This window comes from Dendropsophus ebraccatus, chromosome 6 (genome assembly GCF_027789765.1).
Source record: "Dendropsophus ebraccatus isolate aDenEbr1 chromosome 6, aDenEbr1.pat, whole genome shotgun sequence".
NCBI classification, from domain to species: Eukaryota; Metazoa; Chordata; class Amphibia; order Anura; family Hylidae; genus Dendropsophus; species Dendropsophus ebraccatus.
The window spans coordinates 9294769-9350056 of record NC_091459.1 but is presented as its reverse complement, the minus strand read 5'-3'; the positions used below and the strand labels follow the sequence as shown (position 1 = coordinate 9350056).

General features: G+C 42.7%; 1 protein-coding gene across 4 annotated transcripts; it reads left to right on the top strand.

Moving 5' to 3' along the window:
• The first annotated feature begins 412 nt into the window (after positions 1–412).
• Positions 413–53471, top strand: LOC138794636 (isoaspartyl peptidase/L-asparaginase-like). Of its 4 annotated transcripts, none has more exons than XM_069973411.1 (7): positions 413–488; positions 24090–24291; positions 28564–28706; positions 30707–30870; positions 37187–37305; positions 49054–49164; positions 53080–53471. In XM_069973411.1, the coding sequence occupies exons 2-7, from the start codon at positions 24099–24101 to the stop codon at positions 53286–53288; spliced, it is 939 nt and encodes a 312-aa protein (XP_069829512.1). In that variant the 5' UTR covers positions 413–488; positions 24090–24098; the 3' UTR covers positions 53289–53471. The 4 variants fall into 4 exon arrangements, with proteins under 4 accessions (XP_069829512.1, XP_069829511.1, XP_069829510.1 ...); XM_069973410.1 differs by lacking the exon at positions 413–488 and adding an exon at positions 17607–17696; XM_069973409.1 differs by lacking the exon at positions 413–488 and adding an exon at positions 20216–20323.
• Positions 53472–55288: the final 1817 nt, after the last annotated feature.

The following is a 55288-nucleotide window of genomic DNA, read 5'->3' as shown; positions in this document are numbered from 1 at the left end:
ACTCAACAGTGTGACAGTCCCCATTAGACCCACATAATTATTGTGTCCATGATGCCACTGTACAGGCAGGTCCGTGTTTCTATCTAATCTTTATTTACATCATTACTTTTCTAGTGTTGCCTTCTCTGCTCTGACTTGATTTCTGCATAACCGGCACTCTTGGCCGTCGCTCTCCACTGTCATCAGCCTTTTCTCTATTCACATGTGTCCGGCGGTGTTCGCTCTTCCCTTGGATCGCCTGTGCTCGCCGACGGCACAAGTGCTGTTGGTGAGCGCAGGAGTCCTGGTTCCCATGGCGACGCCGCCGGGTCCTCCTCACGGGGCGGTGATGCATCTTACTGATGTGTCACTTCCGGCGGTCTCGCCGCATGCGGGTTTTCCCGCGTGACGTCACAATCTGCCTTTACCTCTCCTACCCGGGATCCCCACATGACATCCGGCCACGGACAGTAACCGGACATGGATCATGGGCATAGATCCAGCCACAGGTACATTGCCTTATATTTTTACCCATGCAACTCAACATCCACTGGTATGAAGCGATCATACATGTGAGCACTGTACTGCACAAGAGTTCCTATATACTCACCAAGGTTGATGAGTTCTTAATACCATGGTCATAGGATGTTGATGATTTTACCTGTCTATTGTTTACATTTTGTATATTGTGCGGGTTCTATGTCCGTGTTTTGCAATATCCCTGCAGCTAACCACTCCCACGATGGGTCATTGTCTCCACACCCCCAACCTTGGGTGATTGGTGGATGGAGGGATGGGTAGCCTTTTTAATCAGCACTGGTTCACTGTTAATGTATACTTGACAAAGACTCATTGCGAGTCAAAACGTCGTATTGCTTGTGAGCACAATAAAGTTTTGAAGACTTACTAGAAGTTTGGATGCTGTTGGATACACATCTTTGGTCTATGCATTGTACCCACTTGCTGAGATAGTGGGCCCCAGCGTGCATCCGCACACTGTGTGATCTAACAAGGACAGTCTAGTGCTGCCGGATCTACACAGTTTTCTGAATCCTATGTAGGTGTCAGAGAGCGCAGAGTAAGCGCTCTTCCTGGAGTACTCGTCTCTTTCTGTCGCTCCATAGGAATAAATAGAGCCAGGGGTCGCGTGCTGTACCTGGGCCTCTATTCACAACAGAGCCGGCAGGGCCTGATATGGGGATTGGCACGGGGTACAGAGTTTGGACCCCCCCACAGAGGTTGGACCCCCCACATCCTGTTGACCTCCATGGAGGCCCCACCACCCAACTACAGGACCTTCAGAGATCCGGTATAGTCTTCAATGGGTCAGAGCTGTTTTGTAAGAACAGGGGGGGCTTTAGGCTAGGGGTCTTAATAAACAATGTATGAACAAAGTGAATGATTGAGACCTTTATGTAAAATGCACATCTGTATCTAGTGGTCATGTTTATATCTCTTATAGGGGAATATATCACCAAGATGTGTTTTTACTGATTAGACCTGGATAGTAAAACATGTTCTTTTTTTATAAAATGCTTCTATTTTTCGATTGTAATTTATTTTCTTTAGTACAGTTTTATTTTTAGGCAGCCATTTAATGACCTGCTCTACAGAAAGCCTCATGGACATAGACATAATCAACATCTCCAGACGCTATTATTTGTATGGTTCACTTTTGTAAGCATGCTCTATAACCTCTTTGACTTGCGCAGAGGTCATTACTGCAGGAAGGGAAGGCTGAGTTGCTTTATCTTTAGGGACTGGCAGCTACAGCACACTGTCACCACCTCAGGTAGGTCCCGGGAACTGACAGATTCCCTTTGAACACTGGGTCACTTTCTGATGACACATCCTTCCTTCCTTCAATCATGTTCTTTTTCTATTGAATTAAGAGTAGAGATGAGCGAATCACTGATCTCTGTTTGATCTGCACTCTTCTCATCAAGCCGCCGGACTTTCAGCGCTGCTCCGCTCCCTGACGCTCCTCCCAGGATGGAGGGAAAAGCCAGATCCAATGCAGAGAAACTTCTAATTATCCAGGATTGGATTCAGCTTTTCCCGGCGCCCGGAGTGGTGCAGCAGGGAGCGGAGCAGCGCTGAAAAGTTTGATGAGTGGAGAGCAAACAAAGCACTTCACTTATTTAAAGCGATTATCCAGCGCTACAAAAACATGGCCACTTTCTTCCAGAGACAGCACCGCTCTTGGCTCCAGTTTGGGTGTAGGTTTTGCTGCTCAGTTCCATTGAAGTGGATGGAGCTTAAATGCAAACTGCACCTGAACTGGAGACAAGAGTCGTGCTGTCTCTGAAAGAAAGTGGCCATGTTTTTGTAGCACTGGATAACCGCTTTAAATCACTGATTCGACCATTTAAGAGTTAAAATTTGGAATCTTTGCTAAGTAGTAAAACATTACAGCCATCTTAGCTTGTCTGAGGGAGAAAGAGAGAGAGAGAAAAAGAGAATTAAATATCTTTTTCCCCACAGTGTGACCCCATATGTAATGCCCCCATGCTATCCCTGTGACTCCCCTCCGTCACCTAGCTCAGGTGCCATTATCCAAACCTATATTAATGGCCAGATGTGAAAAGCGGCAATCTCATTCAGACTTCTCTGTAAATTATGTTAGTTTCATTAATGCGAGTAGATTGGTTGTGCTGTCTGGTCACGTCCTGAGAGTGACAGAAATGGATGAGCCAGGAGCTGTCCGAGGTGCTGAGAGGAACGCTAAGTGGCTGAGGCGCAGATAGCTGTCTGACAAGAAGAACGGACCCAGACATCAGCGACTACTGAAGGTTAGGATAATGGCAATTACTGAACACCACAAGTCAAGCGCTCCCAGGCCGTCCGCATATGCAAACTATATAGGGGGAGATTTATCAAACATGGTGTAAAGTGAGACTGGCTCAGTTGCCCCTAGCAACCAATCAGATTCCACCTCTCATTCCTCACAGACTCTGGAAAATGAAAGGTGGAATCTGATTGGTTGCTAGGGGCAACTGAGCCAGTTTCACTTTACACCATGTTTGATAAATCTCCCCCATTGTGCCTCTTTGGGAGGAAAAATTAAAGGGGTACTCCAGCGGGGGGGGGGGCACTTTTTTGATGGAACCGGGGAGGAGGTGGCCGAGGGAAACGATGTCCACTCACCTCCCCGGTTCCAGCGGCAGGTCCCGCATTGCGTCGCTCCGGTCCCCGGTCGCTTCCGGGTGTCTGACGCGGCCCGAGACGTGACATCTTAGGTCCGCTCAGCCACTCAGTGAAGAAGGCGGGATCCGTTTCAAGTCCGCTCAGATCCCGCCTCCTTCACTGAGTGTCTGAGTGGACGTCACGTCTCGGGCCCGCGTCAGACACCCGGAAGCGGCCAGGAACCGGGCACCGGAGCGCCGCGATGCGGGACCCACTGCTGGAACCGGGGAGGTGAGTGGACGTCCTAGCAAAAAAGTGCCCCCCCCCCCGCTGGAGTTCCCCTTTAATATAAGGCACTGTCTTATTTTCGGGGAAACACAGCAGCAGCAAAAAAAACTGTATGGAACACAGACTGACATGCAATGACTCTTGTACAAGCAATCAATTAATAGGTGATACAGGAAACCAATGGCAGTGCAGTATCCTAGGTTACTCGGTTCATTAGTCTTATCCTATATTGTTTATTTACTCCGCTTTATATAAATAATTAGAAGGTTTCCTTGATCCTTGTGTTTCCTATTACTAATTATGTACAATACAGAATAATCAGCTTACCGGCCTTTGAATATACAGTAAATACATTTAACAGCGTGGATCTGCCGATGCAGAGAGCGTATGTCCCATGAGCAAACATTTATGTTCTTTTAATGGGTTTGATCTGGAAAACACAGTGATGACACAGCAGGATCGGGTCTAATGGAGAACGCTTATTATTAGGAAATTCCTTTATTTGATTATAATGTGGAAAACTTGGTAGTAAAATTAACAATAAAACCGACCGACTATAATCTCCATTAAGACAGGAATGGCTGCTAAATATCCTGGATATTTATCACAGAAGAGAATATATAATAGAACATACCACGAAATAAAGTGATAATGGGGTACAATAAAATAAAAAAAAATAAATATATATATATATATATATATATATATATAAATTATATATATATATATATATATATATATATACATACAGTATATATACATATATATGTATATATTTTTATTTTATAATATTTTTTGTACATATATATATATAATTATTATTATTATTATTATTATATATTTTATGGAAAGATGTAAGACTCCAGAGATGTTAAACAGCAACATAACAGTCAGTAAAAATAAAAGTAAATAAAAATATAATTTCACTTAATATAAATCAAATAAAAATAGAGTGGAGTGAAGTAAACATAGAAAAACGACAAAACATTGTGATGGTGGACAAGAAAACGGTTTGAACATTTTAGAGAGATATAAATATTTAATTAGGATTTCAGTCGACATTTTATTGCATAAGATATATTGGTTACATTTAAATCCAGTTGGGTGTAATTATCTATTATGTAAATGTATGTAATTAAAGGGATACTCCAGCCAAAATCTTTTTTGCTTTCAAATCAACTGGTTTCAGAAAGTTACATAGATTTGTAATTTACTTCTATTTAAAAATCTCAACTTATCCCATACTTATCAGCTGCTGTATGTCCTGCAGCAAGTGGTGTTTTCAGTCTGACACAGTGCTCTCTGCTGCCACCTCTGTCCATGTCAGGAACTGTCCAGAGCAGGAGAGGTTTTCTGTGGGGATTTGCTGCTGCTCTGGACAGTTCCTGACATGGACAGAGGTGGCAGCAGAGATCACTGTGTCAGACTGGAGAGAATACACCACTTTCTGCAGGACATACAGCAGCTGATAAGTATGAAAATAGGTTTCCACAATGCAGTCAGGTATATTCTGGAGTATTCCACAGCTTATACCTTCAATGAAAGGTCTGATATCTAGCACTGTAACCCCTGTAAGCAGGGCCCCAGACAGTAATAATACTCGGCAGCAGGAGAGTCAGCGCAGTACCAGGGATATAACGGGTCTCATAGTCAGACAGAGTAAGGGTCAGGGCAGGCAGTTTTAGAGATAGGTCAGGTAATCCGCAATGGAAGAGGCAGGCAGTATAGATAAGGCTAAGGCAACAAGCATAATTCGAAGAACAGGCACAGGTCAGGATACACAGAAATACAGCAGGAACAGCAGACAGATACCGTCACCTGGAATGCTAAACTCCAACAATGCTCAGGCAGGAGAGGGGCTGCTGGAGCTGGTTTAAATAAGTGGATTGACAGACAGCAGCAGCAGGTGGAGACAAGCTGGTTCTATAAATCCATAGCCGTTGCCCACCTACACACCCTAGTGGCCAAAGGTGTCATTGCAGTAGAAGGAGAAAGACGTAGAAAGACACAAGCAGCCCCAGGACAAGCATAGAGCACAAAAGGAGCAGACAGGACAGTGCCGCTGCCAGTAAGTCTCGTCCATCAGCGATCCCGTAATATTACTGTTTGAAGGCACAAGGGGCATACAATAATATTGTATTGTATCACATGTGAGAATGCAGCCCATCAACTTCAGATTGTTTCCATGGGCGGCCCATTTACCATTCTGAGCTCGAGTCTTCTGCTCTAGAGGGAGCTTATAGGGATTTCCAAAACTCTCATTGACTTCAATAGTAATTAATGTAGATTAATGCAGTATTAGGTCACGTTCACACTACGTATTTTTACAATAAACAACGGCTGTTATGGCAAGTTGCAATAACGGCCGTTGTTTATTGACAGCAGCTGATTACATTGCAGCCTATGGAACCCGGCAATAGTGTATACACTATGGCCAGGGTTTTCTGCGGCCGCACAAAATAATTGACGGGTCTATTCTACAAGATAGCCTGTGCTCAAAATGTAAAGTACAGCTCCCAGCCATACTTTACATTGTGTGCTATGGCTATTTGGAGTGCGGGCACATTGAAATGTACACCCGAATGAGCCCGCATTCTAACTCCAATGAAGTGATGTTCACCCTGCAGTATCGGCCGGGTGAACATCTGAGACATTGTATATTGTTTGGCACGTCAAACACCGGCCGTGTCAAACAATGGCTGATGTTCATACGGCGTCTGAACATGGTCTCAATTTAGATTGTTTTCTCTTCTATTAATCAAGAATATATAAGCATGTATTACGTTAAGAAGTCGGCAGAAAATATGTATTTATTTCTTAATCGCTCGTTCAGCTCTTTTTCTTTGCCAGTTTTAGGACTTCTCACATTCTAAATTAACTGATAAAAAAAAACACTTTTACAGATTTTATCTAATAGAGACGATCAATAGCCTAGCTTTCACTTGCTAAGATTGATTAAAACTTGGGGACATACGGTCTTGGCAAAGCAAAACTAATGAATCATTCTTTTTTTTAATTGAAAATAGGTTAAAGGGAGCCTAATTTTTTAAAAAAAGATAAATATATATATTTATTAAAGTGTCACTGTCGTTTACATTTTTTTTGCAGAAATCAATAGTACAGGTGATTTAAAGAAACTTTGTAATTGGGTTTATTATCTGAAAAAATGCATTTTTATCATGAAAAAGCAGTTAGAAGCTTTTCCCCCTGTCTTCATGGTTCTCTTATGGAGAGAGGAGGGGTGGAGGGAGATGAGGCACCAAAACAGGACAACAAAGAGTTAATTTACAGCTACATCACCTGGCTATCTCCTCTAACAGTCAGCACTGACCTCTCTGACCTCTGAATACCAGCTTTCACACAGCTCCCTCTGTATAATCCTTTGTTCTCTGCTCTCTGCTGGTGACTAATCTCCTTCCTCCCCTCTCCATAGGTTACACAGGGCTCAAATAATGTAAAAGAGTTGGGATTTCCTGATAATGTGCAGTGACTGAGAGAGAGGGGGGAGTGGGGACCTGGGGAACGTCTTTTTGAATGCAGATAATGGCAGATTTGCCTAATAAACCTAATTACAACGTTTCTTAAAATCACCTGTACTATTGATTTCTTGCTTTGTGCAATAAGATACATAAATAAATAATGGATGTATCAACTTTTAAGCTACCTATAAACATTCAATAGCCACCAACCAAACGCTTGTATGATTAACAGCTATTATTTCCCTATCATGTCTGATAGATGTGTGTCCAATAATTCTAATGTTCCACATAAGTTCCTACCACTGCATATAAACCGACCTATTTATAAATGACAAAACAAGCATTAACAAGAGAACCATCGGCCATGGATTACCATGCAAAACGAATGCAAGTGCAGAACGTGTGTCAGAGTTATTGACTGTCTACGTTTCATGCTTCCTTTCCTATCATTTAAATTGCATGGGTTTTGCCGTTTCCTTGACCTTTCTTCGTTCCCCTTTTTTCCTGGCCTCCTTCTCATTAATTTTGCATTCTTCTCATTTGATTGCCACTATTGCCGGAACGCATCCGTGAAGAAACGCGCCAGTAAATGGCTCCCAGTAATTTGTGTCAAGCCGTGACATTTCATTTTTACCTGCTCGTGGTGACTGGTAACGGCGTCTTCATCTTGTCACAGTGAATTAAAACCCTCCTTTCTACTAAAATTTACATAGGGGTTGCTAAACACATCAGACGCTACTAGAACCACGGAAAAGAACCAATTGATCAGTAAATTAGACGACCTGAGCAGGACGAAAGATTCAAATTTTAAATTGATGATCAGCAAGTAACTACGACAAAGTTCTAAGGAAGAATTATGATGGTTCATCATAATTTCCCGATTGTATCAATCAATTTTCTTAAATTTCTATAATTTAAAAAAAAAATTAAAAAAAAATTTGAGAAACAATGTTCAGACCCCGACCGATCCCTAGATATTGCTGGGAGAGGTACATGGTAGCGAACTGCACTTCCTAGGATATCTGGTCAGTTGCATTGGATCAGCTCAGACCCCGAGCGAACAAAACTTTTGGATTTTTCTGCCTGATAGGTAGAAAGATTTTCTAAATTAAAGGAGCACTTGAAGTTTAATTTAAATAAATACACTGTCAAAAGTTTTGATCGGTCCGAGTCTGAGTGTTCAGATCCATACCGATCAGGAGAATGAGACAGGAACTGAAATTGGCAGGACAGAAAGCCATTGTTAGTCAGACCGCTGCAGCATTTAAAGGGGTACTCCAGCGAAATTCTTTTTCTTTCAAATTAACCAGTTTCAGAAAGTTATATAGATTTGTAATGGATTTGAGAGATTTATCTGACAGATTTTTGAAGCCAAAGCCAGGAATGGATTTGGAAAGAGGAGAAATCTCAGTCTTTCCTTTATGACATATTCCCTGGTTATAGTCTGTTCCTGGCTTTGGCTTTAAAGATCTGTCAGATAAATCTCTCTGTGTAAATGCACCATAAATTACTTCAATTTAAAAATCTCCAGTCTCCCCATACTTATCAGCTGCTGTATGTCCTGCAGGAAGTGGTGTATTCTCTCCAGTCTGACACAGTGCTCTCTGCTGCCACCTCTGTCTGTGTCAGGAACTGTCAAGAGCAGGAGAGGTTTTCTATGGGGATTTGATACTGCTCTGGACAGTTCCTGACATGGACAGAGGTGGCAGCAGAAAACACTGTCAGACTAGAAAGAATACAGGACATACAGCAGCTGATTTAAAAGTAGTTATACTTTAATCACTTTTTATTTAAAAAAAACCTTAGCGATAATGTTCCATCACTAAAGGGCTTCAAGAAAAATTAGCAAAAAAAAAAAAAAGTTAACGTCTTACCTATCCCTTACTGCCTGTGCGACTTTTTATGAAATGTTTTCCTGAAAACAAAATAAATATCAATTTGATGTAAGACTCTAACATTTCCTTCAATATTCTTTAGTAGTTGCTATGGTGATTTGTGATAGTTGCGAGCAGATGCTGTGTGCAGTAGTTATATTCCTATATCACACCTGTCAAGTGGGTGCCAAGCCAGCATGCCTTTTGTTGCACCGTACAATCCGGCAGCATGGCTCCCATTCATTGCAGAATAATTACAATATTTACATTCTAGTTCCAGGCTCCGGTAACGACCTCCAGAATCCATCTTAAATCGCCCTATTTATTAAACCGTAAATCACATTCATATTTGTTTGGCATCTGTAACCTTTCCATCGGAAAGAATGGATTTGGCTTAAGGCAAGTAATGGAGTTAAAAGGAAAAAATGATGTTGGTTGTCGGGAAAATAAACTGCAAAAAGGTAAAAGGGTTTATGTCATATATATATATATATATATATATATATATGCAGCTGAAGACAGTGCAGTGAGGAGATTATTTATCTATAGTTTGTAGCATTTGTGTCACTAGAAGGTGGAATACAATAGAAGGTGACAACGTATCAAAATTCTTTCAGGGGAAAGAGCACCTTGCTGACAACTGAAGTCAGAGAACTCATTTTATTTTATAAACAGAAGATGAAAGCCGAACACTGACACATTGCTGTTACCCAATGGGGGGGAACCTGCGGTCCTCCAGCTGTTGCAAAACTACAATTCCCAGCATGCCTATTCTGGGCATGCTGGGAATTGTAGTTTTGCAACAGCTGGAGGGCCGCAGGTTCCACACCACTGCTATAACAAATTGGCACACCTAAGGCATGTGTACTGGTAGTGGCCCATGGGACTCACATGGCTGGGACTTTAGGAGGGTGGAGAAGAGGAGAAGATATACGACATGACAGAGTGTCTGAACTGATTGCTATTTTCCTTGGTTAGAGAACACGACTAGAGATGAGCGAAGCGAACCCGTCAAATCGAAATTCGCTGCAAATCGCACTGTCAATTCGCTTCGTTAGGAAAATTAGCAAAAAAAAACCTTAAATGGCGACATATTGTCTGGGGCATCACTGGGCGGGAGAAAGGGATTAACCATAATCCCCAGCGCCCGTTCAATCAGCTGCAGGCCCCTCTGTGATGTCAGCTCCTCCCCCTCTATATAGGGAGGTTAGGCAATGGAGGCGGCCAGTTGGCTGTGTGTGAAGGAGAGAGCAGGATGGCAGCAGGCAGTTACAGCAGAGCAGGGAGAGACTAACAGAGAGATATAGGGACAGAGAGGAGAGGAGAGCAGGGAGAGACTATCAGAGAGATATAGGGACAGAGAGGAGAGGAATGGCGGAAACTGGATGAGTGACTGGCTGATTGACATTTTTTTTTAATTGTGATTTTCTGAGTTTTGACACTTTAACAACAACATGCTTTACCAAATTCGTCCTTTTGTAATAGTCTCAGTATTGCAGCTACTATAGTTTTGGCTGCTTTAATGAAATTGGTTAAAGGGGTATTCCTGGTTATTTTGACATTTACTCTCCGGATTTGTCTTGTAATATAATTAATTTGTCTCAATGGTTTCTATTACCAATTTTGTCTCTTTCTCTCAATTTTTACATGAATCACATGGTCCTGTGATGTTATCGGCCCGGAAGTGTGGTGACTTCCCCGAGTCAGCCGGCCTCTAGCTAGTTATGCACTTAGCAAGCTTTCAGAGCCTTACAAACGGCCCTCCCTGAGCACGGAACGTCACATGACGCCCTGTTCCAGAGCGGGCCTGTCAGTGGGGAGGAGGTCGCACCCATCTCCTGTGTAATCACCCCAATCCTCTTGGCCCCCGCTTCCTGTGCTATCATTCCGATCCCCCTCCCTGTGTAATCATTGCGGTACCACCGCCCCCCCCCCCCCTGTGTAATCATTGCGCCCCCCCCCCCCCCCCCCCGGCCCAGCTCTCAGTGATCAGGCACATGGCTGTGTTAGTGCTTTGTGTTATTATTAGGGAAACAATCAGGGGGGTCAGGCACTGCTTGGTGGCACCTATACATGGTGAACAGTGCTGGAAGCCCTGTGCCGTCTACTGTGGTGGTGCAGGTTACTTTAGTTCCGCTCCCCTTGACAGTTACAAACTGTTATAGATTACAGCCTTAATTTAAACCAGATTATCTCAATTCTAAGAAATAAGAAACTCAGCACTCACCAACATACTGATCTGCAGGCATTATTAAAGCATCAAAGGTACAGGTGCAGGGAGGGAGGGACAGACAACAGTGCTTCCCAGTGACGGCAGTTTACCGCATATAACCATGTTTCCTCGGACTAATAAGACTCATTATGTCTTTCTCTCCCTCCCTGCACCTGTACCTGGAGATCATTAAGTTGGTGAGTGCTGAGTTTCTTATTTCTCTTTTTGGAGTCTTGTGCTCTGTATGGTTTTGAAACTGTTGTGCAACACCTGCTTCTAGGCCTATGGGGGACTAGTGTTCCCTAAAAGTCCTTCCCAATTTTTTTTTTTAAATAATAAGAAATGTGTAAAAATTTGCAACATTTGAATGCCAGAATGCTAGCGTAGAGGGCTTACAGTGAATGTACCATCAGGTACATCGCTTTAAGATTTTTATATCAATAGACTGGCGCCGGTGCGGGGATGCCTAAGCCATGGTCCTTTTCTTGAACTGCGGCCCAGTCCCAGTGCACAGCGCCAGTCTATTCCTATGCACCGTCCTGGCCTGAAGTACTTGAGGCAGGCCTGCCGGACACCAGTGTAACGTTCTGCCTTCCCCTCTGTGACGCGGCTGCATTTGAATCAATAGAGCCGCATCACAGAGGGGTTTCGTCACACTGGGGGTGGGTGAGCCCGTTTCCAGTGCTTCAGGCCGAGCCGGTGCGAAGGAATAGATCGGTGCCGTGCGCAGGAATAGATCGGTGCCGTCAAGAATAGGAACGCGGATTCGGCATCCCTGCAACTGCGCCAGTAAATATCCCTTAAAAAATCTTTTAGATACACCAATTTTTTGTAAAAGAAAGGTATTAGCTTAATAAGAAAATTGAGTTTCTAAACCAAGTTTATACGGTATCAGTTGAAATGTATGTGCAACGCGGAGACACTAATGAATAAATGTCGCCTTCCCAGATTACCTGAGTTGCTCTTCGGAGGAAATTAATACAGACAATAAAAAGGCCACAGAAAGAGCAACTCTGGCTTTAATGGCAGAATGAATCACCCACAGCCAAAAGCGAGTTGCTTTATTTTTATAGACTCGCACTCTTGCCTGTATGATTAAAAAAGTGATTGATTAATCTGCCCTGTGGTGTGCAAGTCTTCACGGGATGTTTTGCCGTTTGTTCCATCCACCAAACAATCACTCACGGCATTTTCTTATTTCTCATTTTGTTTTTAAACAGCAGAGAGAATATGAAATATTGATTCAGACGGCTGAACGCAAAGGTCTATGCACATCTACGATGGGAGAGGATATTCCTTAATGAAAGATAATCTGCTGGGCCGGAAATGGCCATGTCTGTACAATAACTCGCTCTATCCCCCCGACAGAGATAAACAACATTCTGCAAAGTTACCAGAATGTTATATAGGATTATTTTAAGTTTTTAAGTTTTTGAAGTATGAAAGCACAAGTGTAATAAGAAAAGAATACCGATTTTAGTTTGCCCCCAAAAAATTCAAAAAGTTCAGTTGGGATCTGTAGAGATGGGCGAGTGTGCTCGTCCGAGATTGGTACTCGTTCGAGTATTAGGACTCGATGGTACTGGTTATTGACTTCAATGGCGTTCGTTACTCGAAACGAGCACCCGAGCATCGGGAAATATTCGTGAGTATCGAGCACCCGAGCATTTTAGCACTCGCTCATCTCTGGATCTGAGTGTACATACCACGGCCAAGCAGGAGAATGAGCCAAAAGAAGTCCACATTCAGCAGGTTCTCTCCTGGCTCTCCAGCAAGGGGATGAAAATTGATATTGAGCAGGTGGCGGGGGGGACATAACAAAGAACACATGCTTACCGGACCTCATGCCCACGCTACACTGCATCCCCGGGCTCCCGTACCCCACCGGATGCCATTTACCCCCGTCTGTGAGGTACGCCATGACCCGACTGCCATGTCACTGAAGGGTGGGATTTAGCCCACTCAGCCAATCAGTGTCTGCAGTGGTACCCCGCCCTAGTCACTGGCTGAGCAGGGCATCCCTCAGCCAGGTCATGACGTACTGTAGGAGCAGAGTGAGACATACAGGCTGACAGCGGGGGCCAGGAGTGGGACGGGTGCTGTGCAGGCACCGAGACAGATAAATATACCTTCTTTATTTCCGCCCCTCCCCCCCCCCCAAAAAAAAAAAAAAAAAAATTATATTTTTGGTTGTGCCCATGTAAAAGAAACAAGAAATAAACATATTCTCACCTGTCCATGGTCTTCCGGTGTCTCCTGATGACTCTCTGTTCCTGTCCCAGCATCTTCTGTGGTGAATGCACAGGCCGTGGTAATGTCCCGTCCCAGTCAGCATGAGATTGGCTGAGCGGGCCTTCACCATACAAGATGCTTGGATGGAACCGGAGAAGAAGGACACCGAGGGAGCGCAGACATGTAAGTATAAGGAACGGCCTTTAGAAACCACATTAAAAAAGCTAAAAACCTGTAACCTGCCGAAGCGAACTTTGTGGATGTGGATGGATACCTTGCTGAGGTGGTTTCCTTGACTGGAGAACGCTTTGGCTTGGTTGTTCCTTCCCGGAGGGAAGGTCTGGCTAGTTCACTGACGTCGAGACATGTGATGGTGTCTCTGCAGTGTTCTTTTGCATATTCGATTTCCCAGGGGGCAATGTTCTAGAATACACTGACGTTGAGACACGTGATGGTGTCTCTGCGGTGTTTTGGTTGATCTCCCTGAGGTCAACCAGCGTCCTTTTGCATGCACTTACTAGTCATTGCTCCCACTAGCCAGAAACCTACTCCACACTGATGAGGGGCAAAAACCCCGAAACAGCTGTCTGTGGATGGATACCTTGCTGAGGTGGTTTCCTTGACTGGAGAACGCTTTGGCTTGGTTGTTCCTTCCCGGAGGGAAGGTCTGGCTAGTTCACTGACGTCGAGACATGTGATGGTGTCTCTGCAGTGTTCTTTTGCATATTCTGCCCCAGTCAATGACTGGCTGAGCAGGCTGTCCATTAACAGGGTAGTGATGTTCCCACCGAAGGAGTAACCGGAGCCTGGCCGGAGTCCTGGAGTGAGGAGAGAGCACTTCAAAGGCACAGGGAGAGGTAAGTGCTGATTGTTTCTTACGTTCCCCCCTGCCGGCTGCCACATTTTTTTCTGCTGGACTCCTCCTTTAATGCCCAAGTTATTTTCTTTTTCAATGGTGGTGTAACATATTATATTACATTTTGATATGGTAGAATTTCCATGGAGACCACAAGCAAAATCCACGGGGTGGCCTGATAAGGCCTATCAGTGGTCATTAAAGGGGTACTCTGGAGACAAAAAATGGTTTTTAAATCAACTGGTGGCACAAAGTTATAAAAATGTGTACTAGCAAGGAAGAACTGAACAGACTGATAGATATCTTTATGGGGGACAAAAATTAGTATAACTTTTAATTTATTGATTGAAATCTCTGATGTTTCCTTGTTAAAGAGTCCAGTCCATTCAGTGACACCGCCCACTGGACTCCTTAAGAATGATCAGGGATCTTAATCAACAAATTACAATATATATACATGTACATATTAATCTGTTCAGTTTTTCCTGCTCTATACCATGATGTCGATAGACTATATAGCATTGTGTTGGTGTCAGGTTCTCTTTAGAAAAATGGAAACTCAATAAGTACAAAGTTTACAACAGACACATTGAAAGTTTGCTTCTCAATTATTCATGTGAATAAATTGGCTTATCCCAAAGTCAATGATGGAAATCAGTATATTTTAGGAACATATTGATTGGGTATTGCTATACGTTAGTATATACAGATGTAAGTGACAGCTAACCTTTGTGCTTTCTAGTGAGATACTTAATCAATGTGGTGATCGTTGTATTGAATATCTCTGGATCATGTGCTTTGTTTTTTGTTTTTTCTATGTAGGTAACCTTCTCTCTATAAAGAATGGAGTCTATTAATGCTGGGTCACAGCTTTGAGCAACTTCTGATATACCTCGAAATGTATGTCTTTATTAAACAGCTGTTTCATTAAAAAATTTAGAATTGGATCCTTAAAGGGGTATTCCCCTCAAAACTTTTATTAATTAATAAAATGTAGAAGCATACTTACCTGCATTCTGTAATATGGTTCTATTTTTGTTTTTGCGCGGTTCCTCAGCTTGCCAGGCAGATTTCCCGCTCAGATGAAGTAAACAACTTAAATCCTGGTCCACTCCGACACGCTCCTCTTTTTCTCCCCCTCTGAGAAGGGGTCACGTGATCTGTGGGTGGGTTAGCTAACCAATGACAGGTAACCCATAAGTTACAGTGATCACATGACCCCTGCTTGATCAAATAGAATGCTTGAGAGATGCCACCAGCCGCTGCCCCCGAGATCTCCCCCCACAAATCTCATCAGCAGCCACCAGTATTCCGACAATTTTACGAAAATTATGCATATACTTAGCGCAGTTGTTCACCACCTTCTGACCAGGTGTAAAATAGATACATTTTTTCCCCCTATATTATTAGCAGGGACCACCTACCTAATAGAGTGTATTATCTACTGAAGACACTTACTTTATTTAATAGAGGAGACTTTTTATAAACTGGAGCAACCTATTTATCTAATGGGAAGACCTAACTTATCCTCCCAAACTCACCTATCTTCCTTCCACTCCAACTTTACCAAGGGGAAAATTGTGTCAGGTGCTATGAAAACAGCCCCCATAGTGTAATCCATACATATTACCCTCCATGTAGTAATAATGTCCTCTTTGCCTCCATACAACAGTAATGATGTCTCTCTATGCCCTCATACACTAATAATATTCTCCCTCCCTCCCTAATATTGTCCCTCCGGACCTGAGTTTGTATTTTTTAGGTCAAAGTTTGGGGTCTGAATTTATTTGTGTGGCTACAGATACTGCAGATGGTCACATACGTGAGGGGCTCATGTTGTCTCAGCAGCAAACCTGTCAGTGGTCAGGCGAAGTCTTCATGGTGCTTCAGGTAGGGTGAGAGGGTGCGTCCACACTACGGAATCCAAGCAGATAACCCACCGCGGACATGTCAATTTTTGGGGTGTACGGAGGAATTTGCCCAACCATAGAATGGAAAAAACACTGCTGTATTGTGAGGAGTTTTGAACCCATAGCTGCATCAGGACGTTACTGAACGTCCTGGTGCCGCTATGGGAGTTCAGAGGGGGGTCGCACGGCGACCCCCCTCTGAACTGCCGCGATCCCGGGTGCCGCATATAGCCCGGGATAGCGGCTATTAGCGGGCACGGTCCAATCGCCGTGCCCGCTATTTAAGTACTTAGAAGCAGCTGTCAAAGTTGACAGCTGCTTCTAAATACTTGCTCATCTCCATACCTGGTGGTCTAGTGGGGGGATCGCCCCCCCACGGCGCAATTGCGGGGGGGCGATCCCCGCATTCATCCCGGGCCGGGGTCTGCGTCGTAATGGCGCTGATCCCAGCTCGGCATTCTATTGCTTTCGGCTGCAGCAGCCAAAAGCAATAGAACACCGATCTCATGGATTCATGCAGTATAACTATACTGCATGGATCTCTATGAGAGATCAGAGTGCATATACTAGAAGTCCCCCAGGGGGAATAACCCTAACCCCTGGGGGAATAACCCTAACCCCAGGGGGGCTTCTAGTATATGTATAAAGTAAAAGAAAAATGTATTTTTAATAACACAAAATCCCCTCCCCTAATAAAAGTCTGAATCACCCCCATTTCCCCATTTTATAAATAAAAATAAATAAATAAACAAACATGTTTGCTATCGCCCTGTGCATCACATTCCTGATCTCGTACGGTAAATGGCGTCAGCGTAAAAAAATTCCAAAGTGCAAAATTGCGCATTTTTGGTTGCATCAAATCCAGAATAATTGTAATAAAAAGCGATCAAAAAGTCGTATATGCGCAATCAAGGTACCGGTAGAAAGAACACATCATGGCGCAAAAAATGACACCTGACACAGCCCCATAGACCAAAGGATAAAAGCGCTATAAGCCTGGGAATGGAGCGATTTTTAAGGAACATTTATTTTAGGTTTTAATTTTTTACAAGCCATCAAATCAAATAAAAGTTATACATGTTACATATCGTTGTAATCGTAACAACTTAAGGAACATATATAACAAGTCAGTTTTACCCTAGGGCGAACAGAGTAAAAACAACACCATTTAAGGCAAAAATTACATCTGCCATAGCAAAGTACAATTAGTTGCGCAAAAAATAAGGGCTCATTTGGGTCTCTAGGTGGAAAAATGCAGGCGCTATGGCCTTATATACACGAGGAGGAAAAAACGAAAACGCCAAAATGAAAACTGGCTGTGTCCCCTAAGGGTTAATTTTTAATATTGAGGCACAACGTTTATTGTGATATATGTCTCTGTATTGTACTCTTTCCTTGCTTAGAGCTCTGTTCTCTGTTGAGTTTTTCCATGCTACTGTTTTTGAGATTGCTCTGTAATGAAGGGTAATGCTCCCGCTATGAGCGGATCAGATGCTCTTTATACTTAGTGTCAGTACGTATCTGCCTCTGTGAATAGCACTAAGTACTCAGCTGCATCAGTCACGTGACCTTAGGAGCCGAGCTATTCTCATCCTGTCACTCAGATCATGTGAGCTTTTTTGATCATGTGACTGGGATCATGTGACTATGCCTTCAGCTGCAGTGTTTTCTGCAACTGCAACAAAGAGGAGATACATATAAAACTGAGTTTTGCTCTCCGCACATTGAGGCAGGCCTAAGGTACGGTTTTATTTCTAGCTGGATTATGAACTATTAGGTTTAAATGTATGTATTGTGTTCTGTAGGGGTGTTGTTTTGACCCGGAAGTACTCCAGTTCACACAAAGGTCATAGCTATATAAGTTTATTGATTTGTAAGTACTGTTTACCTGAGGAAGGGGATCATGTAATATAGTGTCGAAACGCGTTGCGTTAATAAAAGTTTTTTGTTTTTAGTTCCCACTTAAGTTCGGTCTCGTTGCTGTGGTTAGAACAAGGTGTTGTCATATACCTCCCATATGGATAAGGCCGGCCCTGCATGGAGCTTTTATGCTGGTAATTTATATTAATGATGGATCTACAGCCGCAGTACAAACCATACATTAACCCCTTAAGGACAGAGCCTAAAATGACTTTAAAGGGGTAGTGCACCAAAAAAAATTTCTTTCAAATCAACTGCTGCCATGAAGTGTCAGAGATTTGTAATTTACTTCTATTAAAAAATTTCAAGCCTTCCAGTACTTATCAGCTGCTGTATGCCCAGCAGGAAGTGGTATTATTTCCAGTCTGGAGAGCAGGAGAGGTTTTCTATGGGGATTTGCTCCTTCTCTGGACAGTTCCTGACATGGACAGAGGAGGCAACAGAGAGCACTGTGTCAGACAGGAAAGAAAACACCACTTCCTGCTGGACACACAGCAGCTGATACGTACTGGAAGGCTTGAGATTTTTTAATAGAAGTAAATTACAAATCTCTGGCACTTCATGGCAGCAGTTGATTTGAAAGAAAAATTTTTTGGGTGCACTACCCCTTTAAGGACAGCGACAATTTTCCAATTTTCAGTTTTTTCCTCCTCGCCTTCTAAGAGCTAAAACTCTTTTATTTTTCCGTCTACAGGGTCATGTGAGAGCTCGTTTTTTTCAGGAACAGGTGTACTTTCAATCTATGATAAAATTTATGACAAAACCCCCAAAATATCATTTATGGGGTGAAGAAATGGGGGGGGGATACATTTCCCCCACATTTGGGTGGGGTGGGGTCCGTGCTTACATAATGCACTTCATGGTAAAACTGACATGATATCTTTATTCTATAGGTCAGTCTGAATACAGCAAAATGCAGGTTATATAGCTTTGCTAATGTTTTACTATTGTTTAACAGTATAATTTATTTTTTTGCAAGCAGGTGTGATTACAATGGCCCCTATTGTGACTCCCGTAATTTTTTTTTTTTACCTACGGGGCTGTATGGGGCATCATTTTTTGCACCATGATCTCTAGTTTTTATAAGTAACATATTTGTGGGGATCAGACGTATCAATCACTTTTTATAATTTTTTTAAAACTAAAATGTAATAAAAAATCATCAATTCTGGCGTTTTTTACTGCTTTTTGTTTACGTTGTTGACCTGTGTAAACACTATTGTATTATTTTAATAGATCGGAAAATTACCCTTGCTACGGTATATAATATGTTTATAAGTCTCCATGTACCTATGGGGCCTATGTGACAACTGGATATTACCATGCTCTTTATTTATAGTATATATCTCGACACAAACTGATACTGAACCTCAACACTGCCAGACTGTATAGGGATACAGCCCTTAGACACATATAATATATTGCCAGAAGAAAAACAGAGGGATGGCAAAATGCAGTGAAAACATGATCCAGAATTATTAAAGAGTCACTATCAATAAAATGTACCTGTCACCCAAAAAAGATTTGGACATGCCAGAGAGACTTACAATATAAGTAGAGATGAGCGAATGAGTCAAAAATTTAGCCAAATTCACAAATATTCGGTTGGTTGTAATGTTTTGTGCAACAGCTATTGTGACAGTGTCAAAAATTGGAAAAATTGTGTCAAATTTTAAAATGTCAGTCATTAAATTTTCACATTGGACAGCACTGGGCACTGGTGGATCAGCTGCATAAAATGAGGCTTTCTCCCAGGACAGCAGTAGACGTTCTAAAGTGGCTGCACCATCAGGGAAGTGGCAGACCCAGAGAGGCCTAGAACATAGACCTGGAGGTGGCAAAGGCAGCGCTCGGAATTGGAGACAAGTTAATTTTCCCTGGACAACCTGTTTAGGCCGGTGTGGATAATATACGCCCGTGTTGGAAATGTTTTTAATGGTATGCAGCATGGGCAATAAATTTAAAGATGGGGTTGTATAAATATATCCAAATTGACTGTGGGTATTTTATCAGGATTATCCTATTAATTTTTTGCGTAAGGGGTAAGATTACTTGATTTTTTAATTATTACTTAGGGCGGGTAAATATTTTATTGGGGACTTGGATAGGGACTGGCACGTGCTGACTGCCGGCTGATGTTCTATGTTTCTTTATTAGATGTTAGTTATATTTGCTCTTATTCTCAGTTTTGCTTTCATCAGTCGTTTATTTTAACATGTTCCTCTAAATTGTCGAGTAAGACGGTGGAAGAGTGGCAGAATAACACACAGTCTTCTGCTAATAATTAACAGGTTTCACTGCTTTAGATATTGCCTTCTCTCTCGTCAGCCGCCTACCTAGTCTAACCGTCAGACAGAATAAAGCTTCCTTGGCTTGCACAATTCATTTTCTTAATCACTTTAGATAAATATTGAAACGAGTACCGTAGGTGTACAAAGAAGCAGCAGGTAAGTGACAACCATTCTGAGGATTAGTCTAGTGATAACAATCTCACAGTCTTCTATGAAATACAATTCATGTTGTAAGGAGAGCAATGGGTATGGGGTGCATCATTATAGTACATCTTTTTTATAATGTTACTTTTGTTTTAAAAAATTTAATTTTAAATTGTATAATTTTATACAAATTGCCCTCTAAGAAAAAGTATAAGAAAGACGACAAAGTTCAAAGTTTAGGCTACATAAGATAATACCTGATCCTTTAGTTATTCATTATAGGAAACCTACTGTTCTATCTTGTGGATATCAGTGTTAGTAAGGACAGAAGTGTTAATGGGGAGACAACCGCTTTATGTGGGACTGGAGTACCTAGGGCCCACCAGGTGGAATCATTCATGGAGCCCACCCTTCAGACCCACCACCGCCACTCCCACACAAAAACATTGCTATGATATATAGATAGATATGTATTGCACTCCCTACCCCCTCAACCAAGAAAATAAGAATATTATTCCAGTGCATAGAGAGGGCCGAATTGCAGATCAAAAACTGGCGGCAGTTTTACAAAAATGGACCGCACCTCCAGGATGTACGAGCCGGCACTAACCAGGTAGTATAAAAAAAAATTCATTAAAATTAGACAATTTACATAAAGTTGACTAAACACATTAGATTGGAAATTATGCCAAAACATCTTTGACAAAATCGTGTTTTTAGATTTGTTAGTAAATATCCCCCTAAGTGAAGTGGTACATTCACTTTAAAGGGGTACTCTTTCTATAGACAAATAGGTAAACATGTTATATCTACCTAACTACACTTCCCCAGGGTCCTCCTGCATCATCTTCTGGTCCCCTGCTGAACACTTTTGCTGCCAATTCCAAGACTGACTCATCTCAGCAGTGACAGACCCTTTAGCCAATCACTGGCTGTGGCTGTGTCCCGTCTCAGTCAGTGATTGGCTTAGTGGGACGTCACTGCCAAGATGAGTCAGTCTCAGATGGGGCAGGGGCAGTGGGGGGTCTGAAGATGATGCAGGAGGACCCTGGGGAGGTGCAGTTATGTAGGAATAGCACAACATAAAAATAGCCCCAGCACAACATAAAAATATGTTAATGGACGGAGTTCCCCTTTAATATTAGTTATACAGTTACCGAATAATATCACTATGTAAGGAACAAATATCAATGTACAGTTAATAACTATATGCTAATATACCAAATCCTATTGACTTTATACCTTATATACTGCAAAGTAAATGAATTTTGCGACAGATCACCGCAACATTAGCTGCAGATAGGATCTGTGTATAGGGCAGGGCCAGCTGCTGAACCTGCTCCATATTTCTATAGTGTACATTAGCTGTGCATGTACAGCAGATATCAACCGGGGCTAGAAACACATGCATACATACATACATACGTACATATAAACACAAACTCACATACATATTCATACATACATGCACACTCACATACATGCACATACTCACATATACAGTACATACATATAAACAAACTTACATACATATACATTCACACACATGCATACACACTCTCACATCCGCTGGGAGGCACTTGCCAGATGGTGAAGTGTGACTCCACTACAGTAGTGGTCGGTCGGGGAATAGCTCAGCCAGGTGTTATGCTGTCGTGACGCCAGTGCCGGTTGGGACCACAGGTATGATGGCACACCTGCTTTTAGTTTAGTGAGGCTGGCTATACCCTTTCCCCTGTGGTCGGTAACCTGCCAGGCTATTTGCGGGTCCCTTGGGCGCTTATCACAGTGGTCAGGAGTGGAGTCGTGACCCTCCTGGACTATCGGTACCGCCACCCACAGAAAGGGGAGATGACCCAAGGAAGATGCAGTGACTGTGTAGGTGCTTGGACAAGAATCACTGAGTCCCGTTACAATAAATAAACTCTTCTTTACTGCAGGAATACTTGATACAGTGACACACAATAGGCTTTTGGCTTGATAAGATACAATACCTTGGATTTTAGTAACCAGATCTGTGCTGAGAACTTGAGAAAGTTGAGTTGCGTGCTGAGAGGGAGAAGTTCAGAGAAGTAGAGAGGAGGATGTCGAGAGAGTCCCAACCCAAAGTAGTACTGTGCTCTGCCGGAACTTAAGAGGTAGAATAGATAGAAATACTTGAAAGAAGAAAGAATACTTGTGCCTGTGTTTTGACTCTTTTGGTCTTTGCACCACCTATTGCCCACCAGTGTCGAGCGACCTGTCCTAGAGAGTGACACTAGCCCCAGACCTCATTACTTGAGATGAGCAAGTTTCCTGTGTGACACCTGCACTGCGAGATAGAGTACATAGGCTTCTAGCATCTTTGTTCTATCCGGATCAGTTCCTTTTTCTTCAGGATACTGTCCTGCACTTTTAGACTGGTTCTCGGCATAGCTGAGGTGTAGGTGCTCTCCTCCCCAATCCTTCAGACCCAACAGCCAGAGCAAGCTATGGGACGCTTGGGCAGAAGACAGTGGAGGATGCAGTGTAAGTGACCTTGTGCATCTTTCACTGTTTGTATTTCCTTGGTAAAGAACAGTGCACAGCAGGGGCCCACCGGAGGATTCTCCAGTTCTCCGGTGGGCCAGTCTGAGACTACATTTTATATATACTGAGTTTTAAGAACTAGGTAATGGCCCCCTTAGCAGTTGGTTCTGTCATTTAGCCTTATTCATTCTAAATCTACACCTTAATTTTTGAGTCAGGAAGATATCTCTCCCTTCTTACAAGGTAAAATGAATATATTTGTAATAGACCTTGTAACAAATAATCAATATGCAGTTCTGAAGCTGTAACCTTTTAAACCATCAAAGAAAAGCTCTTTAAACTCTCATAGCCCGAGCTGAGACATACTTTTTGAACCCCCGGATAGCTTATATAGATTTTAACACCTTTAATAGACTGAGCTGGTTTACTGTAAACAACACTACACTAAGGCCAAGATTATGAATTTGTTTTAATTATAGGGAGCGAGCAACGGAATCCGCGGCAGGTTATCCGTCTAGATTCCACAATGTGAACGCACCCTTAAAGAAGACACAACCTATGAGGAAGAGCAGAATTGTTTCTAGAAGGAAACAACTATCTTTTTAGGCATCATTAGAGATTGTCGGGAGTCAAGCATGCTCTAGTCAGATTGCTTGGCATTTGAATACTGGTGGCTGACGAAGTTGGATGCAGACCAAGAGATTCCTGGAACAGCCTATGGCCGTATGCATGGGCGCATGTTTTCCAGGACTCTCTAGGGCTGCATCTAACTTCATCAACCACCAGTATTCAAATGCCAAGCAATCTGACTTAAGCATCTCCAAGCATCATACAACCTATGGCTGGGTTCACACTATGTATATTTGAGGCTGTATTTGTGAGGCTGTATAGCAACCAAAACCAGGAGTGGATTGAAAACACAGAAAGGATCTGTTCACATAATGTTGTAATTGAGTGGATGGCCGCCATTTAATGGCAAATTTTTGCTGTTATTTTAAAACAACAAGCTGTTATATTGAAATGATGGCAGTTATTTACCGTTATATGACGGCCATCCACTCAATTTCAACATTGTGTGAACAGAGCCTTTCTGTGTTTTCAATCCACTCCTGGTTTTGGTTGCTATGAGGACCTGACTTGAGGACCAAATACTGCCTGAAGTATACAGTGTGTGAACCCAGCCTTAATATGCAGCTCGTGTTAGACTGCCTTGATAATTTGTTGTTTTCATTGAAATTGCTTATAACACTCTATGGTTTTCCCCATGCAGCACAGCAAAATGGATACGAGACCTGTCATTGTAGTCCATGGTGGTGCATGGGCAATACCGGATGATCTTGCAGAAAGAAGCAAAATTGGAGTTAAAAATGCAGCAACCTGTGGATTTTCCATACTTGCCAATGGTGGAAGTTCTCTGCAAGCTGTAGAAGCTGCCGTACGAATCCTAGAAGATGACACAGCATTTGATGCAGGTATTAAGAAAATACGTCCTTTATAAGTGTATTTGCTATATGCATTGGTTGCATTCACATTTAGGGTATGTTCACACATAGTAGGACGTTTACTATTGAGTCTAAAACGTGCAATTTTTCTACAAAGTATTTGTCTATTTTTTACCCAGATGAATAGGAATAATTTGACAAAATTGCAAACAAATTCACCTGGTACTGACCGGGCCTGCACCAGTCTGTGCAACTTTTTAAAAAGTTGCAACTTAAAAATTGGACGCCAATCCCTGATTATGCAAATTTCTGAGTGAATGCTCAAAACAGGCAGATTCAGAAAAAGTTGCATCTAAAAAGTATTTGCCCATCGAATACTGGTTCATAAATAGAACTGAGACCAGAGATGGGTAAAAAAATCTAATTATTCACCTAAAAATAGGCAGAAAGTCCTTGATAAATTTCCCCTTTAGGGTTTTTTTTTGTTCCAAATTTCGGTCATTGGTCAGTATTTTTAACGAAAATGAGTAGTGATTTGAAAATGCAGAAGAAGTGCAAATCTTCCCTTTAAGGCTATGCTCCTACTTTGGGAACATAGTGGGGAAAGGCGGCTATCTATATTACAAGGTGGCTGCCTTTGCCCGATATGTCCCCAAAGTGGGAACAAAACCTTTAAATATACTCACCATTCAGCTCATTTGCGGTGACCACTGAGGCAAGTGATTATTGCATGTCACAAACTTAAAGGGGTATTCCACTCAAACTTTTGATATGTTACTGCCCATAGTGAGAATAACAATTCCTTCCATATTTATTATCTATTCAGTCTCCTTCCCCCAGTTCCGAGTTGCTGCTTTTTGCTGAAGACACAGAAATCTGTGTGAGCCTTTCTCTATGTCTCCCCCTCCTCCCCCCTCCCTTCTGAGACAGCTGATGTAAACTAGAAAAAAAGGAAAAATTGGCCACACATCTATCACTCTGTTTGATCAAATAGTTTGCTAAGATCCTTCCTCACTTTTTAATATCAACAGAGCATGTGTTTACCGTGTGTACGCTGGGATGAGTATATACGGTAAGCCCTTGCACCTGTGGGTTGCTGTTGCACCTTCTGTTTTTTGTCTGTACTTAAGCCACAAGCAGCGTGCAACCTGCAGTGTGAATAGAGTCATGAATGTGCTGCCAAAATTTCCCTTTTCTTATGTTGAATGTGGGGGGTGTGGCTACCTCCTGTTATATGTGGGGGGTGTGGCTACCTCCTGTTGGCCTGCACTCCACCCATGTCACAAGGCTGCTATAAAAGAGATCATTTGGCCCCTATCTGCCCAGTTGTAGCTTATTCAGCCCAGGAGAGGCCATTGCTAGTGTGAAAATGCTAGAGTAGGGACCATGTCTCGAGGACGCCGTAACGTGGCGACATGGTACACTCTGTTTGATCAAATAGTTTGCTAAGATCCTCACTTTTTAATATCTACAGAGCAGGTGTTTACCGCGTGTACACTGGGAGCAGTATATACGGTAAGCCCCTGCACCTGTCGGTTGCTGCTGCACCTTCTGTTTTTTTTAGCTGATGTAAACTAGTCCCCATCTGCAACTTTGTAGCAGCTTTGTAAAGCCGAAGGGATAGTCATAGTGCATGGATCAGCAACTTGACCTCATATTAACCAACATTACAAAGAAGCTACAAAGTTGCAGATAAAGCCTGCCAGGGACATGAACCATCTCAAAAGGGAAGGGGTAGAAGGGAGAGACAGAGACATTTCTCCTAACATTTTATTGTAAAATAAATTATGCCAGTAAAACAAATACAACTTGCCCATACAACAACAAGCTTTTGCTTATGTATGGCAAAAAAATGTAATCAGATTAAAAAAATAAAATGAATAAATAAACAAAGAAATAAAATGTTTATTATCTCTAGTTGAAATTTTTGTGGTTTGCAACCAATTACACAGTTATGATCTCAAAGAGACATCAGTTATCCTGGAATATACAACACTATAACTCAAGCTCTGTACAGTATTCTCTAATATACTTTTGTGCATCGCAGTTACTCACATACATAAAAAAAATGCACACCACAGTGAACTAAAGTGCATATTCCTATTTATAGTATTTAAAGGGGTACTCCAACATCTGTTAGGCACTCACTTAAGAGGGAAGCCTGTCTTCATTAAGCACAGACATGTTTTACTCCCTGCTGGCTCTAATAATAAGTGGGGGTCACAGCACCCACTACAAGTTTTCTGAAATGACAGTTACATTTTGAGAGGTTAAAGAGACTCTGTCAGTAGGTTTATGCCGTCCTATCTAAGGCTAGCCTAAACTAGTGACAGAGAAGCTGAACAGAATGATTTATCACTTACATTGTCCTGTGCAGCTGATCCAGAGATCTCCTCCTGAATAACATGGGCAATAAGGAGTCCTCTCCATTATGTGCATGTGCTCAGTAGTCCTGGATATTCATGAGAAGCAGAAAACTCCGCCCACCAGCTGCTGATTGTCAGTTATCTAGCCATGCTGTGTATAAGCAGTCAACTGTCGATCAGCAGCTGGAGGGTGGAGGAGAGGTGTGGCAAGAATCCTATTCTCCTGCATATTAGGAGAACGGCTGAGCAGAATGATGTAAGTAATACACTGATCCTTTCAGCATTTCTGTCACTAGTTCATGCTGCCTAATTTAAGGCAGAACAAACCTAGAAACAGATTCCCTTTAACCCCTTTGCGTCCCATGTTGTACCTGGGACCCTGCTCTGAACTCTGCTATGTGCAGCCGGGGAGTGCATCTATTAGCCGGCGCGGGCCCCGTTGCCGCGCCGGCTAATTAAGCATTTCAATGCAGCTGTGAAACCTGACAGTTGCATTTAAATGCTTTATACCTGATCTCCCTGGTGTCTAGTTGGTCAGATCCGTTCCTCTGCCCAGGCCGGGCCTCAGCATCGCACTGACGCTGATCCCGGCTCGGCAATACATTGCTTTGGCCTGCAGCAAGCCAGAGCAATGTATCACTGATCTAATGGATCATTGCTGTCTGTTTACACAGGGGGACTTCTAGTTAATGTAAAACAAAAAGTAAAAAATCCCCTCCCCTAATAAAAGTCCAAATCACCCCCCCTTTTCCTATTAAATATAAATAAATAAACAAATAAACAATCGCCGCGTGTGTAAGCGGCCAAACTATTAAATTATCGCAATTCTAAACTCGCACAGTAAATGGCGTAAAAAAATTCCAAAGTGCAAAATTGCGCATTTTTGATCGCGTCAAATCCAGAAAACATGTAATAAATAGTGATCAAAAAGTTGCATATGTGCAAACAAGGTACCGATAGAAAGTACAGATCATGGCGCAAAGAAATGACACATCACACAGCCCCACAGACCAAAAAATAAAAGCGTTATAAGGATGGGAATAGAGCAATTTTAAACACATTTAGTTTTTTTAAAAGGTTTTCATTTTTTATGCAAGTTATGCAAGTTACATATCGTTGTAATTGTACTGATGTGAGGAACATAGATAACATATCAGTTTTACCATAAGGTGAACAGCGTCAATGCGAAACTCCCTGAAATAAAAAAAAAATTCCTTTTTTTTTTTTTTTTTTTTTAATTTGACAGCACAAATTATTTTTTTCCAGTTTCGCAGCATATTTTATGGATAAATAAAGCCTGTCATTGCAAAGTACAATTAGTTTAGCAAAAAATAAGGGCTCATGCGGGTGAAAAAATGCAAGTGCTATGGCCATTAAACATAAAGTGGAAAAAGCAAAAGTGCAAAAATGAAAATTGGCTTTGACCTTAAGGGGTTAAACATTGACTTACTTCCAACAGGGGGCCATTATGGAGCAAACTCTTTTCCTTCTGCTATTTTGCATAATATTAGGTGGCGGTAATAGAAAAACTATGTAATAGTAATAGAAAAAAAAATATTCTGGTTATATTTCCATCCTTGTAGCCTGCTTATGTGAACCTATTGTTTCTAACATTGTGTGTAATTTCAGCTAGTGAGACAAATGACAGCCACCTAAAGTATTTAGCCGCAGACGCTTTGATTTAAAGGGGAAAAAAAAAAGGCAGACATTTTTATGACTAAAAGCGTGCGGTGATATTATGATATTATTCTATCGCCACCAGCACCATATTTACTTAAAAGCTTGTGACAATAAAAGGAAATATTTCTCACTGTAATCAAGTCTAATCGCTGCCAGGATAGTTGTAGTAAATAGCTCCGAAATGCTTTTCTAATATTTTTCCAAAGCTTTAGGGCAAAAATGTTTCCTATGTCTCAAACGGAATTGCTTCCTACAGGTCATGGGGCTGTGTTGAATGCGGACGGTGATGTGGAACTTGATGCAATTATAATGGATGGCAAAAATCTTGCTGTAGGTGCAGTTTCTTGCATCAAAAATATTGCTAACCCAGTCATGTTTGCACGCACAGTTATGGAACAGGTAAAATACTATTCTTGTTCTTTTCTTTTGATTATGTGTACAAAAAGATCCCAATTCAAAAAGAATCACTCTTAGAAATTTTAGGCTATGTTCACACTATAAACAACGGCTGCTGTTGGGCATGTTCACCCGGCCGATACTGCAGTTCCGTTATAAGAGTCGCAGTAGGGCCATTTTACTAAGAATTATTTGCAAAAATAAAAAGTATAGCTATATAAACATGCATATCGTTGTTTTCGGACTGACGTATAGAATAAAGGTATCATATCAGTTTTACTGTAAAAAGCATTACATAGACACAGGAACCACCACCTCCAAAAGTTAAAAAATTGCATTATTTCCCCAATTTCACCCCGTAAATAATATTTTGGGGTCCCGTCATGCATTTTATGTTGGATTGAAAGGCACTAGAGATGAGTGAACCTGGAGCATGCTCGAGTCGATCCGAACCTGAGCGTTCGCCATTTGATTAGCGGTGGCTGCTGAACTTGGATAAAGCCCTAAGGCTATGTGGAAATCATGGATATAGTCATTGGCTGCATCCATGTTTTCCAGACAACCTTACAGCTTTATCCAAGTTCAGCAGCCCCAGCTAATCAAATACCGAACGTTCGGGTTCGGATCGACTCGAACCCGAACCCGGTTCGCTCATCTCTAAAAGGCACCTTTACAAAGTACGACCATGTTTACATGGCGTAAGAGACCGACCGTTCCGTGACCCGTCTCTGAAAAAATCATCCCGGCCGCTACTGCAGTATGATTTTTGGCTCTGCAGAGTTCTGTAAGCGCCCGCATCAGAACTCCCCACAGCACACAATAAAGCTTACGGCCGGAGTCGCTCGCTTCATTGTGTGAACTGACAGAGCAAAAAACTGACATGTCAGTTCTTTGCGGCGCCGCAAGAGGTCCCGGCCGGAGCGTATACGATGTGTATACGCTCCGGCCAGGATCCCATAGAAGACTAATCAGCATAGCTTTTCGTAAAAAGTACGCCCGTTGTCGCCAATTGCAGCAACGGCTGTACATTTACAAAAAGTTACGTTGTGTGAACATAGCCTACACTTGTTTCTGAAAAAACAAGCCCCCTGCATGGCCCTGTAGATGGAGAAGTAACAGCGCTATAGCTCTTAGAAAGTGAGGAGGAAAAAAAAGAAAATGCAAAAATTAAAATTGTTGTGGTCATTTAGGTCATTTTGGGCCGGGTCATAAAGGGGTTAAACTGAAACACAGGTGCAACTCATTGTTACTAGTCGGAAGACGGTGCAATTGTGTATGTCCGATGTATAGCCGGAAGACAGTGAAATTGCATATGTCCGCTGTATAGCCCACAAAAAAAAGGGTTCACATATTGTTACTAGTTGGTGGCCAGTGGAATTGTTTGGTGCACTGTATATACAATATATACACATATATGGCTGATAGGGATGGTCCGAACCTGCCGAGGTTCGGGTTCGTACGAACTCGAACTCTCGGCAAAGATTCCCGCTGTCTGCCCGATCCGTAGAGAGGGTGGATACAGCCGGAGGACCGCCTGGAAAACTGGGATAAAGCCATAGCCATAGGCTGTATCCCAGTTTTCCAGGCGGTCCTTCCGCTGTACCCGCCCGCTGCACGGAGCGTCCAGACAGCGGAAATCTGATGCCGAGCGTTCGGGTTCATACGAACCCGAACCTCGGCAGGTTCGGACCATCCTTAATGGCTAAACATATATACAGCATACCATATGGCTGACGTAAAGGGGTTAACCATGCCAGCATGTTCAGGTTATAAATAAACATTATTTTGTGTTACTTTGGTGAGTTGTATTTTTTTTTTTAGAAGGTAGAAATCCTAAATTCACGTTCTCTAATTTTGGCAAATTTTTATATTCCCATGAAATCTCATGCGTAAGGCTTTTTTGTCGGTTCTCACTGACTAATGATCAGGGTCTAATTTTTGTTTAGTCTTTTGTGTGAATGGTGTATTGATATGACCCATAAGTATTACTTTATGTTTTGCAGACTCCGCATGTTATGCTGACTGGAACGGGAGCAAATAAATTTGCTGAAAAAATTAAATTTGAAAAAACACCAACAAGGGAATTAGTGACTGAAAATGCTGTTAAGGAGTGGGAACAATACCAAAAGTATAAACAGAGCGTTACAAGTCTTTTTAATACTGAAAGGTTAGTGGGAGATAAAATTTTAAAATTGAAGATTGGAAAAAAACAAAAATCATAATTTTCTCATTTCTAGGTATTTTCAATATTTTGATTCCAGTTGTACTGGAGTGCAGGGTTGCCTTATCCTATTCTAATAATGAGGAAGGGTTGAAGTATTTTGTACCAATAAGATTTTTATGAGATATCTAATTGACTAATTATAGTCAAGTGATTTTGTAACTATAATTTGGATTCAGTCCATATCCGTATAATATGCCAGTAAATATGTATGAGGCCCTTTACCACTACAGATGGAAAGGGTTATTACAAATCCTTCTCCTTCTATTGCATGTTCAAAAGGTCCAATAACAACCAAGGTATTTGTGACAGACTGGCACCAAATCACAATAAAGCTTAAAGCGACTCTGTACCCGCAAGCGACCGACCCCCTCCCCCCCCACACACACACACAAACTGCTTATAGCTGCTTCTAATCCAATATCTGTCCTGGGGTCCGTTCGGCAGGTGATGCAGTTATTGTCCTAAAAAACAACTTTTAAACTAGCAGCCCCAGAATAATGAGAAGAATAGAAAATTCTCTCCACTAGAAATTCCACCCGTTCCATAGCCCTAATGATATTTGTCGGTGAATTCCGCTGTCTACCCAAAGAACTCAATTCTTTGAGAGGACGACAGATTCCCTGACAAATATTATTGGGTCTATGGAATAGGTAGAACTTCCAGCGGAGGCCGCCCGGTGAAGTCCACTTTAAGCCTCTGCGTAAATTCTATAGTGTGCACGTACCCTTACTAAGAAAAAAATGGAAGCAGAATTCCGTGGCTTTTCCAGTTTGTTTTTCTTTGTTGCTGTTTTTCCCGCACGCTTCAGTCCCGGAAAACCATTCAGAGACTAAGACAGTAGCATCTGTTCTGACTTCTCCTCATTGATACAATGCAAACTTGTTTGTTCAATATGTATGTAAATTTGAAAAATACATCAAATGTTTGAATATGAATATGTAAAAAGTTTCTGCCAACATACTTTACCCAGGTACGGGGAGAGGGAAAACAGCACAGCATGCTGGGTACATTTTTCTTCTAGTAAAACATAGCATTGCCATTCATACTGGCGACATATGGAATGGGATTAAAGGAAACCAGCTGGTGCACTGGGAAGCCTGCCAAATAGTATGCTTTCATTGTCACCTTGAATTTACCATGATGGGAGCTAGCCAGAAAACATGGGAACAGCTTCCTTACCGATAGCAGAAAAAAAGGTGATTTCCTACTGGGTAACAATAAAAATAACCCGGTACTTCTCTTAGGTGGCAATGTGCTAATTTGGTGCCATTCATCTTATGTGGAAACTTCATTAGCGATGACACTTGTGTGAGTAATGCGCCCGCTAGACGAAACATCTTCCTCTGATCACAGAACATTTAGAACTCAATTACTGTTGGCGCATTGGAGATTATTTCACTGCAAAATGAGATGGGTCTTTTCCGACAAATGTGAAACTTTCTTCTAGGATATTTCAATTAGTTACAGACTTTGTTAGATTATTATAATGCGCTGATCCCAGTGACGGCTTTATACAATGTGTTCCATAGATTAGAGTCTATTTAAATGGTACTGCCAGTCCTGGCAAGAGTCTTTTGTAAAGGACACGAAAGTCACATTGAAGATAAAAATTTTTTTTTTACAAATATTAATGTGAATTAATTAGAGATGAGCGAACCTTGAGCATGCTCGAGTCGATCCGAACCCGAACGTTCGGCATTTGATTAGCTGGGGCTGCTGAACTTGGATAAAGCTCTAAGGTTGTCTGGAAAACATGGATACAGCCAATGACTATATCCATGTTTTCCACATAGCCTTAGGGCTTTATCCAAGTTCAGCAGCCACCGTTAATCAAATGCCGAAAGTTCGGGTTCGGATGGACTCAAGCATGCTCCAGGTTCGCTCATCTCTAGAATTAATATAATAAATGAACGAGTATCCGGATATTGGAAAGTTAGATTTCCCATATTTTAGGGTAATCATAGGCAGCTTTTGAGATTGTGTACAGGTGTGGTTTCACCGCACAATTCGTAGACATGGAATAAAAGGAAGTATTATTCCAACTATAAAAAAAAAAAAAGAAACAATCTCCGGAAGCAAAAAGCATTCTTTACCATGAGAACAATGAATCTGTGGGACAGTCTACCCCAGGATGTGGTCACAGCAAAAACTGTGTAGGGCTTCAAAACAGGCTTAAAGTAACTCTGTACCCACAATCTGACCCCCCCCCCCAAACCACTTGTACCTTCGGATAGCTGCTTTTAATCCAAGATCTGTCCTGGGGTCCATTCGGCAGGTGATGCAGTTATTGTCCTAAAAAACAACTTTTAAACTTGCAGCCCTGTGTCAAATTGGCGTGGCCTAGAGTGTCTGTGCCCTAGGCCTGCGCCGCCTCTCCGTCCCTCTTTCTTGCCCTCTTCATCATTAGGAATGTTCCAGGCAGGTTTTCTCCTATTCACATGAGTTGGATCGTTAAGGCACCTGTGCAGTGTTCGGACAAGTGAAGAATAGGAAAAAATCTGCCAGGGCCAATCCTAATGGTTAAGAGGGTGGGGAGGAGGGACGGAGAGGCGGCTTAAGGTTAGGGCACAGACACTCTAGGCAAAGCCAATTTGACACAGGGCTGCAAGTATAAAAGTTGTTTTTTAGGACAATAACTGCATTACCTGCCGAATGGACCCCAGGACAGATCTTGGATTAAAAGCTATCTGAAGGTACAAGTGGTTTGGGGGGGCAGATTGTGGGTACAGAGTCGCTTTAAAAAAGTTCTTACACCAAAATTACATAAATGTGTATGTATCTAGAATTTATCCATCCATCCCCTTCTTGGTTGAACTTCATGGACACGTGTCTACTTACTATTTAAGTGTGCGGGAGCAGAAGGCTTCGGCCGTCTTCTGCTTCCTTCACAACTCCTTTAAATGTGTGGTGCTGTATTTTAATCAATTCATGTGGGACAAACAACACCTGCATTCGGTGGCCAATGGCAGAAATGGCGCAGCAGTTAGCGAGGAAGGGTAATACCTTCATTGCTCTCGCATGACCCTTTTGGGTGTTGGGAAAAGCAGGAGAGGATTATCACTTAGCTGTCACTATATTTTTAATTTTAATGTTAAATGTTTATAAATATATAAACTTAAAGCAACTCTGTATCCATCAGCCCACCCCACAAAACTGCCAGTAGCGTCCGTTTGATGAGAGCAAAACCTTACCGGCCGTGTCTTTTATAATGTGCCCGGTGCCTCGGTTAGAGCAAAAATGATCTTTTAATTTGCAGCGCTGTGTCATACTGTTGTACAGACCTAGAGTGTCTGTGCCCCAGGTCTGCGGCGCCTCTACTTTCATCCTCACCATCCTTCTTATCATTAGGAACGCCCCCAGGCAGGATTTCTCCTATTCATCTCTAGTGTAAACTGCACCTGTGCTGTAGTGATTAATAGAAATCCTGCCTGAGGGCATTCCTAATGATGAGGAGGGTGGGGAGGAAGAAAGGAGAGACATGGCAGACCTGGGGCACAGACACTATAGGCCACGTCATTTTGACTCCTCTGCCACAGACAGGCACTGGGTGCATTATAAAAGACACGACCAGTAAGCATTTACTCTCATCACACGGATGGTACTAGCAGTTTGGTGGGGTGGGTTGGTGGATACAGAGTCACTTTAACCCCTTAATGACATAGGGCGTATATTTACACCCTATTGCCAGTAAGGGAGTTCAGAGCGGGGCCGCGCGGCGACCCCGCTCTGAACCGCGGCGGTCCCGGGTGCCGCTTGTAGCCCAGAACCGCAGGTATTAGCGGGCACGGTCCGATCGCCGTGCCCGCTAATACAGTAATCAGATGCAGCTGTCAAACATGACAGCTGCATCCGATTACCGGATTCAGCTTATCCCTGGTGTCTAGTGGCGGAGATCGCTCCCCCGGGACGTTATCCCGGAGGAGCGATCTCCGTTTCTGAAGCCGGCCGGGCACCGCTCCAAGATGGTGCCGTCCCCGGCTCGGCACTCGTTTACTTCCGGCTGCAGCAGTCGGAAGTAAACGAGTGCCTATCTCATGGATCTCTGCAGCATATCTATGCTGCAGAGATCTCTATGAGAGATCAAAGCACTTAAACTAGAAGTCCCCCAGGGGGAATAACCCTAACCCCAGGGGGGGAATAACCCTAACCCCAGGGGGGAATAACCCTAACCCCAGGGGGGAATAACCCTAACCCCAGGGGGGCTTCTAGTATAAGTGTAAAAGTAAAAAAAAAAGTGTTGTTATTAATAAAAAGCCCCCTCCCCTAATAAAAGTCTGAATCACCCCCCTTTTCCCAGGTTATAAATAAAAGTAAATAAATAAATAAATAAACAAACATGTTTGCTATCGCCGCGTGCGTAATCGCCCGAACTATTAATTAATCACGTTCCTGATCTCGCACGGTAAATGGCGTCAGCGCAAAAATATCCCAAAGTGCAAAATTGCGCATTTTTTGTTGAATCAAATCCAGAATTGTAATAAAAAGCGATCAAAAAGTCGTATATGCGCAATCAAGGTACCGATAGAAAGAACACATCATGGCGCAAAAAATGACACCTCACACAGCCCCATAGACCAAAGGATAAAAGCGCTATAAGCCAGGGAATGGAGCGATTTTAAGTGACATACACTCACCGGCCACTTTATTAGGTACACCTGTCCAACTGCACGTTACCACTTAATTTCTAATCAGCCAATCACATGGCGGCAACTCAGTGCATTTAGGCTTGTAGACATGGTCAAGACAATCTCCTGCAGTTCAAACCGAGCATCAGTATGGGGAAGAAAGGTGATTTGAGGGCCTTTGAACGTGGCATGGTTGTTGGTGCCAGAAGGGCTGGTCTGAGTATTTCAGAAACTGCTGATCTACTGGGATTTTCACGCACAACCATCTCTAGGGTTTACAGAGAATGGTCCGAAAAAGAAAAAACATCCAGTGAGCGGCAGTTCTGTGGGCGGAAATGCCTTGTTGATGCCAGAGGTCAGAGGAGAATGGGCAGACTGGTTCGAGCTGATAGAAAGGCAACAGTGACTCAAATAGCCAACCGTTACAACCAAGGTAGGCAGAAGAGCATCTCTGAACGCACAGTACCTCCAACTTTGAGGCAGATGGGCTACAGCAGCAGAAGACCCCACCGGGTGCCACTCCGCTCAGCTAAGAACAGGAAACTGAGGCTACAATTTGCACAAGCTCATCGAAATCGGACAGTAGAAGATTGGAAAAACGTTGCCTGGTCTGATGAGTCTCGATTTCTGCTGCGACATTCGGATGGTCGGGTCAGAATTTGGCGTCAACAACATGAAAGCATGGATCCATCCTGCCTTGTATCAACGGTTCAGGCTGGTGGTGGTGGTGTCATGGTGTGGGGAATATTTTCTTGGCACTCTTTGGGCTCCTTGGTACCAATTGAGCATCGTTGCAACTTCACAGCCTACCTGAGTATTGTTGCTGACCATGTCCATCCCTTTATGACCACAATGTACCCAACATCTGATGGCTACTTTCAGCAGGATAATGCGCCATGTCATAAAGCTAGAATCATCTCAGACTGGTTTCTTGAACATGACAATGAGTTCACTGTACTCCAATGGCCTCCACAGTCACCAGATCTCAATCCAATAGAGCATCTTTGGGATGTGGTGGAACGGGAGATTCGCATCATGGATGTGCAGCCGACAAATCTGCGGCAACTGTGTGATGCCATCATGTCAATATGGACCAAAATCTCTGAGGAACGCTTCCAGCACCTTTTTGTATCTATGCCACCAAGAATTGAGGCAGTTCTGAAGGCAAAAGGGGGTCCAACCCGTTACTAGCATGGTGTACCTAATAAAGTGGCCGGTGAGTGTATATTTGTTGACAATGGTTTGAATTTTTTACAGGCCATCAGATACAATATAAGTTATACATGTTACATATCGTTGTAATCGTAACGACTGGTTTCGCAGTGTACTTTATGCAAGAATTCAGCATGTCATTGCAAAGTACAATTAGTGACGCAAAAAATAAGGGCTCATGTGGGTTTCTGGGTTGAAAAATGCAAGTTCTATGGCCTTTTAAGCACAAGGAGGAAAAAACGAAAACGCAAAAATCGAAATTGGCTCTGTCTTTAAGGGGTTAAATAAAATAATTTACGTCATTAGTTTCTGACACAAATAAATGTAAAATCGACATAAAGCCGACATAGAATTTATTCCTTTACTCAGTTTTTATTATTGATGTACTGATCTAGTTGTAATATTTTAAAATGTCTTCCTAGGATGCATGATACTGTTGGTGCTGTAGCAATTGATTCCAAGGGAAACACAGCCTGTGCTACATCCACTGGTGGAATAACAAATAAAATGGTTGGACGGGTCGGAGACAGCCCCATTATAGGTATGGTATAAAACCATTTATGAAATGCATGTTTTTTGTTTGTTTTTTTTCCCCCAACACAGTGGGAAGAATTCTCTATACTCTATCTGTACAAAAAGCTAGACTGGGTAAAGAAGTGGAAAAAGCTAAATCTTTTTGATATTATATATCTTTTGACATGCAGTGCTGAGAGTCAGTTCTCATCTATATATCAGCCAGTTCTGTGGTTTTAAGGGAATGTTCACACTGAGCAAAACAGGCGGAAATACCAAGTGGAATTCGTGCCGTGGACTCCCGCTCGAAATCCCGCCTGCCTCACTTCTCAATGTGATGTCTCGCGCATCTCTGTTCAAAGAATTGACATGTCAATTCTTTGAGTGGAGAGTAGCAGAGACTGGAGGCGCGGGAGGCATCCCATTGAGACAGTGAGGCAGGCGGGATTCCAAGCAAAGTCTAATCTAACCTGCTAATAGCCCCCTAATGCGCATGGAGTGCCTAGGAGGCAGGTATGTCTCTTACCTTCTTCTCTGGCACCATTCCCGTGCAGTTAGTAGTTTAATCCACGGCCCGGAGCACTGTTAGGAGCACTGCCCGTCCCCACCGGAATGGCACCAAAGAAGAAGGTAGGAGACATAGCTTCCTCCTCTGCACCCCGTGTGTATTAGGCTGCTATATTCTTCTAACTTGCTGATAGTTCCCCTTTAACCATGCATAGGGCATTATTCAATATGATTACAGATGAATATAAATAAATACAGTACTGATGTATTATAACACAATGATTAAAATAAAGTGACAATTCTATACAATAACGACCATGGCAGTCTTCAGTAAAAAATTACTTGGCAATAGGGAACATACTCATTCATGTTATAGACTTAATTGTTCAATGAATAAATTATGTGTTGAGCAAGTAGAATCTCTGTATAGGGAAAATGCCTGATGACTCTGCCGCTATACTTTCCTGGAAATTGGAATCTTGTAAGCTGCCAGATAGACAAGAGACAATGAGTGTTCTATGAGTTCAGTGAAACTGTGAAAGGAACAAAGACACTGGCACTTTGAAGGTACCGTCCATTAAAATTAATTATTTAGTCAAAGTTATTAAAACCTACAGATAGTAAAGTCTGGAGTACAAATAGTCATTGACACAGTGCACAATAATGCTGAAGTTCATGGTAAATGGTTTGCTCTTCACACTTTCCCATACAACAGACATCACACTAAGTATTTATGGCTTCACAGATATTTATCAATCTGCCCGAGACAAAAATTGGAACGTTTTTGCAACCAATTTGTGCAAACCAACTCCCATAGAAGTCACTTCTGTGAAGAACGTGGACAGCATACAGATTCCATGCGTACGCTGTCTATATGGGTGTTTATATGTACACAATAAGGAATGGGTGAGGAATTTGAAGCGGAATCTGCTCTTAATTTCCGCTTAAAATTCCTCCCATAAAATATCAACAGAGTAATGTTCCATTGTGTTTAATGGGGTTTTCGCTCCATTGTTCACATGGCAGAATTTTCTGCAGAGAATCCGGTTACCACCCAAATAATGGACATGTCAATTCTTAGGGTGCGTTCACACTAACCCGCCGCGAATTCCGCCTCTCATCCCTGCTCACATCTCTGCCTGTCCCATAGACTCTATTCGATGGTCGGGTGGATTCTGCTGTCCACCCAAAGAATTGACATGGCCATTCTTTGGGCAGACGGTAGAATCTGCCTGTGCATAGAATGAAGTCTATGCGAGCGGGGGCGAGCAGTGGAATCCACGGCGGATTATCCGCCCGGATTCCAAAGTGTGAATGCATCTTTAGATATGTGCCCACAATATGAATGAACTCCCTGCGGATTCTGCTGCTTGACCTCGCATCTCTGGCCGCACCATAGACTCTATTCTATGCACAGGTGGATTCCGCTGTCCACCCAAAGAATGAACCTGTTCAATCTTTGGGCGGACGCCAGGATCTGCTTGACCATAGAATTGAGTCTATGGCACAGGTGGAGAGTGAAGCGCGAGCGCACAGGGATGAGCAGCAGAGTCCACGGGGAGTTCTCCACGAGAATTCCGTAGTGTGGGCATACCCTAATTGTAGATCATTTCCCGGGCAATCCCTGGGAGGACATGCTTGTGACATCTTTCCAAGCAGTCTTTTTTTTTTTTCTACGCACACTTGCTTTTTTGTGGATCCAGAAAAATAGATGCAATTCATATTCTATGTGGATGTTTTTTTGCCATCTACAAAGCACTTATGGTTATGTATAGGAGACCTGGGGAAGCCCACTCGCCTCTAAAACAGAGCGATAAGTGTTTGAGCATACTAGTTAGATGCCTGTATACCCTCCAGACTGATGATAAATGGAAAACAGGAAGGGACCATCTCTCCAGAGTACTCATTAGGATATAGGAAGAATTTCTCATGTTTTTTATGAAGGTTTTGGTGGCGCATATTCTTGAGCAATCGCTTACATGCACAAAAATGTGCAACAAACAAGAAATAGTTGCGTTCTGGAATCAAGCAAATATGCTAAAAATATAATCCATTTAAAGTATCTAATCTGTAGTTGGCCAGTTATTAGGTAAGATTATTTACATGTAAGTAATAATTGATAAGCTACAAATTGTAATAGTTGATAAGCTAAAAGTACAGGGATAGAAAACAAATAAAAACAATTATATAAATAAATATTTTTCAACCTTAGGGGAAAAAAAAAATCTAGCAATAAAAAACTAAAATAAAAGAGGTATATGTATATTCGTATACATATAAGGTAAAGTATAAAACAATTGACTATGGATTCCATTGTTACGATGTTGAAACACTTAAAGGGGTTGTTCACTAAAACACAAATTTCAGGTGCTTCAGCGCGGCATAGCATTCCGATACATACGCCGTAAAAAGGCGTATGTATTAGAGTAAAGCCCATTAGTGACCGCCGTGAAAAGGTATATTGGCGGTCACTAACGGGTTAAAGGGTAACGTGGGCTTTTTATCTGAGAAATTAAATTTTTGGTCTACTTAAATTATTATGCTTTAAATTTAAAAGAAAAAAAACACACACAACAGCCTGCATTGTTACATGTTTTGAATCTAATAAGATGATACAAGAGAGTCAATGAAAAAATGTCTGTGCACACATTGTTTAAAATATATACAGTGGTGCCTTGGATTAGGAGCATAATTCGTTCGGGGACGGCGCTTGTAATTCAAATCCACTCTTACACCAAAGCACATTTTCCCATAAGAAATCAATGAAATGTAGACAATTGGTTCCACACCCCAAAAATAATTATTTTTTATTCTGAATAACATGTAGAAGAGATGAAATAAACAATGAGAAACAGCTGAATATGTGATATTATAAGTTACAGTACAGTATAGCAATCAGCATGTGGAGTATAATGTATAGTAACTGTATAACCCTGATAACACAGCAGCAGCGGGATATGTGATATATAAGTTACTGTACAGTATAGCAGCATGTGGTATATAATGTATAGTAACTGTATAACCCTGATAACACAGCAGCTGGATATGTGATATATAAGTTACTGTACAGTATAGCAGCATGTGGTATATAATGTATAGTAACTGTATAACCCTGATAACACAGCAGCTGGATATGTGATATATAAGTTACTGTACAGTATAGCAGCATGTGGTATATAATGTATAGTAACTGCATAACCCTGATAACACAGCAGCTGGATATGTGATATATAAGTTACTGTACAGTACAGCAATCAGCATGTGGTGTATAATGTATAGTAACTGTATAACCCTGATAACACAGCAGCTGGATAGGTGATACATAAGTTACTTTACAGTATAGCAATCAGCATGTGGTGTGTAATGTATAGTAACTGTATAACCCTGATAACACAGCAGCAGCGGGATATGTGATATATAAGTTACTGTACAGTATAGCAATCAGCATGTGGTATATAATGTATAGTAACTGTATAACCCTGATAACACAGCAGCTGGATATGTGATATATAAGTTTCTGTACAGTATAGCAGTCAGCATGTGGAGTATAATGTATAGTAACTGCATAACCCTGATAACACAGCAGCAGATGGAGCTGCAGATCCCCATAATTCAGTAGTGTAGTACAACAGGCTAGAATAGAGAAGCAGGGCTGCTGTCAGAGGTCTGTGTGGTCACATGACAGCAATGGGGAAGGGGGTGTGTTCAGCATGGACCAATCAGGAAGTGAGAATCACAGAGCTGTGCTGGAGGACAGTGACAGAAACTTTTCTATACAGCAGTATAGAAAGAATGAGCAGGGCATATATAGGCACATACATGCAGCACTCTCTGTGTCCAGGTAGAGAGGGGTTACATCTATGAAGAGATTACCTCCACAGTCCTGTCCCCTGATGTAAGCCCTAGCCTGAAGTGAATCTGCTATGATTTGCTATGCTATGCAGACCATGCCCCTCCCCCACTCCCGCTCCCACCCAGTAAAGGGAGCTCTCAAACCAAAGCAATGCTCTTAAACCAAGTTACAATTTTGAAAAACTGCGAGCTCCTAAACAAAAATGCTCTTAATCCAAGTTACTCTTAAACCAAGGTACCACTATATATATTTTTATCACAAGGTGTACACAGATGGTTGTTTTTCCATAGACCTTAAAGCAACTCTGTATCCACCAACCCACCAAACCGCTGGTACCATCAATTTGATGAGAGTAAATCCTTACAGGTTGTGTCTTTTAAAATGTGCCCAGTGCTTTGGTTAGAAGAAAAAAAAATGAAAACTGTCATACTGGCGTGGCCTAGAGTGTCTGTGCCCCAGGCCTGCGACACCTCTCCTTTGTTCCTTCCCACCCTCCACACCCTTAGGAACACCCCTAGGAACACCCCCAGACAGGATCAGCTTTCTAGACAGTGCACATAAGTCACAGCCCCACTGGTGCACTGTTTAGACCAACAATGAATAGGAATCCTGTCTGGAGGGCGTTCTTAATGATGAGGAGGGTGAAGAGGGAGAAAGTAAAGAAAGGAAAATGTAAATTAGAACTATATGTCAATTAGAATATTGTTGTTGTTACCCGGATAACCCCTTTAAGTAGCCCTTTGATTGTGGTTAAAGAGAGCCTACTTAACCCCTTAAGGACAGAGCCTGAAATGGCCTTAATGACAGAGACAAATTTTATGAATATGACCAGTGTCACTTTATTCATTAATAACTTCGGGATGCTTTTACCTATCGGGCTGATTCTGAGATTGTTTTCTCGTGACATATTGTACTTTACATTTCTGGTAAATTGGAGTCGATAATCATAACAAATCTTTATGAAAAAAACCCAAATAATGTGAAAAAATGTGAAAAACTGCATTTTTCCAACTTTGAAACTTCTTTGCGTATACAGAAAGTGGTTATACCACATAAATTATATATTAAATAGCATTAGCAACATGTCTACTTTATGTTGGCGGCATTTATTAAACAATCTTTAATTTTTTTTAGACAATAGGAAGCTTAAAACATTAGCAGCAAATTTCCAAATTTTCAGTAAAATTTCAAAATCAGATATTTTTAGGGACCTGTTCAGGTTTAAAGTAAATTTGAGGGGCCTGTATGTTAGAAAGCCCCACAAAGCACCCCATTTCAGAAACTGCACCCCCCACACTCTGCAAAAGCATATCCAGAAAGTGTTTTAACCCTTTAGGGGAGTCACAGAAATAAAAGCTAAGTGTGTAAGAAATTAGAAAATTTTAATTTTCTGTGCAGAGATTTTATTGTAATCCAATATTTTTTATAATTATAAACCTATTACCAGAGAAATGCACCCCAATAATTATTGCCCCGTTTCTGCAGTTTATAGAAATACCCCATATGTGGCCCTACTGCGCTATTTGACGCAACCACAAGCCTCAGATACAAAGGAGCGCCTAGTGAATTTCAACGCCTCCGTTATATTTGGTCATTTCTGACTGTACCACTTCAGGTTGGCAGAGGCTCTGGGGTGCCAAAACCTAAAAAACACCCCTAAAGGGACACCATTTAGAAAACTACACCCCTCAAGGAATGTAACAAGGGGTGCGGTGAGCATTTGGACCCCACAGGTGCTTCACAGATTTTCCGAACAATATGGCGTGAAAAAAGAAAAATTTATTTTTTACACTAAAACGTTGTATTAGCCTTCAATTTTTCATTTTCTTAAAGGGATAAGAGGAAAAAAAAGACACAAAATGTGTAGCGCAGTTTCTCCCGAGTACAGAAATACCCCACATGTGGCGATAAAGTGCCAAGCGGGCGCAGGACGAGCCTCCAAAGGGAAGGAGCGCCAATTGGCTTTTGGAAGCTGAATTTCACTGGAAAGGATTTCAAGGGCCATGTCGCATTTACAGAGCCCTCGTGCTGCCAAGACACTGGAAACCCCCCACAAGTGACCCCATTCTGGAAACTACACCCCTCAAGGAATCTAACAAGGGGCACAGTGAGCATATGGACCCCACTGGTGACGGGCACAAATGTGGAACAATGTGACGTAAAAGTAAAAAATTTCATTTTTTCACTTTCATGGCACAAATGTGCCCGTCATCAAGGGGTCCATATCCTCACTGCACCCCTTGTTAGATTCCTTGAGGGGTGCAGTTTCCATAATGGGGTTACTTGTGGGGGGTTTCCAGTGTTTTGGCAGCACGAGGGCTCTGTAAATGCGACATGGCGTTCATCATCCATTCTAGCCAAATCCAACCTCCAAAATCCAAATGGCGCTCCTTCCCTTCGGAGGCTTGCCCTGCGCCCACATGGCGCTTTATGTCCACATGTGGGGTATTTACGGACTCGGGGGAAATTGCTCTACACATATTGTGTGTTTTTTTCTCTTTTAACCCCTTGTGAAAATGATAAATTCAAGGCTAAACCAACATTATAGTGTAAAAAATGTAATATTTTATTTTCACGCCACATTGTTCCACATTTGTGCCCGTCACCAGTGGGGTCCATATGCTCACTACACCCCTTGTTACATTCCTTGAGGGGTGTAGTTTCCATAATGGGGTCACTTGTGGGGGGGTTCAACTGTCTTGGCAACACAGAGGCCTTTTGAATGCAACATGGCCCCTTAAAATCCATTCCATCCAAATCCAGCCTTCAAAAACGAAATGGCGCTCCTTCCCTTCGGAGGCTTACCCTGCACCCGCATGGCGCTTTATGTCCACATGTGGGGTATTTCCGTACTCAGGGGAAATTGCTCTACACATTTAGTGTTTTTTTTTATCTTTTAGCCCCTTGTGAAAATGAAAAAATCATGACAAGTTTAATGATTTAGAGTAAAAATTTTACAAAAATTACACTAAATGTTGGTCTAGCCTTGATTTTTTCCATTTCCACAAGGGGTTAAAAAAGAAAATTAACACAAAACGTGTAGGGTAGTTTCCCCTGATTACGAAAATACCCCATATGTGGGCATAATGTGCCATATGGGCACAGGGCAAGCCACCAAAGGGACAGAGCGCCATTTAGAGGCTGGAATGGAGGATGGAGGCCATGTCGCAATTACAAAGCTCCTGTGCTGCCAGGTCAGTAGAAACCCCCGACAAGTGACCCCATTCTGGAAACTACACCCCATAAGGAATCTAACAAGGGGTGCAGTGAGGATATGGACCCCACTGGTGACAGGCACTTACGTAGAACATGTGCCGAGAAAATAAAAAATACAATTTTTTTCATTTTCATGTCCCAAATGTGGCCGTCACCAGGGGGCCATATCCCCGCTGCCCCCCTTGTTAGATTCCTTATGGGGTGTAGTTTCCAGAATGGGGTCACTTGTGGGGGGTTTCTACTGTCCTGGCCGCACAGAGGCTTTGTAATTGCATCATGGCATCCTCTAATGGGAATGGCAGCCATACCTATTTAGCTGGGAAAAAGGGACAATTCTAATTTATTTGGGGGTATTAGGCCAATTATTGGTTTATAAGGTTGAAAATGACAGGTGTCCATCAAATTCAACCTGTGTTGATCCAGAGGAAGGCAAAAAACCCTTGTAAGGCAGACGACAGTAGCCTCATCACAGGGGAAAAATTCCTTCCCGACTCCATAATGGCGATCAGAATAATCCCCGGATCAACGTGACCCCTGAAATAGGAATAAGGGACAGAATTTAGATAATGTAGAACTCCGATGACGTGTGGTGCGCCTTGGAGCGATCCAGTATGCAGAGGCCGGGGCGATCAGGACAGGTGTCACACTGGAAAATGGCGTCCTTCCTGATCCTTCCCCTGTTACCCCCACACCTGGAAAATGTTGTCCTGGTGCGATACGGGGTCCTTCATATCCAGAAGCGCTGGGTCCGCTCCATGGCTGCTAAATATTAGGGCGCTATTACTGCTTCTGATATTTTCGTATCGTGCCGCAAGCTACAGGGAAGAAGGGGCGCTGGTATAAAAGTTATCCCCGTACAGGTGGTGACCTTTATCCAGCAGTGGGAAGATCAGTTCCCGGACGATCTTCCCACTTGTTCCGAGGATGGGGGGGGGAGGGGGCATCTGGGGGCATCTGGGGGCTGGATTCGGGTGTCCCTTCCTACATACACTCTAAGGGTACGTGCACACTGCGGAATCGCGACAGATAACCCTTCGTGCATTCCACAGTTGGCACCTGCTGGCGGAGTGATGCAGGCGCACGTCTCCACACGTGTCATAGACTCCATTCTATGCACGGGCGGATTCCGCTCTCCGTCCAACGTGTTCATTCTTTGGACGGACGACGGATTCCGCCCGTGCATAGAATGGAGTCTATGACACGGGTGGAGACATGCGCCCGCATCAGTCCGCCGGCGGGTGCAAGCTGCGGAATGCACAAAGGGTTATCCTTCGCCATTCCGCAGTGTGCACGTACCCTAAATCTGTAAGTGTACCCTGAGGTACGCTCACACAGTTTGTAGAATTTCACACCATACCGTGATCTCTTATTGGGACGGTACTGGCGGAAAAGACGTGTCTGGGGGGCAGCGTACGCTACCCCCAGACACGTCACCAGATGATGAGGATGATGAGGATGAATGGAGGAAAGAAGGATCCCCCCATTCATCCTCACTGGCTGTTTCGGGGTCGGGGGCAATAATAACGTATCCCTCTGACACCGAAAACACCCTGGGGGCCATCTTTATACGGGGACTAGTATATGGGGTATGTAGTGGTGTAGTGTCAAACTTTATTCAATGTAGTGTGGTGTAATGTAGTGTTTTTTACGTGTTTTTTTTACAGTAAGTATAAAAAAAAAACCTACGCCAACAAAGGAGTTGCTGATAAATGCCGCACTTATGTGCGGCACTTATCAGCAGACCGTGGCAGTAGAATATAGAAAAAAAACACCCTACGCCAAAAAGGAGGAGTTGCTGATTAGCAGCGCACTTTCGTGCGATGCTGATCAACACTCAGCGGCGATAGGGTGCGGAAAATAGAAAAAAAAAAAATTGGGAAAAAAAAAAAAAACTTTTTCTATATTCTGAATATCCCTGTAGCTGCTGATAAGTGTATTACACATATCAGCCGCTAGGGGGCAGCAGAGCGCAAAATCCGGAAAATGACGAGGCTGGAGCCGAAAATAGCCGAAAGAAGACGACGGGGAACGGCGGAAAGACCCGAAGACTGAACGGAATGACGGAGGACGCCGCGACAGGGACAGGTGAGTAATGTACAAATACCTGCTCTGGACCCCTCCGCTACCTAGCTGAGGGGTCCAGGGCAGGTATTTATTATTTTGCTGGACCTGATCGCCGTGCCACCGGCCCGATCGCCGTGAACGGCCGGCCGGCCGTTCACGGCGATCGGGCCGGTGGCACGGTGACCACCATTTTTTTTTACAGTAATGGCGGTCGGTGCCGTCCTCGGACAGCACCGACCGCCATTTTTTTCCGGGTCATCGGGTCACCGATGACCCGGAAAGGTTCCGATCGCCGCTATTGGCTGATCTGAATTGATCAGCCTATAGCGGCGATCGTAAGCACGGGGGGTGTTAACCACCCCCCGTGCCGTGAAGCTATGATGGCCTGCTATGATTTATAGCAGGCCATCTTCCCCGACCGCTGTGTGTAAACACGCAGCGATCGGGGAAACATCGGGCGTAAATTTACGCCCTGATGCGCTAAGTACCAGGGCGCGAGGGCGTAAGTTTACGCCCGATGTCGTTAAGGGGTTAAACCCAATGCTGTAACACAACAAAACATACAAAAAGTCAAAGGACACAGAAGACGCTACGGTTTCCAGACACTATAGATAGCACTTAGCTGCAGGTAAATTTGTTTCCAAATATTACGTACAAAAGACGTATGTGTTTGATAGATGTAAACGCCTTTAAGACTGTAAATTGCCTTATCTCAGTTCTATATGTTCGGAGAGACGAGCCGGTTGGTACGAGTGGCTGGCATTGGGCACCGGCCACCAGGAGCTGTAAATGCTTCATTTAAATCTCCATATTTAAAAAGTTGATAACTGCCAAAATGATTTGACTATGGCTGCGGCTCTGCCAAGCTTCAAGGGGATTTGGAAATGGATCAAAAGAAAATTGATGTCCACGAGTAGTCTGTTTTTTTTTATTTCATTGCTTACTGCTACTTAAAAAAAATATGTTCTCGATAGACGCCAACGTATCTCCATAAAAGAGCTGCTTAGAAATGCTCAGACACTTTGAAACTTTTAGTACAATTATTTGGCTTTCAAGTCATTTACTTCTCTCAGTAAATTCTTGAATAAGGCTATGTTTTTTTTCATCCATTTTTTCATGTTTTTACAAAAATTTTATTAAAAAAATGGATGCATTTCTGTGCATCCATTTTGTTTGCGCCCCAAATCCCCCCCCCCCCCCCACACCCTTGCATACCATAGTGACGCCCTCTGGCTGGATCCACGTCCTCTCTCCTTTGCCCATATGCACATATTACAATGGTCTTTGAAAGTCGGTCATCTACTCTTCTATAAGTCTGTGGCTGGGCTCACTGCACTGTGGTTGATGGCACAGGAGCCCTGAATGTCCTGCCCCCCTGACTTCCTGTATTGCCTTGCAGTTGTCATAGACAAACATGTATTGACAACAAGCAGAGGAGCAGAAACAGTGACATCTTGTGGCTAATGTTATAACTTTTTATTTCAAAAGTTCAGTTCGGCCTTAAAGGGGTTATCCAGCGCTACAAAACATGGCCACCTTTCCCCCTCTCTTGTCTCCGGTTCAGGTGTGGTTTGCAATTAAGCTCCATTTACTTCAATGGAACTGAGTTTGAAACCCCACCCAATCTGGAGACAAGAGAAGGGGGAAAGTGGCCATGTTTTTGTAGCGCTGGATAACCCCTTTAAATGGACTGCACTAAAACAGCTAAACCAGGGAGGCGGAACCTTCGGCCCTTCAGTTGTTGCAAAACTACAATTCCCATCATGCCTGGACAGCCAAAACTTTGCTTTGGCTGTCCAAGCATGATGGGAATTCTACTGTTGCAACAACTGGTGGGCCGAAGGTTCCCCATCCCTGAGCTAAATGATTGCAAGCATTAAGCTGTTTTAGCGTGGTTCAGTGAGTACTCATCAATACTTACCTGTCTGTGCTTACCTGTGAGATCTTTCGCTTTCAAGCCCTTTTTAAACATCTGCTCAATAATTTGACCAGCAGCACCACAATTTACAGCAGTTTGTCCTGGGTTATTAAAATTTATATAATATTTTATATATTGACATAATTTGTAAAAAAAAAAAAAATTAAATAAATTAAATAAAATGTATGCATCCATTGATTTGTGCATTTACATTTTAGGGTCTGGAGCATACGCGGACAATTTTACTGGGGCCGTGTCTACAACCGGTCATGGAGAATCTATCATGAAAGTTACACTTGCAAGACAAGTACTTTTTAATATGGAAAAGGGTAATGGTATTCATATTGTTAAACAAATAGACCGCATGACTGCAATTATTTCTGTGTCTGCAGCTATGTTGGAGTAGACATAGGGGGAGATTTATCAAACATGGTGTAAAGTGACACTGGCTCCTAGCAACCAATCAGATTCCACCTTTCATTTTCCAAAGAGTCTGTGAGGAATGAAAGGTGGAATCTGATTGGTTGCTAGGAGCAACTTTGCCAGTTTCACTTTGCACCATGTTTGATAAATCTCCCCCATAGACTATTATATACTTAAGCTTTAGAATATTTTATACTTCTATAAGTACATGTTTAATTTCTCACAACGTCTTTTGAGCTCCGTTTAAAATGATATCCGTTATTTTGGGTCTAAAATAACGGACGTTTTTCAGCTGTCTGGCCTCCCCTTGGCGTTTGTACATTATTCTAGTTTGGTTACTAATTGCCCTTTAGATGCGGCTTAAAGGAGAAGTCCGGCCAAAATTAATTTTTGATATGTTGTTACTTATGAAAAGTTATACAAATTTCTAATGTACATTAATTATGGGAAATGCACATATACTGCTATTTCCCTTAATTTAGTAGATCAGGAAGTGTTAGAAATATCTCTGAAGAAGTGACGTCACGACCCAGGGTGTAATTCCTATGGAGTGTCCAGCAGGGGGCGCTCTCTATATAGAAGTCTATGGGTCTTTATTGTTTCTATGGGTTTCTATGTAATGTAGTGTACAGTGCTTTATTGAATGAATACATCTATGGAATACTTTGGGGAGCAAGTGTCCTTGCTCCCCAAAGTATTGCATAAATGTATTCATTCAATACACAGTAAGCCCGCCGATCCGCCGCATTTCCGCCGATCCGCCACACGCTGATCCGCCGCATTCCCGCCGATCCGGACCATAAACATTGAACTACAGCTCCCATCATCTGCTTCTAGTATGAACAGGTGATGGGATATGACATGCCGCCGGGCGCAGGGGGGAGCCGCTCAGTACACAGCAGCTCTCCCCCCTCCTCCTCCTCCTTCCGTGATAACTTCCGCCTATACCAATGCTGAGTCCCTGCCTGGCCGCCGCTCTCCGCTCTCCCCCCCATACATACCGGCTCCCGATGCATCCTGGTGTCCGTGCTGATGCCGGGAGCCGGTATATGTGAGCGGAGAGCGGCGGCCAGGCAGGGAGTCAGCATTGGTATAGGCGGAAGTTATCCCGGAAGGAGGAGGAGGAGGGGGGAGCGCTCCTGTGTACTGAGCGGCTCCCCCCTGCGCCCGGCGGCATGTCATATCCCATCACCTGTTCATACTAGAAGCAGATGATGGGAGCTGTAGTTCAATGTATATGGTCCGGATCGGCGGGAATGCGGCGGATCAGCGTGTGGCGGATCGGCGGGAATGCGGCGGAAATTCGGCGGATCGGCGGGCTTACTGTGTATTGAATGTATTGAATGAATACATTTATGCAATACTTTGGGGAGCAAGGACACTTGCTCCCCAAAGTATTCCATAGATGTATTCATTCAATAAAGCACTGTACATTACATTACATTACATTACATAGAAACCCATAGAAACAATAAAGTCCCATAGACTTCTATATAGAGAGCGCCCCCTGCTGGACACTCCATAGGAATTACACCCTGGGTCGTGACGTCACTTCTTCAGAGATATTTCTAACACTTCCTGATCTACTAAATTAAGGGAAATAGCTCTATATGTGCATTTCCCATAATTAATGTACATTAGAAATTTGTATAACTTTTCATAAGTAACAACATATCAAAAATTAATTTTGGCCGGACTTCTCCTTTAATTAAAAAATTCCATTGAATTTTATAGTAAAAACGGAGAAAGAACGGTGACAAAAGAAAAACTGTGTGTGAACTATTAATAAAAATCGTCCGCTGTTTGTAAAAGACGTCCGAAAATAAGGTTCATTATTTTGATGCCCGCGGCACAAACGTCCGTTATTCAGTACACTGTGTGCATTGGCCGTCCATCTTCCCGTTGACTTCAATGCGTTGCCATTGCAGTCAGTCGCCTGCCTTTTCTCTATTTTCGACATTGTGTGAACACAGCCTAAAATGTGCATTATAATTTTAAATGATGCCAGGACAATAGACCCTTATTTTATACTGATATTATATAATTGACTCTGATTATATGTGTGTTTACATCATCTTGCTTAAAATAATTTCCCTAATAACGTCCTCGCCGGATTCCATCTTACAGCCATAAGAGACTGTGCTGTCCAGGGTTGGCATAAGATGCACAGATCAATTATTATATACTCCTCGCTCCATGATTCCAGAGACGAGCCCCATTTCACGCTCATACATTATGTATCACACCAGAAATGTACACATATCTCCATATCACTTTAATGTTTAAATTAAGAGCATACGTGTTATTTACGTCTTATTTACTTTATGGCTTAGAAACTGGAGGCAGATGTGGGAATAGGAGACGGACACTTAATGAATTAGATCAGACTCGCAAATCTATTACCACAGCTGCTGGAATTTATTCATGAGCGTACCACCCATAGGTAAATCCATATGGTATGAGGAATCTCTATACCATGTGCACAGAAATGCTAATACTCTGTCCATACATAATATCTTGATTTTATTTAACCCGTTCCTGACAACGGACTTAACTGTACGTCCATTCTTAGTTACTGAAAATGGATGTGCAGTTACATCCGTGGATGAAATGGGCACAGAAGCTGTGGTTTCCGACTGTCAGTCATAGCTGGTCGACAGCCGCAACTATCATGACCAGAATCATATTCTAATCCTGATAGTTAACCCTACAGATGCTGCGGTTAGTGCGACTGCAGCATCTATACAGAGAATAGAGGGAGAAATCTCCCTCTGCTGTGGTTTCCGACTGTCAGTAATTCTGGTCACCAGCCGCAACTACCAGGACCAGAATCAGATTCCAGTCCTGATAGTTAACCCTATAGATGCTGCGGTTAGTGCGACTGCAGCATCTATACAGAGAACAGAGGGAGAAATCTCCCTCTGCTGTGGTTTCCGACTGTCAGTAATTCTGGTCATCAGCCGCAACTACCAGGACCAGAATCAGATTCCAATCCTGATAGTTAACCCTACAGATGCTGCGGTTAGTGCGACTGCAGCATCTATACAGAGAACAGAGGGAGAAATCTCCCTCTGCTGTGGTTTCCGACTGTCAGTAATTCTGGTTACCAGCCGCAACTACCAGGACCAGAATCAGATTCCAATCCTGATAGTTAACCCTACAGATGCTGCGGTTAGTGCGACTGCAGCATCTATACAGAGAACAGAGGGAGAAATCTCCCACTGTTCACCATGGGGACTCGGTGAAGCAGTCACAGAATCTCGATGTAGCTATGACAAGCGGGGGTCTCACTAAAGTCTCCACTGTTATAACTATGGAAGCCTAAGGTAAGTCACTGACAGGCATAATACACTGCAGTGCAGGTCAGAACTGTAGTATATTATGTACGTGATCATAAGATTACATAGTAAAGTCCCCTAGTTGGTCAGTGAAATAACATGTAAAGGTAAAGAAAATGTTAAAAAATAAATAAATAAAATAAACAAATAGGGGCCCATTTATTAAAGTTTGCGTCTAGCACAAACATGAAGCGTAGAGATGAGCGAACTGGGTTCGGGTTCGAATCCATCCGAACCCAAACGTTCGGTATTTGATTAGCTGGGGCTGCTGAACTTGGATAAAGCTCTAAGGTTGTCTGGAAAACATGGATACAGCCAATGACTATATCCATGATTTCCACATAGCCTTAGGGCTTTATCCAACTTCAGCAGCCCCCGCTAATCAAATGCCGAAAGTTCGAGTTCGGATCAACTCGAGCATGCTCCAGGTTCGCTCATCTCTAATGAAGTGCAATTTTTTTAATGTATTTTTTTTTTAATTAGGTGAGACTCCAGAGAGAGCTGCGGACCAGGCCCTGGAATACATGAAGAACAAGGTGCATGGCAGAGGAGGATTAATAGTTGTTAGCAAGTCTGGAGAATGGGCGGCAAGATTTACCACAAAAAGAATGGCATGGGCTAGCGTGGAAAACCGTATATTAAATTATGGACTGAATCCTGGAGAGAAGTTTCAAGAAAAATTAGACTTGTAAAGATATAAGTTGAAAAAAAAACCCAACAACCTACTACTACTACTGCCAAACATCATGCTGGTTACAAATAGCAATGCACCTAACGTCACCTGCGGTATCATGTTTTCCACAAATAATATACATATAAGCCACATCATGTCTGGCTAATACAGGAATAAACTTGTCGGGGAGATTTATCAAACATGGTGTAAAGTGAAACTGGCTCAGTTGCCCCTAGCAACCAATCAGATTCCACCTTTCATTTCCCAAAGAGTCTGTGAGGAATGAAAGGTGGAATCTGATTGGTTGCTAGGGGCGACTGAACTAGTTTCACTTTACACCATGTTTGATAGATCTCCCCAGTTGAGTACATTTGGCGTGGAGTTAGGTGATGGTTGCTTTGTGATAGAAGCATCTATTTTCATTTCTGTGTAGTTGCAAGAAACCGTAGAAAGGATTTCAAATGTTTTAATGGATTTAATCCAAATGTTGTTTTTAATTTTTTTTTTTTTTTTAAAGGGAACCTGATTGGTTCCCTTTAACTCCTTCCTGCCCCATGATGTAAGGGTTCAGGGGTCGTCCCTTGCTATACCTGGATGCTCCCAGCTTAGGGGCCGCTGCTAATAGCTGATGTAGAGCTACTATTTAAGGCTATATTCACACAGCAGCAAAATAACGTCCGGCCACCATTTAACGAAAATAACGTATCTTATTTTAAAAGAACGGTTGTTTTGAGGGCCGAAAAACACGTTATTTTCAAAGAAAATTTGCATGGAAGTTTACGGGCAACGACCACTGTTTAATACATTGTAAACAACAGCCGTAAACAATTGTAAACAGCCGTAAACAATCATTGCTTTATGAAAAGAACGTCCTTTGTTTTAATTGAAGACAGTGGCCTCATTCACACGTTCAGTGATTTTTCTGGGATGCGAAACCTCCCGCTATTTTTTCTCTGTGATCCGTGGAAAATCATCCGTAATTGTATCCGTTTCCGTATCTGTTTCCATAAAATGTGAACAGTACTAGTTTGCATAGATTTAGGCTAGGTTCACACTACGTATATGTCCGGCCGCATATTTTTCGCGGCCGGACATATACGTATGAAACTCCGGCCGGGACTTTACGCAAGTTGCGGCCGGATACGTATGGACCGCGAACTTACGCCCGTAGCGTACTTATGCTTCCCGAACGCTCTTCGTAGCGATCTAACAGCGGTCTTTTACTTGGAAATCTTCGCCTAGCCCCGGACACCCCACAGAACCTTTTGGATTGGAACAAAAAGCTGGCAAAGTGAAGAAATCACCACTACGTACGGGACCGCATGTAACGCTACGGGCGTAAGTTACGGCATTTCCGTCCGGAAATAATGGTTTGGTTCATTTTTTACGGCGCCGCATACGATCCGGGCGTAAGTTCGTACGTAGTGTGGACTGTGCGCCCGTAGATCGTATACTTTCCATTGTACGCAAACTACATAAGTTTCCGGCCGCTTATTCACGGAACGCGCTAAGGCCGGAAACTTACGTAGTGTGAACCTAGCCCTAATCTGTATTTTTTGCGCTCATCACAGATGTGACATCCATGATTACCGTAAAAAATACGGATCCCAAAGACTTCTACTGGTAATCCGTACGGCAATCACAATCCGCACTAGGACATGTCCTTTTTTTTATACAAATTAGATTATGGATCAATATTAACACAAATGAATAGCCTGTTAAAAATCTATGTGCTCTAAGTTGAACTGTGATTACGGATTCGCAATTACAGACATTACGGGACGTGTGAATAAGGCTTTAATGTACCTCATACAGTACAAGATGGGTAATCTGTACCTGTTTTTACAATATAAGGCAATGTTCACACTATGTAACTTTCATAATAATGACATGATTACTATGTAACTTACATAGTGCTGCCCTCTATGGAATCCCAGCCGGAGGGTTTACACATAGTATACACTCCGTCCGGGATCGCTAGCGGCGCCACAAAAAAACTGGAGCGTGTGGCCGCATGCT

What these genes read in the sequence shown, in the direction of transcription:
- LOC138794636 (XM_069973411.1), top strand. Translation starts at nt 24,099, where the DNA reads ATGGATACGAGACCTGTCATTGTAGTCCATGGTGGTGCATGGGCAATA. An exon ending in TGACACAGCATTTGATGCAG is followed by an intron (nt 24,292 to 28,563) that starts GTATTAAGAAAA and finishes TGCTTCCTACAG; the next exon opens with GTCATGGGGCTGTGTTGAAT. An exon ending in CGGAGACAGCCCCATTATAG is followed by an intron (nt 37,306 to 49,053) that starts GTATGGTATAAA and finishes TTTACATTTTAG; the next exon opens with GGTCTGGAGCATACGCGGAC.